General features: G+C 41.8%; 1 protein-coding gene across 1 annotated transcript; it reads left to right on the top strand.

Moving 5' to 3' along the window:
• The first annotated feature begins 11,671 nt into the window (after positions 1-11,671).
• Positions 11,672-37,981, top strand: LOC127568268 (chitin synthase chs-2-like). The gene is made up of 19 exons (XM_052011822.1): positions 11,672-11,769; positions 12,311-12,452; positions 13,766-13,945; positions 19,854-20,896; positions 22,226-22,315; positions 23,556-23,729; positions 24,287-24,467; positions 25,101-25,202; positions 25,976-26,117; positions 27,248-27,448; positions 27,946-28,230; positions 29,258-29,437; positions 31,062-31,413; positions 32,420-32,463; positions 33,728-33,792; positions 34,271-34,381; positions 34,903-35,120; positions 35,204-35,285; positions 36,609-37,981. Exons 1-19 carry the CDS (start codon positions 11,717-11,719, stop codon positions 36,627-36,629), a joined length of 3,666 nt encoding a protein of 1,221 aa, XP_051867782.1. The 5' UTR covers positions 11,672-11,716; the 3' UTR covers positions 36,630-37,981.
• Positions 37,982-60,948: the final 22,967 nt, after the last annotated feature.

The raw sequence follows: 60,948 nt of genomic DNA, 5'->3' as shown, positions 1-60,948 counted from the left end.
ACAATTCACCTCGTTATGACCTTGCACCTTTGTGGTGTGAATCCAGAGGGCTTCCTGGACCTCCACCAGGACATACAATGCAGCACTGGAAAACTGTAGAGTCTGGTTTCTCCGTTGGTAAATTGGTAAATTTGGTACCTGCACTGCACTTTCTCTGTAACTGTAACACTTTATTCTGCACTCTGTTATGTTTTACCTTGTACTACCTCAATGCACTGTTGTAATGAATTGATCTGTATGAATGGTATGCAAGACAAGTTTTTCAGTGTACCTCGGTGCATGGGACAATAATAAACCAATTTACCAAATTTACCAATTTACCAACGGAGAAAGCAGACTCTACAGTTTTCCAGTGCTGCATTGGATGTCCTGGTGGAGGTCCAGGAAGCCGTCTGTGTTCACGCCACAAAGGAAGTAGACAGCTTTGCTGGTCACAACCAGGCATGGAGTCCCAAGAACCTGGATGCAGTAACTTAAGAAGTTGAATAACCTCACACTTGTGGTTGTGTGAAGTACATCTTCAAATGTCATAATCCATCAAATGCAGTGCAAGCCTCAAGTACTTCTCATTGCAGTTTACCCTACCACTAAACTACCAACAATTTCCATTACTTCTCACTCTCTTGCAGAGCAAGATGGTGCATAATTGTTGGAAGCGTCGGCTGACCATGGAGAAACACATGTCACTCCATCACCATCACACCCCTACAGGAGGATCTATTGCCAATAATTGGAATGCTCAATTCTCGGTTCTTAGCCTGCTGCAGTTCTAAAACCATGGGTGACAGGATTTTCACACGTCATTGAAAAGTAAACAGAAAATGCTGGAACACTGAGTAGGACAAGTAGCATTTGTGGAAAGGAAAGCAGAGTTATTTCAGATTCTGATTAAATGTCATCAACCCCAAAAGTCAAACTCCCTCTATAGATGCTGCCTGACTTTCTGAGTATTACTAGCATTTTGCTTCCTCACACGTAACACCCACTCAAAACAACAATTTGCGTGATTTACAAGCTGCAGTTCTCCACATGTACCATTTCCTCCTTCCTCCATAGTTTGGGCTACATTGTATATCCTCTGCCCACAATTCCTGTATTGCATTGCTCCTGAGGGGAGTTCCTCTTCATGTGCCCACATCTGGGAGAACTGTTTTTTGCAGGTTTGTGAATTCCAGATGTTTGCAATAGCCAAAGGAAATCGACCTGCTATGAGTGGCAGTTAGTCCCTTTAAATTATGTTCGTGGAGTGATGGGGTTCCTTTCCGTTACCGAATGTATGTTTAACCATGTGAGGTTAGGGATGCAGTCAAAAAGTATTAAGCATGGATGTTACAATGTTTATCTGCTGGTTGGTTGCTGAGGATGGCATACACTGATTGAAGTGTATGTGTATATCTACACCATGAATCACACCATCCCTAATATTGCAATGCCAAATGCCCAAACCTAACCTCACATGGTATAGTCCCATCCCTATGAGGACTCTCTATGAACTGATTTAAAAAAAACCTCTTGAATGTGTTTCATGAATTTCACCCCATCTAAGCTCCTTACACTAAAGCAATCCTAATGTAAGCTCCTTACACATTAGTCAATCCTAGTATCCCTGCACTTTTGCTGGTTAATTTTGCAGTTCCAAGCTGCAAGCTTCCATAGACCTGCCAGCATCCAAGCAGACAGGGTATAACAAATATTACCCAAAGGTTTGATGATTCCTTTCCCTCCACAGATGCTGCTTGACCTGTTGGGTTCCTCAGGCAGTTTGTTTTTTGGCTAATATAACAGCAGGTCAATAGCATCCATAGAGATAGAAATAGGGTTAACATTTTAGGTTGGTAACGTTTTGCTTTTGGATTCATTACTTAATCATCAGTTTGAATAATATAATAACCTTTGTAGTTTGCGATTTTTGTACACAGTGCGGTCAATCCAAATTTACACCAAATGTGTCCGAGCCTGCCACGGTTGGACTTTGTAGCTATCTGCTACTTCCTCCACCGCAAGGGAGCAATCATTCGGCAACTTGACTGATAACTGGGGTTTGGTGTGAAGGAGAGAAGAACAGTGTAGTAATGAGGCAGGTAAAGACATTTCTAAGGCAGGCTCCAACAGAATACACAAAGGCACAAAGAATTCAAGGATTGTATTGTCACGGCATTGAGTGGATATTTGGAATTATTGGCCATATTGAATTGCTTGGTACTAGCTTTAAGGATTAGTGCAGAAGGGTGCACTGAGATGGGCATTAACAGAGATGTTGTTACTACTTGGAAGTTGTAATTCCAAGTGAGGAGAGGAATAAAGGGGTCTCAGACTTTGCCCCATGGATTACCAAGACCAAAAAGACAAGGGAAAACAAGCCCTTTATGTTTTGAGAGATAAAACTGAAAAATAGTGAAATTAAGGCAAACCATATTGAACCATTGGTGAAGGGTCTTTGACCCGAATCATTGACAGTCCTTTCTGCTGCTCAACCTGCTGAATTCTTCCAGAAGTTTGTTTTTTGCTTTAGATTTCAGCATCTGCAGTCTCTTGTGTCTCCATTTTACTACACCACCAAGAAACCTCTTCAAGGCATGCCAACTTTGAAAAAGTTTTCCTCCTCTCTTCGTCAAGAGTTCTGTGAGTCCCTTTCATTGCTCTCCCACTGTGGTTTCTACTGCTCTTCTGCTCTTCGACCATGTTATTACAAAGACTTGCTTCTACAGCCATGTGCCCTTCCTCAGAACTCCCTCCCCCTCCTCTCTTTATACCAGCTACATTCTCTCTCCACTCTCAGTCCCGATGCAGGGTCTCAACCCAAAATGTCAACAATTCCCTTTCCTCCACAGATGCTGCTCGGCCCACTCGGTGCCTCCAGCAGTTTGCTTGTTGCTCCATATTGAACCATAATTATCCATGCTTGGAGTCCTGCAAACAGTTCTAGTTGCTTTATTATATAAAGGATGTGGAAGCTGTAGAGAGGACACAAATGATTTGCAAGAATGATATTGGAAATATGAGGGCATACTCATCAGACAGTGTGAGCTCCTGGCCCTCATTTCTCTTGCAACCTAATAGAGTTCTTTAAAATTATGGAAGATTTTAATTGAATTGATATTGACAGAATGTTTCCACTTATGGGGAAGAGTTTAACCAAAGGTTATCAATATAAGGTAGCCATCAAGAAGCCCAATATTTAATCCAAACATGATGAGAATGCAGAACTCAATACCACAGGAAGTGGTTGAAGCAAGTAATATTGGTGCATTTAATAGGAGGCTGGGCAGGCATATGAGAAAGAAAGGAATAGAGGGTTGTACTGATTGAAAGATAAGAACAGATCTGAGTGCAGTATGAAAGCCGACATGTAGTGGCTAGGCTTTCTATGCTCTACCTGTAATATAATCCAAGGAATCCTATGTCTTAGCTCCACTTATGGAAAATCCATGCTGTTTATTTTTCTTGGGAACCATATGCAAAGCAGTGACCATGCTAATAAAAATCCATGACATTTAAAATGCTATCCTAGCTCTAATGAATCACCACAATGGATGGCATGATACTTGAAAAAATTTGCTCTGAAAATCTGCATTCTTATGAATCATCACCAATGGAAAATGCAGCCTGGTCATAAAGAACTGTTCAGGATCTAAGAATGGTGAGAGAGGATACTTGTAAATTTAGGGACTCATCTGGGGGATTCACTTGTTTAAATATGTTGGAAAATCCATGCTTGCTGCATGTCTGTAGGGTGGGAGGTATGTAAGTATATAGCCAACAGCTTCATTTGTATAACAGGTACAGTAACATACTTGAAAAAAATCAGTATTCCGGACACAATCACAATGGAAACTTTCCAGTAGGAACAAAGGACTTACGATGCACACCAGCTGCCAATTCTACTCACCTGACTGAGAGGCTGACAATTAAGGAATTTCTCCCTAAGTTCAAGCTCCACTTTTGATGGTGACCCTATAAAAAGCTCGCTGAGGCTTCACATCTTCCAATGTCTACAGATAGGCCTGTACAGATAGAATTAACGCAAACTTTTAAGAATGCCTTTCTTTCAGATTCTGATGAGTAAGAAGACTTTATGCCCTGTCAACCTCAATACATTTTTAAAAGAGATACTGGGGCATCAGGTCATTCCTCCCCCCAGTATTGTGACTTGATCTTTGAGCTCCCAATTGCCCTCCAACCAATGCCGCTGATATAGCAATAGTGCCGTGAATGGAGAAGGGCCTTTGAGTTTAAAAGTCTGTTGTTTGTCTTCCTAGTTGCTACATGCTGACCTTCCATGGCTTTCATATGAGGACACCAAATCTGGCAGAAACAAGCATTTATAAATCTTTTGCTATTTATAAATGTTCTGCCTTTTCTACCAAAATAGGGAATTTCTTATTTAATACTCTCAGAGCATTGCTGTACAATACTGGTGGTGTTTGGGAACCATTCTACCAGGCAGACATTCCAGAACAATGTAACATTGGAAAACATGGACTCTACAGTTTTCCAGTGCTGCACTGGATGCCCTGGTGAAGGAGGGGGTGAGGATCCAAGAGGCCTTCTGGATTCACATCACAAAGGTTTGTGCAGTGGTCAAAACCAGGCATGGAGTTCCAAGCACCTGATGCAATGCATCACTAAATTGAATAACATCACACGTGTGGTCATGGTTAGTGCACCTTCAAATGTCAAAATGCACCAAATGCACTGCAAGCCTCAGGTACTTCTCATTGCAGCTTACCCCACCACTAAACTATCAACAAAAGAGAGGGATGTAAAAAAAGGTAGGGGAGTTGCACTACTGATCAAGTAGAATATCACAGCTGCACTTAGGACATCCTGAAAGACTCATCCAGAAAGGCCATATGGGTAGAGCTCAGGAATAAGAAAGGTGCAAACATTCTGATGGGTTTATATTATAGGCCTCCCAATAGGCACCAGGAGATAGAGGAACACGTATGCAGGCAGATTATGGAACAATGTAAAAACAGCAGGGTTGATATAGTAGGAGATTTTAATTTCCCCAATATTAACTGCGACTCATTGGCTTAGATGAGGCAGAATTTGTTGCATAAGGAGGGCTTCCTGAAACACTATGTAGATAGTCCAACCAGGGAAGGGGCCATACTAGGCCCTAAACTGGGAAATGAACTTGGCCAGGTGATAAGAGTTTCATCGGGAGAGCATTTTTGGAACAGTGATCATAACCCTAAGTTTTAAGATAGTTATGGATAAGGATAAGACTGGACCTCAGGAAAAAGTGCTAAATTGTAGGAGGGCTAAGTACAACAGTATGAGGCAGGAGCTGGGAAGAGTAGATTGGGAACCCCTGTTGTTGGGTAAATCCACATCTGACATGTGGGAGTCTTTTGAAGACCAGCTGGTTAGAATTCAGGACCAACATGGTCTCGTGAAGATGAAAGATAGGGATAGCAAAGATGGATAACAAGAGATGTTGTAAGTTTAGTCAAAAAGAAAAAGGAAGTATATGGAAGCTTTAGGAGGCTGAAATTGGACAAGGCCCTATATGAGAAATATAAAGGAAACAGGAAGGAGCTTACAAAAGGAATCAGGAGGGCTAAGAAGAGCATTAAAATGTTCTTGGTAAGTAGGATTAAGGAAAATCCCAAGGCATTTCAAATATAAAAAGCATGAGGGTACCTAGAGGAAGGGTAGGTCTACTCAAGGGCATTGGAGGAAATTCATGCCTGGAACTAGAGGAAGTGAGCGAGGTACTAAATGAGTACTTTGCCATTCACCAAGGTATTGGACATCGGGATAGTGAGATCAGGGAGGGGTATTCTAATATTACAGGGCATGTTGATGTTGATTCCAGCACCAGGAGGAGGAGGTGTTGGGTCTCTTGAAGAACATTAAGATGAATATGTCATCAGTCATCAGGGCCTGACGGAATCTATCCCAGGATACTGAGGGAGGCCAGACAGAAGATTGCTGGGACCTTAGCTGAGATCTCTGTATTCTCTTTAGTCACAGTTGTGGTCCCAGAAGATTGGAGAATAGCCAGCGTTGTTCCTTTGTTTAAGATGAGCAATCTAGATAATCCAGGAAATTATAGGCCGGCGAGCCTTACACCAGTGGTAGGGAAATTAGTGGAGAAGGTTCTTAGGGATAGGATTTACTCACATTTGAAAAGATGTGGACTTATTAGGGATAGTCAGCATGGCTTTGTGTGGGGCAGGTCATGTCTCTCTAATTTGATTGAGTGTTTAGTGGAGGTAACTGAGATGTTTAATGAGGGTAGGGCAATAAGTGTTGTCTACGTGAACTTTAGTAAAGCATTTGACAAGGTCCCTCATGGTAGGCTGATCCAAAAGATTAAGTCACATTGGATCCTCTATGCATTAGTAGGTTGGATTCAAAATTGGCTTGGTCATAGAAGTTCGAGGGTAGTGGTGGAAGGGCGCTACTTTGGACTGGAGGTCTGTATCCAGTGGTGTTCCACAAGGATCAGTGCTGGGACATTTGTTTGTAATATATATGAATGATTTGAATGAAAACATGGGTGATCTGATAAGCAAGGTTGCAGATGACACAAACATTGATGGAATTGCAGATAGGAAGATTGTCAAAGGATACAGCAGGATGTAGATCATGGGCAGAGAAATGCCCATGGGTTTCATCTGGACAAGTGTGAGGTGGTGCATTTTGGGAGGTCAGATGCGAGAGGAAAGTTAACAATAAATGGCAGGACTTTTCGAAGCATTTACGTCCAAAGGGATCTTTGGGTGCACATCATGTTGTAATAGCCAAATAAACTTAATAGAAAGCTTTAGGGTTTAATTGTTAGTTTCTTTTCAAGCAGGACCTATACTGAAACTTACCAGGGTCACTTTCTGCATTGTTGCTTACTGGGGGACTTCTCTACCAGGAATTGGTGGGTACCTTTTAGAAAGTATCCTTACGGCCAGCACAAGGAGGAGACTTTCTTTATTGTCATCAGGACAGATTTTGAATGCAGTCTCTCAAAGGTAAAAGAACCATGTCCAAGACAAATCATGAAATAGCTGGCAATATTTCCACATTTTTGAGGTTTTAGTTTTGTTATGCAAGAGTGATAACGCATCACGTAATGATGTTTTTCCAAGAAAGCAGATTGCGTCCACCGAGAGTGTTAGAACTATTGGTCAGGACTGCCACAATAGATTATATCTTAGGATGCCCCTAGGCATTGAGAATATTTTAAGAGGTCACGTTGATTATCACACCTTATTTTAAAAATAATTATACCATCAAATTAAATTAGGAATGATTTTAACCTGTTTAGCTAAATTAATGTGACTTTGGGAATTTGAATCAAGTGTAACATCCTGATTGACAGCTTATTTATTAAATCTTGTTTTAGATGTTTAGAGAGTTTGCCTCTTTTTGTTCTGACCCTGTGTAACAGATGGTGCACTCACAGGGCTTTTCAGCAAAGGTTTCTGCTTCCTGTTATTATTTTCAGGGTCTTAGGAGGCTGGAAGCAACTGAGAAGTGAATGTATAGCAACTAATCTCCAGGCTAACGTGCACAAAATTCCAGCAATTGCTGTGACAGCACAATGATTGTGGTGGAAAGGACTTGTGGTTACGCCACTTCACAGGTGTTTCAATTATGGTGACTCACAACTGTGACACAGAGATATTAAACTGAACAATGCAAATCACAATTTATTTATAATATAGTATCTATTACATATTCTTCAAAGCTATGATAGTTAAGTTAACAAAGTTAATTGTAATTAATTTAATCTGAAAGGAAACTAACCAACAGATGACCAATCGTTGTTTTGTTGCTTTGCTATTATAAAAAGGATTTCATTCAGACAATTTTGCAAGTTTTTCTTTTCCTTTGTCCTTCTTATTTGATAATATTTTCATGCGATGTCTAGATGAACAGGGCAGGTAACTTATTAAAATGAGTAGCGTGGTGCTGGGGAAACCTCACCTTTGTTTTCTCAATTCTCAGCCGTTTAACTTGACTCATGCAGTCAAGGCTTAATTTATGTTCAGATATTTACGAGAATGTTGCCAGGACTCGAGGACCTGAGCTATAGGGAGAGGTTGGGCAGGCTAGGACTTTATTCGTTGGAGTGTAGGAGACTGAGGGGTGACCTTATAGAGCTATATAAAATCATGAGGGGCATAGGGTGAATGCACATTTTTCTTTTCCGGTGTACCAAAAACCAGAGGGCGTACGCTTAAGGTTAGAGGGAAAGATTTAAAAGGGACCTGAGGGGCATCTTCTTTACACAGAGGGTGGTGTGTATATGGAACAAGCTACTAGAGAAAGTAGTTGAGGCAGGTGCAATAACAACATTTAATAGTCATTTGGAAAAGGACATGGATAGGAAAGGTTAAGAGGGATATGGGCCAAATGTGGTCAAATGGGACTAGCTTAGATGGGCACCTTGGTTGGCATGCATGTGTTGAGCTGAAGGGCCTGTTTCTGTGCTGTATTACTCTATGACTCTAAAAGAACAGGCCTGATGAAATTATCAGAATCCTGATACCCTTTTAACCTAAATTGAGACAGTTGATCAGCCAGAAGAGACCAAAGCAGATTTCTTAATTTAACTTCTGAGGACTTACCAGCAGATTTAAATACAAGGCCTCAGCTTCCTGGTCAACAGACAGATTACAGGGCTGGTTGTCTATTGGATGGAATGGCCTCTGTTTCCAGACCATGGCTGGGAAGCAGAGAGGGCTGGCGGTGGGGGGTGTCAAATTGTGGTTATAAGACAGGAAATATGTTGGCAAAGTTGGAGTAGCTGTGGATTAATGTGGATAGACAGAGGTGCTTAGAGAGAGTGATGGGGCAGAGAGATGTCTCTCTGAGCCACCATCGGTGATAGAATTCATAGTTGTCATCACCTTACTCTTACAAACTTCACTCTTTCTTGAAAATTCATTTGCATTGGAAAATATTTTTAGCCATGTTGTAGACTATATGTATGTCACTAGAATCATTAGGGTTACTGAGGTCTTTGAGAGCACATGGAATTAATATAGCAACTTGCAGAATCAGAATTTTCTTGTATCTGCACTGTGTGATTAATAACTTTGTGAGATTTCACCCTTTATTTCCATCCTGCCTCTGTTCCATCGTTTTTTCTCTCTGTTGCATTATTTCATTCTCTCTCTAGCTGCTATTTCAATCCTACAGTTATGCTTCTTCATCTCCGCTGTTCCTCGCTGTTCCTCACTGTTCCCTCCATGGAGATCTTACATAGAAACAGAAACAAGAAGAGACAGAGAGAAGAAATGAGGGGAAATTGAGATAAAAACAACAATAAAGCTTCAAGGAAGCATTTTCATTGAGGGCTGGAACCCAGACAATTTAAATTGATAAAAAGAATTCAGTGCAAAGAAATTACCTTTTCCTCTGGTGAATCCAGGACAAGGGATCACGCTCTTAAATATTAGAGTTTTGGTTCTGAGAAATTAAATGAGGGAAAATGTTTTCACATAAAGAATGGTGGGAATCTGAATCCCTCCTCATTAGATTGTCAATCCTTAGTCAGTTGAAATTTTCAAGGCTGAGAACACAGAAATTTGTCTTTGGCCACCGATGCTAAATGTGTGAATATCATTTGCCAGATGTACACACAACTGCACCTTTAGCACAGATGTGCAGAGGTGAGCACAACCAAATCCCAATACATGTGCATACACAGGTGGATAGGGTAGTTAAGAAAGCTTATGGGATGTTAGCTTTCATAAATTGAGGGGTTGAGTTTAAGAGCTGCGAGGTAATGATGCAGCTCTATAAAACTCTGGTTAGACCACACTTAGAGTATTGTGTCCAGTTCTGGTCGCCTCATTATAGGAAGGATGTGGAAGCATTGGAAAGGGTGCAGTGGAGATTTACCAGGATGCTGCCTGGTTTACAGAGTATGCATTATGAGGAGAAACTAAGGGAGCTAGGGCTTTACTCTTTGGAGAGAAGGAGGATGAGAGGAGACATGATAGAGGTGTACAAAATATTAGGAGGAATAGATTGAGTGGACAGCCAGCGCCTCTTTCCCAGGGCACCAATGCTCAATACAAGAGGGCATGGCTTTAAAGTAATGGGTGGGAAGTTCAAAGGAGATATCAGAGGAAGGTTTTTTACCCAGAGAGTGGTTGGGGCATGGAATGTGCTGCCTGGGACAGTGGGGGAGGCAGATACATTGGTCAAATTCAAGAGATTACTAGATAAACATATGGAGGAATTTAAAACAGAGGGATATATGGGAGGAAGGTATTAGATAGTCTGAGGTGAGGTTTAAAGGTCGGCACAACATTGTGGGCTGAAGAACCTGTATTGTGCTGTACTGTTCTATGTTCTATGTTCTATAAACATGTGCATGTGTTTCACTCAGGCAAAAAAGTAAGACTGGTATGTTTTGTAAAGCAAGGGTATCAAGGGATAATTATTAATGTTGGGTTAATGGAGGTGAAGTACAGATCAGTGAACATCTCATTAAATGGTAAAACAATCTCGAGGCGCTGGCTGGTCTATTTCTCCAGGCTACATCCCTGTATTTTCTATTCACAATAACAATATTAGCTCTGGCGAAGATCTTTTATTTAATCCTATTCTGGCTTACAGAACAAATGTCATAAAATATTAATAGAAAATAAAAAATAAAAATTAAAAATGGTCTCACCTATTGGAGAACAGAGATACATACTTCTGTCCCAATCATATGTCCTTTGCTCTAAAACCAGGCACTGTATAAATGAACAAGATTTAGAATAAAGGTTTAGATTGTACAAAGATCTGTAATTGAATGAGATTTTGCTCTCACTAGTTGGGTGTAACATCTCATATTGCTTAACCTACACCTATGCTTCAAGGATTTTTAGCAAGGTAACCAACATGAAAGCAGATGAAAGGCATTTCAAAAATATGTACTGTTTTAAATTCCTGTACATAATCTTGTAGTTACCTCTTCACCCGAATCTTACAAAGTTGAAGCAATTTACAGACATTACTTTTAATTTTAAATTAAAATATTTAGCCAATTAATGCACAATGGAGAAAACTATGAAAAGCAGCGTTTGTTGCAGTCGAGAGAGATTTTGAGTAATGTAAGTTTGAGCAAGACATCCGATTTTAATGGGTCAGTGCTATGAATTTGTTATAGTGTGTGAGCCAGCACCTTTGAAAAATGCTGTCGCACATCAGCTATTTTATGTACACAAAGGAACTGGAAAAAAAAGACTTTGTGTAGCATCCTGGCTGGAGTTTCAAAAAAAATTTAATAGTAGGTGAATTTGATGAACATATATTCCTTACACAAGCTCCAGATTTCAAACTGGAAATAGAGATCAAACAGATTCATCTGAGTGACCACTCAATAAATTTCAGTGATTATGATATTTTAGCCTTGGTCAGGTAGTTTAGTGGCCAATAACTATGGTGAATAAAATTTTTATTCTAATCCGATTGTTATTAACTGCTTTGACTTTGGGCCCAAACTTTAAATATTTTAACAGGAAACTAATTTCCTATTTTATATCTCCTTCCCATACTTTGTATTAAAGCATCACTTTTCTAAAAATTATCTTGGCGTAAGTGAGAAGATGGGTGTAGCTCATTATGCAAGTTAATCACCACACCCATAACAACATGAGCACATATACAGGGCTTAAAGAGAGGTAACATTCAGTGCACCTAGCCTCTCATTCTAACTGAATAGGATTGTAACTAAGGTATTTTTTCACAAAATCCTTGAAACAAAATGGAAAATATGGATCCAGATCATTATGATTTGAATAGACGGCGCAGAAGCAGGTAAACCTCTTTGTTTCATTAATTTTTCAATTTCAGAAATAATACACAACAGAAATAAATAATTCTATAAAAGCTTGACTACTTGATACTAGATATGCAGCATCATAGCTGGCTTTGGTAAATTAATAGTGTAGTGTATCTAAGTGTAGTGTTACGATTTGGAGTAACAAATTTTGTGTGTATTCACTGTTTAGAGGGGAAACTCACATGAATGAAAATAATTAAAGAAATTATTTTAATAGTGGGAAGTTACTTAAATCTCTGACATTTGGTTGCTCTGTTTTAAAACTTTATTTAGAATGAATTGTGTCATATTGAACACTGTAGCTTTGAAGAATGCATAATGAATACATAGTGAGAGATTCACATTTGCATTGCTTAATTTAATACATTTGTGTATTTTAGCTATGTTTATATGTAATAATTGTATTACATTTGAAATATTGTACAAAAAGTGGAAAATTTAAACAAAAATTAACAAATCTTAATTGAACAATGATTATCTTCAAAATCCAATATTACACTTTTTTTTTAAATTTAGTTTCCGAAAAACATGGGATCCTTTTATGTTAAAAACAATCAATGATGAAGAAGAAGTAACCAGGAAATCCATTCAGTTCCTTCAGTATTTAATCTGTCTCTTCTTTGGAGTTTGTGTGCTTGGGTTTGCTTTTCTCAGCAAGGTCAGTAAATGCTTAAAGAGACACTACTGAAAATAATGAAAAATCTTGAATTACTTATTGTGTTTTATCGAGTTCCATCTGCATACCACTTTTGTTAAAACAGTCTATTTTTGATGTAGATCTGTGGGTCATAATGTAAAGAATGGCTTGCATTTACGGTACACAGCATCTTCAAAACTTTATGTCTTGCATAGTGCTTTACTATCAAATAAATACTTGCAATCCAGAAGGGTCTTGAAATGTTGACTGTCCATTTCCCTCCACAGACCTCCAAGTTCCTTCAGCAGCTCATTTTTTGCTCCTGTTTCCAGTGTCTACAGTCTCTTTTGCCATCAAATATATACTATGGAAGACAATTAAATAAATAGTCAAATAGCACAATTTCTAGTAGATTTATAACTGTTGACCAAGCCACTGTGAAAAGAAAGCTTTTAAGTCCCTGAGGAATCAATCTAATATCTCATCTTAAAAGAATGCACCTTCTCATGTGCAGTGCTGTGTTCAGCACTACTCTGGAGTTTCAGCAAAGCTTTTGTACTCAATTCTCTCGAATAGGACTAAGACTCACCACCCATTGATTCAGGGCAACGAGCATTGCTAATTGATCCCTGGCAGATACACAAATAGGCATTATAGAATAGATAAGCTCATTCAAGCAGAATGGACATTTGGAATATCTACTTTATGGAATAATTAGTGATATTTAGGTTCTTGTTTTATCATTTGTTATATCCATCCTTTGTTATACAGTATTTTCACACTCAGCTTTTTATTTACTTGAAAGGGGGTTAGCTGGAAAGGGAATGAAACTAGAAAAATATCAATTTTTATTGCTTGGCATCAATAACACAAGGATGGGTCTGTGAAACAATGATGTGTTTTTCACTCAAATTGCAGAATTTTCAGGCAAAGAAAATTGTCTGGGGTCCCAAATTTGCTATAAAAGTAACTTGCAGGTACTTGAAGTTTCTCAGGTACAGAACATGCAGAAGAAACAGGGAAAACTAGATGTGCCAGGTTTAAGGCTAGATCAGCAATTGATGGTGATTCATGTGGGGTTGAGTGGAGAGATTTCTATTCTGGGAAATTCATCAGCAGCCATCTCCCTTCTATCCAGTAATCTAGTGCTGGGAGCATCTTGGCATGCTGGTCAGCTAAGGGAAAACTTTGGTCCATTATGGTCCCAACAGAGGAAAAACTGGAATTCACTCCATTACCATTAGCCTTCATTAAAATAATAATTACTTTTGATGTTACATGTTACTTTCTGACAAGTGATGCTTATACTGAAAAACTTTACTTTTGCTTTGCAGTCTAGTCTTCTTTTATTGATCAGCACTTCAAACATGAACTCGCCTTTTGAAAACAAACCTTTCTCTCACCTTGTCTTGGCTTGTGCATTAGTGGTGCCCAATGTCTTGGCATTTGGGAAAGCTTTATGGAAAACATCATTTGGATCATCCTCTAGTCCCCCAAAGAGTATTCTTGCCATGGTAAGTTGATTTTAAAATTCACATTAAAAACAAAATCTTTCTATGGAAATATTCATATTGTAGCGGTTGCTACTGCGGAATAAAACAAGACTCGACTCGGAGGATTGCCAAACAGAACTGGTTTATTTTCCCGCCTTGTGCGGGCCCTTTAAGGGAGAGAAACTCCCGCCCAAAAAAACCGGCAATGACGTAAGTCCTACGTCATCAGGACTTTCCCGCGCGCGGGTTCTCCCCGTCGCTCGGAAAGACGAGGCCCGCCGCCATCTTGGGCCTCGTCGCTCCGACGCCGCGCGACCCGACTGCCGAGCCGGTTCGCCCGACTAGACGGTGAGTCGCCACACAACCCCCCCCAGAACCGGCGAGACAGTCCCCAAGGTCCGTGGGCTGTGCCAGCTGCCGCTTAGGGGGGCGGCCTCTGCGTCGTGGCGTGGCAACCTCGACAGGCTGTTGCAGATCCAAATGGGCCGGTTTGAGGCGGTCCGCCATGAAAACCTGTTCCCTGCCTCCAATGTCCAAAATAAAAGTGGATCCGTTATTCCGTATGACTCGGAACGGTCCCTCATATGGTCGTTGCAATGGCGCCCGAGGTGTGCCCCTGCGAACGAAAACAAACTTACAGTCCCGTAGTTCCTTGGGCTGGCAGGAAGGGGCTTGACCGTGCCATGAGGTGGGAATCGGGGCCAAGGCGCCGAGCTTCTCGCGCAGTCTTTGTAGAACTGCTGGGGGTTGTTCCCCTTGGTCCTGAAGGGCAGGTATGAAATCCCCGGGGACAACTAGTGGCGCCCCGTATACAAGCTCAGCTGACGAAGTGCGGAGGTCGTCTTTGGGGGCAGTGCGTATGCCGAGCAGGACCCAAGGCAGCTCGTCAACCCAGTTAGGACCCTTCAGGCTGGCCATCAAGGCCGATTTTAGATGGCGGTGAAAACGTTCCACCAACCCATTTGATTGAGGATGGTAGGCCGTGGTGGTGTGCAGCTGCGTCCCTAGCAGGTTCGCTAATGCAGCCCAGAGACTGGAAGTGAATTGGGTGCCTCTGTCGGAAGTGATGTGGGCCGGAACGCCAAAACGTGAGACCCAAGTTGTGAGCAGCGCTCGGGCGCAGGAATCAGTTGTGATGTCAGTCAGGGGGGTTGCCTCAGGCCACCTCGTGAACCGGTCCACGATGGTAAGGAGGTACCGGGCTCCTCTTGAAACCGGCAGAGGGCCCACGAGGTCGACGTGTATGTGGTCGAACCTCCTACGGGTAGGCTCGAACTGCTGTGGTGGGACCTTGGTGTGTCGCTGGATTTTTGACGTCTGGCAGTGCAGACAAGTCCTGGCCCACTCACTGACCTGTTTGCGCAGGCCATGCCAGACAAACTTGCTGGCGACCAGTCGGACAGTAGATCTGATGGATGGGTGCGCCAACCCATGTACCGAGTCAAAAACGCGTCTCCGCCAGGCTGCAGGGACAATAGGGCGGGGCTGACCAGTCGCAACGTCGCAAAGTAGGGTCCGCTGACCTGGACCAACCAAGAAATCTCGGAGCTGCAGACCCGAGACTGCGGTTCTGTAGCTGGGCAGTTCGTCGTCGGCTTGCTGTGCGTCAGCCAGGGCCGTGTAGTCGACACCCAAGGATAAGTTGTGGATGGTTGGTCTGGAAAGTGCATCAGCAACGACATTATCCTTTCCGGAGACATGTTGGATGTCAGTTGTGAACTTGGAAATGTAGGATAAATGTCTCTGCTGACGAGCTGACCAGGGATCGGAGACTTTGGAGAAGGCAAAGGACAGAGGCTTATGATCGGTGAAAGCGGTGAAAGGCCTGCCTTCTAGAAAGTATCGGAAATGCCGGACCGCCAGATACAGCGCTAGAAGTTCCCGATCAAAAGCGCTGTACTTCAGTTCGGGCGGTCTAAGGTGTTTGCTGAAAAACGCCAAGGGTTGCCAGCGGCCTTCGAGTAGCTGTTCCAGTACCCCACCCACCGCGGAGTTGGACACGTCTACCGTGAGGGCAGTCGGGACGTCAGTCCTAGGGTGTACCAGCATCGTGGCGTCTGCCAGGGCGTCTTTGGCCTTAACGAAAGCAGCCGCAGCCTCGTCAGTCCAGGTGATGTCCTTGCCCTTACCAGCCAGCAGCGAGAACAGAGGGCACATGATACGGGCTGCTGCAGGGATGAAACGATGGTAAAAGTTGACCATCCCAAGGAATTCCTGTAGGCCTTTGACTGTGTCGGGGCGGGCAAAATGGCGGATAGCATCCACCTTGGCGGGTAGGGGTGTTGCCCCGTCGCTGGTGATTTTGTGGCCGAGGAAATCGATAGAGTCAAGTCCGAATTGGCACTTGGACGGGTTAATCGTGAGGCCGAAATCGCGGAGGCGGGAATACAGCTGGCGGAGGTGGGAAAGGTGTTCCTGGCGGTTACGGCTGGCGATCAGTATGTCGTCCAAGTAAATGAACACGAAGTCCAGGCCTCGGCCTACCGCGTCCATCAGCCGCTGGAAGGTCTGCGCGGCGTTCTTAAGGCCGAACGGCATCCGAAGGAATTCGAACAGGCCGAATGGGGTGATAATCGCAGTTTTGGGGACGTCATCCGGATGGACCGGGATTTGGTGGTATCCCCTAACGAGGTCCACTTTGGAAAAGATGCGGGCCCCGTGTAAGTTCGCTGCGAAGTCCTGGATGTGAGGGATGGGATAGCGGTCCGGGGTGGTGGCATCATTCAGCCTGCGGTAGTCGCCGCAGGGCCTCCACCCTCCGGTGGCTTTGGGGACCATGTGCAGGGGGGAGGCCCAGGGGCTGTCTGACCTGCGAACAATCCCCAGCTCCTCCATGTGATGGAACTCTTCCTTTGCCAGGCGGAGCTTGTCTGGAGGTAATCGTCGTGCTCGGGCATGAAGGGGTGGCCCTGTGGTAATGATGTGGTGTCGTACCCCATGTGTGGGCCGGGAATTTGTAAACGAAGGTGCCAAAATCGATGGGAATTCGGCTAGGAGCCTGGCGAAATCGTCGCCAGAAAGGGTAATGGAGTCCAGGCGCGGGGCTGGTGGGCTGATTTCTCCCAGGGGATAGGTCCGGAGAGTGCTAGAGTGGACTAACCGCTTCCTTCGCAGGTCGACTAACAGGTTGTGGGCCCGAAGGAAATCGGCGCCTAGGAGTGGTCGGGCGACGGTGGCAAGGGTAAAGGTCCAGGTAAAACGGCTGCCGCCAAAGTGTAATTGAAGCGTACGGGTGCCGAAAGACCGTATCGTTGTACCGTTGGCGGCATTGAGTAGAGGACCTGGTGGCCTGTCACGAGTGTCGCGGCCTGTCGGGGGCAAAATACTGACCTCCGCTCCAGTATCAACGAGGAAACGCCGTCCAGATTTCTTGTCCTGAACGAAGAGGAGGCTCTGTCGGCGGCCAGCTGCCGTAGCCATCAGCGGCGGCTGACCCTGGCGTTTCCCTGACTTGCAGGGTGGGCGGCATCGACGGGCCTCCGCACCCCACCTCTGATGGTAGAAGCACAGCTGGTCACCCGTGTCGTCGTCTGCGTTCCTGGGGCGTGGCTGCTCGGTTGCTGGGGCCGGGCGAGGCAGGCGTTGGGCTCGCGGCCTGGTGATTTGACTGACGGACGAACCGCTCTCGCGCTTGGCCCTCCACAGGACATCTGCCCGGGCGGCCACCTCACGGGGGTTGCTGAAGTCGGCATCAGCTAACAACAAGTGGATGTCAGTGGGGAGCTGTTCGAGGAAGGCCTGTTCGAACATCAGGCATGGCTTGTGTCCCTCGGCCAATGCCAGCATCTCATTCATTAGGGCGGATGGGGATCTGTCCCCCAGGCCATCCAGATGAAGCAGGCGGGCGGCGCGCTCACAACGGGAGAGGCCGAAGGTCCGAATCAAAAGGTCTTTGAAAGCCGGGTACCTATCTTCCTCCGGAGGCGACTGGATGAAGTCTCCAACCTGGGCGGCTGTCTCCTGGTCCAGAGAGCTAACCACATGGTAGTACTTCGTGGAGTCGGAGGTGATCTGCCGAAGGTGGAATTGCGCTTCGGCCTGGTCAAACCAGACGCTGGGCCGAAGTGTCCAAAAGGCGGGCAGCTTGAGGGCCACTGCGTTGGCTGCTGCGCTGTCGTCCATTTCGCGGGTCCAAAAGCCGTTTGGACCGTCGGGGTCACCAATGTAGCGGTTGCTACTGCGGAATAAAACAAGACTCGACTCGGAGGATTGCCAAACAGAACTGGTTTATTTTCCCGCCTTGTGTGAGCCCTTTAAGGGAGAGAAACTCCCGCCCAAAAAAACCGGCAATGACGTAAGTCCTACGTCATCAGGACTTTCCCGCGCGCGGGTTCTCCCCGTCGCTCGGAAAGACGAGGCCCGCCGCCATCTTGGGCCTCGTCGCTCCGACGCCGCGCGACCCGACTGCCGAGCCGGTTCGCCCGACTAGACGGTGAGTCGCCACAATATTTTCTTTTTAAAATAAAATGTTATTTTTCTAGTTGAAGTTATACTGGCAGAAGATATTTATAGATACTTTGAATGTAGAAACTGAAATCACAATTTAATGGATGAAAATGAAAATATCTAATTGATTTAATTTAAGGAGATTAAGAACTCTGCTAGGAAATGAACTTCAAACAAAAACATTTAGCACCTGTCCACAGTTGCATTTAAATTTTCAGTCATTCTAAGTGAATCTGTACTTCTAACTAAAATATCATTATCAGTTGTACAAATATTTTTGTACATTTACTTTCAATGATTTGGCAAAAAGTAGAATCTTAGAGGAAATCCTAAATGTTGGTATGCTTTGGAACTGTTTTTAGCTAACTTCTCAAATGGAAGCAAAAAACCAAAGGGAGAAAAAATTAATATTTAAACTATATTAAATATCATTGTGTCAGTGGTCTCAACAATGTGTAAGATCCTCAGTGTGTTAGAAAAGTGGCTGAGAGAATTACTCCCCTAAGAGGAAAATCCAGAAATGGCCAATATAGTCTCAGGTTAAGAAGTCAACCACAAGTCTGAGATGAGGAGAAATTTCATCTCTGAGAGCGTTAGGAATTGGTGAATTCTCTTTCAGACAGCTGTGGATGCTGAGCCATTAAATACTTTCAAGGCTCAGGTATATTTTTGAACCAAAGGTACATCACGGATCATGGGGATTGAGCAGGAAAATAGAGCTAAGACTGAAGATTAGATAACTAATTACCTTCTTGAATGGTGGAGCAAACCTGAGGGGCTACATGGCCTAGATCTGTTCCTTGTTTTTACATTCCTAAATATTGTCGTCTTTTTTTTTGTATCTCATAATTATGCCAAATGCAGCTACACATTTCAACATATAGAAAGAACTTCACGACTTCCATAATCTGCTGATTTCATCACATTATAACTTTCCATGGACAAAGCTTTAACAGAATCAGTAGTTGATGTAAATAAAAAAAAGTAAAATTCAAAATTAGAAGAGAGTTTGTTCAAGTCAAGTATAAAATTCAAATCAATTAGAAGATTGATATCCTGGGAAATAGTAAAGAATAATAGTAAAGATGGAAAAGAGAAAGGTGGTATTGAAGGAACCATGATTAAATGTCACATTGCACAATTTCTAGTATTCTTGAGCATGGGGCTCAGACTTAATTAAGTGTTTTAATATTTGAACTGAATCAATATTGTAGGATTAATAATGCTTTGCTCATTCTCAAAGGGCTTGCATTGAAAAAAGTTTTAAAAAGTCATTCTGGTGCAAGAGGAATTTATTCAGATTTAAGTTTGGAACTTGCATATCCGCATGAACAAAAATGATTGAAAATAAATAAGAGTTCAAAACCTTTAATATTTATTGCAACAATATAATTTAGATTTCTAAACTCCGTTTTTGTCTCCACCCTACCTGCCCTCTCACTTCCTACACCCCCACCCCCACCACTACTTCTACTCTCGCCAGGTATGCTTGATTGAAGCAATCGTTGCACTTGCCACTTCAGTCCTTGTGCTGGTCTGCTTGCCTAACTTTGACATTATAACCAATCTGTGCATTTTGAATGGGGTCTGTCTGTTTCCCTCATTTCTACAAATAGTGTTTAAGTTGAAAACTCTCAAATGTACCCTGTTACTCCCACTGATTGGCTTTGGGTTGACTTTTCTTGGACTATTGCTTTTTGTTCTGGTCCACATTCCTCAGCGGCAATCAGAGGACATAAAATACCTTCAGGCATATGTAGCCCTGGCAATAGTTTCCTTAACACTAATATCGCTCAATTGGTGGGAAAATTTTACATTGGGCTGTAAAATTGGATTCATGGAAAATATAAGGGAAAGCTTGCGTTACAATAGAAATATCACATATGTCTGTACCAGTGCAATTAGAATTCTGGTCACTTTGAGTGTGGTAGCGGCATGGATTCCAATTAATAAGTATGACTGGAAAGATCTCAAAACAGTCTCTCAATTTGAATTAAAAATTATCTTGAGCCTCTTTGGAATACAAGCATGTTCTTCTGTCCTTTGCCACTGGTTTGGTGTCCTGGTGTGTAAAATGCATGCAGTTAGACGCAGCTTTGTTGTGCCATTTATATTAGCCACCCCAGTGGTATTTATTGCTATTTTGATTGTGCTGTATGATAGTTCTAACAGGTATGTTGAAGGGGTTACCTTTAACCTAACCATCTTTTGCAATGGCTTAAAGACTGCCAATGAAAGCAATTCTGTACGAATACTACTTTTAGAGATCCCACAAAGCCTTTGCAGAGCACAGGCAATCTTAAATACCAGCAGAATTGGCTTGGCACTACTTGGCTCCTCAACTATATGCTTTTGGCTTGGGCTATTTTTCTCAACATTCTATGTGTGGGGCCAGCACATTCAAAGGATTGAAAGGACATCCCATCTCTTTGTTCGATGGCTATATGAAGCTGCCTTCATGGAACAGTCAATGCTGCTCAACACACGGGTCCAGAAAAAGAAAAAGAAAAATAAGGAAATCAAAAGGTACATTCTATTCATAGAACTTCTCACTGCTACAATAACAGAAAATGTATCTTTCTTCAGACTTACATAGTGCAAGGGGGTTCATATGCAATACACTTGATTTCACTGTTATCATTCTGTTATAATTTCCTTATTCGTTTTGCCTTATTGAATAACAGCAGTAAATGCCAAGTAAGGAAATATTGTCTCATTTCTTGGTTTGGTTAATCCTTCCCCTAAGGGGAATTCCTTTGAACAATCGCAGCCAGGTTTGCAGAGATCCTTTCTGCAATGTATTGCTTAACATGCAGCAGAGTGCTGGATGACTAGTTCCTCTATTTTTTGAAATAACACGTTTCTGTAACCTAACACATCTATTGGCATAATGTGGCCTTCCTTATGTGGAAAAGTAACATGCATTGGCAGATTTCTCTGCAGAGAAACTTATGGAAGGTACAGGGCTAATCAGAGAAAAACTATGTCCAATACCTTTCCCTTTCTCTTAATAGAACCTTCTGATTGTTCATTCTGTAATTCAGCTGAAAGCTAATTATATTTACCCAAATTGCAGTACACAGCAGTGAATGACTGACAATCTTGTAGTGTATTAATATCAATAATAATATGATTCTGATGCTAAATAGTAAAAATCTTGCATTTTCAACACCTGCAATGCAATCTATAAGGTTGAGTAATCACAATGTACCAGTGGTGGCCGTGGCTCAAGATCCAAAGTTCTGTTGCTGTGGTCCTGGCTTGATGTCGAGGGGCTTTCTGTTTGGCTTTAGGCAGCAGCTCCCAAGAGAGTCTGTTCTGGGACTGTCTTGGTGTCTTGAGGAATTAAAGTTTACCCCAGGAAACTTTCGTAAGGAACTCAAGAAAATTATTTTGGGGAAGTTAGAAAATCATATTCCTAGAAGAACACTTTTTAATAGTATTGGAGACAGGGTGCAAAACAATTAACGCTCAAAATGAATTCAAGTAGGTAATGGAGAATGTGATTGCATTATAACTGGTGTAGGGATGTAGGAAATCATGACGATGGACGTGTCAGGAGCTGATAGTTTCAAGTGTGGGGACAGGATATAAAGGGGAGAGAAGGAAGAACTCACGTATTAGGTCTTTTTCACTTGTTTTCTGACCTTTGCAGGCATTAGCTGGGTAAAGGTTAAGAAAAACTTTAAAAAAAAGTTAAGAAAGGGTTAAGGAAAATGTCCCCTAGGTAAATTATGTTTAAAATAATTTCCTTTAAGGTTCACTGATTCAAATATCAGAGCCATATCTTGTTACGGATTTCTACCTATTTTGTAGAACAGACTTGATTTTCATAACCAATATTTTTTTAAACAGGAAATCAGATCATGTCATGATATATCTGTGTGCAACGATGTGGCATGAAACAGTGGATGAAATGGAAAAGATTCTTACCTCAATATTCAGGTAAACTTAGAGGGATTGATTTCTGGTACTGTTTTCAAAACCATTCTGTGTGCTTCCTTTCAAGATTTTTAATCACCCCAGAGATAAGCTATATACTGCTGTCTTAAACAATTCTAACAATTTTCAATCATTGCACGAATATTGACAGGTTGCACCACATCAATCAACCTGGTGAGGCTGCCACAAATTTCTTTAAAGTTGTTTCCGGACCTCAACTGCCTTCAAGTGTAAATTCCTCAGTCATGTGCTTTTTGTTTTATGCATCTTCAAGTGACATAAAGCATGTTTAGTGTTATGGTGCCATTTATAACTGAATGTAGACATTACCAGTGACATGTTCGCTCAAAGTTGGCTGCGTTGATGCGAAATATACTAGCAAAAAAAGACCAAAATATTATCACCTGGGCATGAACAACTCTTGCACATTTGGCAGCTGTTTGAATAATGGTAATGAAGGGAGAGTTTCTGCAGCAGGTAGAATGTCCAAATTATTGCCCCTCACCCATGGTGGAAGAACAAACTAAAATTCAAAATAATTTGCATGTCTCAACTAATACTTTTTCTCTGGGAAGTTATTCCAGTCTTCAGTCAGCCTGATCATAATCGCTGTACTGCCTTCAGGTCAGATGAATTATCAACGTGAAGTGCTTTTGTAACTAGGAAACTAAAGTTCTGAGTCCATTCAGATGTGGTACAAAGGTATTTTCCTCCGATCCACTTAACATCATTCAAAGTTCATATTGTTCAAACCTACCTTTGTTCTTTATATCATGGCTTGGAGTTTTAATTCCCTATTATTAACTTATTATAAGTTTCTATCACAGTCCATTAGTTGTACACTACCTTTCCTCTCTGTGGAGGGAGCCATGTCACAATGATCTCAACAATTCCGTCCTGTGATCAGCCAGCAGAAAGGGGAGCATTCCATAGCTGGGAGCCGGTTGCTTCTAGCCTGCATTCATCTGTTAAAGATGAGACATTCCATTTTTAAACAATGCTCCATGTGATAATTCAGCAAAGCACTGACAAAGGTCAGCAAACTTTTGGGCTGAAAATTATGGAATCTGGTGCTTAAAAGTGCAATGACTTTTTTTTGCACAGTCTAGTTACTGTAACATATATTGTTTGTTAATGATAATGATCTTTGGTGCTCATTGTCTACTGACATAAGAAATCAAATGCAGTATTAACTGCTTCCACAATGTACGTGCAGATCTCATTTAGCCATTTCTCTTTGCAGGCTGGACAAATACAAACCAAATTCTTTAAAATCACATAAAGACAATTTTGACTTCGAAACACATATTTACTTTGACGATGCATTTACACTTGTGGGTCCAGATGAAAATATGCAGGAAAGAGTTGCGAATGAGTATGTGAAGAACCTTGTTTCCACAATGGAGGACATTTACAGGTACTGGAACTATCTTACATTTGTTATGAACTTGTTACATTTGTTACACTTGTTGCAGTTCTGATGAAGGGTCTCGACCTGAAACGTCGACAGCTTATTTCCCTCCGTAGATGCTTCCTGACCTGCTGAGTTCCTCCAGCATTTTGTGTGTGTTGCTCCAGATTCCAGCGTCTGCAGAATCTCTTGTGTCTCTGTCTTTGTTATGAACTTAATGTCCAGTATTTAAACTTCATAATGATATCAACAAGCCCCTGACTGCCAACTACACATCATGTTACAAGGTGAATCTGGAAACCAGTTTTAACCTATTGTTACAAGGTTCAGGACTTCCTGAGATAGTAACCTATTGTTACAAGGTTCAGCACTTACTGAGATAGCCTTAGTGTGGTGATTCTGCTCACTAAAAATGAGTAGTTGATCTGCAGTTGCAATTGTTCCAGCATCACTGATGTGTGTGACTTATATCTGCCATCCTGCTGAGGAATAAAGTACTAAGGATTACAATTTCAAGAAGGTCATACTATTAAATTTCTGGAATTAAATCATTTATTAAACAGGATATTTTCACGTGAAAAACACACTTCCAAGGATGAACAGGAAGATGATGACATTGTGAGGCCAACTATAATGGAGACACCTTATGGTGGAAGAATCAGCTATACACTTCCATATGGAAACACTATACATGTTCATTTGAAAGACAAACAGAAGATCCGGCACAAGAAGAGGTGGTCTCAGGTGTGTTTAAATATTAAGTGACTTACCCCGACCTCCTAGAGGCACAAGCTAGGAGTATACCGGAATATTTTCCTCTAAACCAGATGCGTGCAGCTTTGGCATGACAAAAGCTCAACACTGTCAAGTACAAAGCAGTCAACTGGGTTATTATCAGCTCCTTCACCAATTTGGAACTGTACTATCAATGCACAAGTACAATTTGTAACAACTAGAGAGTACTTGATACTAAGACTTAATTGGCACTTTACTTGGTGAATTGGAAGGTGGTTTCTTTTAACAATTGGGATCAAAGTTGGCTTTCAAATTGAGAGCAAGGCTCTTCTGAAAACTTCTCTGGGTCCGGTGCAAATGCAGGAACTGGAAGTATAAATATGAAATCTGATCCAATATTTCTGACTAATAGAAATTGTTTGTAACTTGGCTGAGAATTTGGAAAATACACTTCCGCAGCTGAATAACATTTGAGATCTGAGCCCACATTCAGCTCTTTAGAAGGCTCATAGTTCATCTTCTGGGCACCCTGAAAAACTTGTTTAATATCAAATAGTTTATTTAGCAAGACTGACTAATATAGGTATATTTTGCTGTCTGTTCTGCCCTGTGTATATCAACATTCTCCATGTATATTTTCAGATTATGTACATGTATTATCTCCTGGGATGGAAGTTAAATAGGAAGTACACTACCTTGTCAGGAAAATTTGCAAATGAAATATCTACTGAAAATACCTTGAAGGTGAGGAATGTGTCTTAATTTCCAGCAGCTAAAAACGATGCTATGCAACAGTAAAGTTTAGATACACAGGATTAGAAATTTGCCCTTGGTCACTTTTGCAGTGTAGTTGTGGCAGTAAGCTGCAATTTGCTTCTGCAGTTTAGTTCTATTAAAATGGTGTAGCAAGTCCAGCTGCAATTTTATTTCCTATTTAGTGCATAGATCACAGTTTAATTTCTAATTTGTGACTATCCACCAGCTTGCTTTGTGGAGGTACATGATAATCTCACTGAGGAAATCAGCTTTCCATATTAACTGGCAATCCTGTCCAGCTGGGTTTTCAGACCTCTTGAAACCCGTCAATTCAAGTGAGGTGAAGGCAGCTTTGAGAAGACACCAATTGCCTCTGGAGCACATACTGTTGGCTTGGCAGAGAAGGAATACTTCCTTCCAGCCCTCCAGTTGGACTAGAGTCCTCCTTCTCAACAGAAGATTCTCACACAAAGCATCTGGTGACAAGGCTTGAAATCCAACTGGGATCAGAGATCCTACAGATTGGTAATTGCTCACCCGAGGCAAAGATCTGAACCCCCACACTCCTAGTAGTAGCTGAAGGCTCCCTACTGGGGTCTGTGACCTACTCCAGAGTGTTCCATGACCAATTCAAAACCAGGCCCATCAATCAGGCTGACTTCTGGGAGAGAATTTCAAACATGCTGAACACGTGCCTCCTTCTATAATCCATTTGGGAACATGCCATATCTTAATTTGTTTTTGTTTTGTTTTGTTTAAAGACTGAGAAGGAAAACACCTACCTTCTGGCATTGGATGGAGACACTGATTTCCAGCCCTCGGCTTTGATCTTGCTTGTTGACAGGCTGAGGAGATATCCACACGTGGGGGCTGCATGCGGTAGAATACATCCTACAGGAGTTGGTATGATGTTGTAAATAACACATTACACTGACCATTAATTATCTATCTTTGCTTCTGACACAGCATATAGAGGACATGCAGGATCAGAAATATTACTTACTATTATCACTAATTTTGTGCTCAGTAAATGGTGCTATGACTGTCATTTTATTCTAAAAAAGAGACTTCAATCATGTTCACTGAGTTAAAACAATTAACCCATCAGTAATGTATAGAATAAATTCTGTGACTAGCCACTTTGAGAAAGGTGTGTAGGTTTAGGGAGAACTCTAACCTCCTAGGTGTGGGAGAAAGCTCAAGATGAGGATTGGCAGTAGGTTAGAAACTATAAATAGGTATTTAAACTCAGCCCCCTGGAAGCACTCACACTTCTAGCTTAACCATAATGTGTTGAGTATGTGTATGGGGTGTGGAGGAGCCCTATGGGTTATTACATTTATTTCTGGGTCAGAGAGGTTGTTTGGCAGGAATGAAGACACTCTTAAATGTTCACTTACTCTTGAATGTACCAGCTCTTTCTTTACTGGTGGGTTTAGTGGACATTTAGTGGAAAGTACTGGGACATCACTTCTTATGTGCCAAGTCTTCCACTGAAGAACCAATCCCGTGAAACTGGGAAAATCAAGTAACTTATATACTGCAGCTTGTTGTCTAATGATATTGTGGCTGCCTGATAACTTCACAGTTATCCCTTTCACCAATTCCAGGCCACCGTGTTTATGGTTACAACTAGATATCAATATTTTTCTCCCCAGGACTTTGACTCCAATTTGTTATCACAAACATAAGTTAGTTTCCTGATGGAAAAATGAGCTTATTTGGAGGACTTATAATACTAGGTCTTACAGCTTGATGATGGTCTCTGTGGCAGAGGTAGCCAAAGATAAATTTTGTTAGTATAAGGATAGATTAATATTCAATGATACATGGTTACCTTTGGGGATCCAAGAGTGAACATGCAGTGTTTCTCTCAGGTAGATGCAAGATACAGTCATTGGTATAGTCACTTGTACTTGACCCATGACATAATTGGTCTTGATCTGGATTTTGTTTTGAAAAGTATCAAAGATCAAACCTCAACAAATTTATACAGACCAGTAAATTGCAAGGTTTCCCTCTCCTTTTCAAAGGTCCTATGGTGTGGTACCAGAAGTTTGAATACGCTGTTGGTCACTGGCTCCAGAAGACAGCTGAACACGTGTTAGGCTGTGTGCTGTGCAGTCCAGGGTGCTTCAGTTTGTTCAGGGCAGCGGCTCTAATGGATGACAATGTTGTGAAAAAATACACCACAACGGCAACTGAAGCACAGCATTTTGTCCAATATGATCAAGGTAAAATTACCATATATAATCTGACTATTTTTTTGGTTCTACACTGAGCTAGGATTTCTGCATAACTTATCCTGATATCTTGTTATAATCTTGGCAGCTAGTTAATAGTATTTGTATTGTTTGGAAAAAATTCTTTTGATCTGTCATGGTACATTGAAAGATTTGGCAGGCTTCCATGTTAATTCTATTGTATTGTTTGTAAAGGAAATAGCGCCATTTAAAAGACAAGCATTTATTTGATAAGTGGAATCTGTGAACATCATCCAACATGAAAAGCTAATGTAAACTGACAGGCAACTGGATCAAATTCAATACCAACTATTTAGTGTCATACAGCAATAATAGGCCAGAGACTGGAACAATCATTAAAACAAACTATAACTGCATGCAGAAGTCTGAGTCATCCTGGATGAAGACATTCTTTGATTTAATTTATCTTAGCTCAAGAAATGCTGAGCATTTTTTAATAATATTTGTGAAACAATCGATTCCAACAGGAGAAGACCGTTGGCTGTGCACATTGTTACTACAACAGGGATGGAGAGTGGAATACAATGCAGCTTCAGATGCCTACACAAATGCACCACAAGAATTCAAGGAATTCTACAACCAACGACGCCGTTGGGTACCATCAACTTTGGCAAATACAATTGACCTTCTGGACAGTGCAGCAGAAACATCAAAGAAAAACCCTTCAATTTCGAAACTCTACATTCTGTACCAGATTATAGGAACAGCAGCTTCAATTCTGGGTCCTGCCACTGTGGTTTTGATGATAGCAGGTGATTATGCTCTAAGTGCAATATTTTCTTACCTATAACCAGTGATAATACATGTTTATTTAACTCACTACTTGTTTTATTTATACAGCAATATTGTAAAATTGTAGCATTGTCACAAATTAAATAGATGTCGCATTCAGTTGCACACAGTAGAAGTGACATGAAATTTTTTGTGGCCCATTATGAGAGTTCATATTTCTGCATTCAAACACATCATCTGTTAGTTGCTACAGCAGGATCTGCTAATCTAATTATAAAGTATGTTAAATTCTAGAAAGGCCTTTGGCTCCAGTTACAGAAATGACACCATGTGAATAGTAGGTTTGTAATATTACTGTATAGCCTCAGAGTGAGATGCAAACCGCAAAATATCCAGCATTAAGAATCTAAACAAATGCTTATGGTTTGATGGGAGTGTCAATTGCCTTTGATGCTGTCCTGCTGTGTTTCGAGCCCCCAATTCCCATCAAATTATGCTCCCTACTTGAAGAATAAGATTGTTTCCTCTGCCCCATGGTGTCATACATCAGATGGAATAGATCATTGTGTCATTTGAATCTGCCATCCTGACCAAATAAATAAAAGTCATGAAGTCAATGCCCACTTTAACATTCCACTCACACTGCTGCCATGTAGCATTCTGAAGGTATTAATAGCAACATACATTTCAATATAACAAAAAAAATCGCAAGGAACTTGGCAGAGATGGGAAGAATGAACATAAAATAGAATTAGTGGAAAAGGGAAGGTGGTTAAGGACATGGGCCAGGAATTTGCTTGGAATTGCCACCTCTCTGCCACTACTAGTTTGCTGGATTTAGAGTGAACAGCTCTTGTTGTGGTGAAGTTATGGTGGCCCAGCAGGAGTACTTTCAGGAAATTCTTTGCTGTAATCTAATATGTCATACATCAGATGATTCTACATTGTATCAATGAAAGAAAAGCAGAAAATTTATTAAATCTAAAACCTCACCTCTTTTTTTTATTCAATGTAGATGACTTTTTTTCCATACAATATCTTTTACAGGATCATTTACCTTTGTGTTTAAATGGAATGGAAACGTTGCCCTGGCTCTTGGAGTTATTCCTCCTGCTCTCTATATACTCATCTGTTACAAAGTCAAATCAGATATTCAGATCAATATTGCTGCAGTTCTGAGCATTTTCTATGCTTTTCTAATGATTGCAACAATAATGTCCATCATTGGTGAGTGTACCTTTTGTTATACTACTAGATTTGTTTAACAAAATTGCATATCAATTATCCTTGTCAATGAAAATTTTTGAATTAATTATATTAAAATATGGGTAATTTTGGTTAGTTTTATTAATTTATTCATTAAAATTGTGTTAATCAATCACCATTGTTATGTGTTAAAAAGAGGTACTGAAAATAATGAAGTGGCAGTGGAGATCAAAGCCTTCTTCTGCCATTGGAAGTCACCAGATTGGACAGTTCTGCTACCAAAATTCAGTTCCATTGAAGTCAAGACATAGACACTGCTATATTGTAGATCAACTGCTGCCCACCATGGAGAAATCTTTACCCCCTTATGTTTTTACAGGACTTGGTTAGGTCTTAAATGGCATCCTGTTTTGTTACTGGAGTACTTCCCTCCTTCTGGACACCATTCCCTACCCCTAACCCCAACTATCCAGAGCAAGGCAAAAGGAAGACTGAATTAAAATGATTACCTGCACTTTTGTTATTGATTTAGTTTGTGACTGAGGGTTCAGACTACACTTTTGTGACAGTCTGCCAAATCATCATTTAATTTACTAATGTCAGATATTTGCCAATAAACAGAGCAGCTGCATTATGTTCTTTTGTGCCACTACCACACCTTTAATCCCCCTAACCTTCTGTTTATAGGGCCTTTATTGATGGGTGTAACGATATCAGTATTTAATTACCAAACCAATGGGTGTGACAATCTTAAAATTATTATTCTAAATCTCAGCAGGCCTTTCAATTAAAAATAGCAACGTATCTACTCAATTTCAGGAAGAGAACCATTAACTTACACAGATAAGAGAAAAATGAAGAGGGAAAATAAATCACAGTTGCTGATGGCTGCTTGAAAAATGGGATCACCTTGGTTAAATTGTATTCTCAAGGCTCATTTAGAGTCACAGAATTATACAGGATAGAAACAGACCCTTCAGCCCACTGCATGTATGCTGACCATCATGCCTATCTGTACTAATAAGTGAGATTAGTAAAGTGCTTGCATTATTTCCATATCCCTCTATACCCTGCTCATTCAAGTACCTGACCAGATGCCACTTAAATGTTGTTATTGTCCCTGCCTCCACCATCACCTCTGGCAGCTCATTCCAGATACCAACTACTCTTTGTGTGAAAAATTTACCCCTCAGGTCCCCTTTAAAACTCCTACCTCTCACCGTAAACCTAAGCCCAGTAGTTTTAGACACCACTACCATGGGAAACTGACACTGGTTATCTACCCTATCTATGCCTCTCATAATTTTATATACCTCTATCATATCACCTTTCAGTCTCCTTTGCTCCAGGGAAAACAGACCCAGCCTATCCAATGTCTTCTTATAATTTGTTTTCAGCAGGCCTATAAGTGAGTGAAAAATAAGCCTGTTTAAACCATCATTAGACAATTTCAATGTGGAAACAGTGACTGTATTCTGATTGTAGACTATAATTAGAAAACTCTGGTATAAATGGGCAAACCAGTGGTCCATGACACTATCAAGTATATAAGGAGTTTCATGTGAACTCATTGGTAGGAAAGAACAATCATAAGCTTTTTCTTTACTGTTGTCAAAATTCTAATATAATGTTTTGCCCTTTTCAGGTGAAATTATCAGAGAACAAACTTTTATCACCCCAACTGGCTTGTTCTTCATTTCCATGGTGGTCCTTTTCGTCTCAACAGCATTGCTGCATCCCCAGGAATTCCACCTTGTTTTATATGGAATGCTGTACATAATTTGCATTCCAAGTGGATACTTGCTGTTGCCAATTTATTCTATGGTGAACATGAATAATGTTTCATGGGGTACTCGTGAAACTGCCGCTCCAAAGAAATTGACCAAAAAGAAGCCCCAACAGGTTAAGCGATATGAAAAGAAGTGCAAATGCATCTGCTGGGATGTTGAATTAGTAATCAGAGAGGATAAAAAGGAAGAAATTCAACAAATGGACAGGTATCTCACTTTCAAACTGACATGTAATATTAAAGGGCACTTAGTGCTAACTCCTTATAATATTCTAATAGCATATCTTATTACTTTCTATTCTCTGTTTTTGAACATAGAACATAGAACACTACAGCACAGTACAGGCCCTTCGGCCCACAATGTTGTGCTAATGTTTTATCCTGCTCTAAGATCTATCTAACCCTTCCCTCCCACATAGCCCCCTATTTTTCTATCATTCATGTGTTTATCTAAGAGTCTCTTAAATGTCCCTACTGCATCTGCCCCCACAATCCTGTGTTTGAATCCTGTGTTTTGAGATATAGGTTTAGCTATTTCTGGATTGATGCATTTCCTTTGGTTTAAATTTTCCCCTCAAATTGTACCTTAGAAGTTCATTAGGCTAGATGATATAAGATTTACAAATCTCCCTGCACCTTGTGAACTCACATTTCATCACAGAGTTCTTGCAGTTTCCGCCACTGGTTTGTTTGGAGGCTTAAGATCAACACATGGATTAGTTAAGAGTTATCTTGACTTTGAAGATTGCTAATTGGTGCAGGAATCTTACTCATACATTTTGACACTCATGAGTTGCTGGGATTCTTTTTGAATGGTTTCATAAACTAAGGTTGGGATCATGATTGTTCTAAACTGTCAACTTTCCTTGGAGTGGAGACGTGAACAGGAGGGAAATTAAGGATGATTACGACTGTTTCTTCTTAGGTAGTTAGAGTGTGAAAAGAATTATCTATATGCTTTTTGCCTTCCATGGCATCTCCCCTTTATGCACACTTTTCCATTCTATTTTGTGCTGTGTTATTGAGAGGTTCATTCTTACCTTTGGCTTAATTTTTCTTGATCATAGATCTTTGTTGACTTTTTTTATTGGAAAGATTGACTTGTCTCTTGTGGCATTTTCTCCTTGTGTATTTTTTTACCTTCTTGCATCATTTTTATTCCTGATGTCCTATATTCAAATTATTCAAATCCATTTTCATTTTATTTCCTTTAGTGCAATTGATGAAATAGAAGTAATGGAACCCAGAATTGAAGACAGTGAGTATTAATATTTTTAGGAAATCCTGGCTTCTTTTTAATTGACAAGAATGGCAAGAAGGCTTGTGAATGGGAAGGAAATTGCTTTATGATTTTAAATATGAGTCTAACACAATCAAAATTGATGTTAGCATTATAGGGTTCTGTAGGACAGAATAATTTTCTTCATTATTACTGCCTCTGAAAGTGTGAACTTATTTTTCTTTATCATTGCACCTACTCACAGGCTCTCCCCCACCTCTCCCAAAAAATCCTTTTGATTTATCAGCCACGACATCAGCCTGGCTGACACTCATTCACAATAGGAACAAACCCACAAACTTACTCAGGTGTTCAGTTAGCTATTGACAGATCTGTATCTTAACTCTATTTATTCACCTTGTTTCCATTACCCTTAATCCCTTTCCTATAAAAGTCCATTAATTTCACTTTTGATATTTTCAGTTGACTTCACCTCAACAGCTTCTTGGGGGTGAGAATTCCAGATTCCCAGTACTCTTTGACATCACCCCCACATGGGCTTACTCTAATTTTGAAGTTACAGACCATGCGCTGGAATTGCTTTTATATTCCCCATTTGAAAGGACAAATAGCTTGTTTCCTGCCCCAAAGCAACTAGAATTTTTGGCTTCAATAGTTTGAAGGGCAATGTAGAAGATACTGGGTGTGCTGGATCTGGACAGCTGCCCAGACTTGCCACCAGTGCTTTTCCCCCACTCGTACTAAACTGGTCTGAAACCTGAATGGCCCCCTGGAACCTGGATGTGTCCAGCAAAGTGTCAAACAGGCCTCAGGTGGTATGGTCCTGAGGCTCTGTCCTCAAAATGCCCTTGTCAAAGCTGGCAAGAAATTTAACAGTCTTTTGGAGTCATTTAGAAATAATTAAAATTTATTCAAATAATAAAAAAAAATTTAAAAAAGGAACTTTCTCTATTTCACTGGCCAAGAATCCCCTATTCAGAGAATTCTTTCTCTGATCCTACAGCAGGTCTAACCTGGCATAAGATCAGAGAATTGAATTCCATAATGTCAAGTTGAGGTCCCTCAGCAAGACGGGGCACAATCACTGGTTTTCATTGGGATTTCATGGTGGCATCTATGTGTACCAGTAGTAGTACCAGACATGTGGCAGACCCACTCTAAGCATCAGTCTTAATTCAGTGTGAATGGCTGAAAATGATCGACTCATCTCCTTTTGATGCTCAACTGATCCAATTGCAGTGAGCCTGAGAATAATCTTTTTTCTTGTGTTTTTATTATATAGACTGGATTAGCAATTTGCAAGAGAAGTCTGTCCATATAGAGCTTATTGAAGAAAAGCTTGATGAAGTAAGTTATTGCAAATCATAGTTCTCTCTGTTTCTTTTGGAGTTAATTTACTTACTTATTGTGACACAGAAAGTGGCCATGCAGGCCCTGGGGTTTCAACAGCTTCATGCCAGCTCCCAGCAGAGCAACCCTACGAGTCCTATTCCCCCTCTCCTTATTTAGAAGCAGTCCTGAAACTTATTTACTCTTGCATGTCCATCAATTCCCCCTTGATTCTTTTGGCACTTACCAACTGTGTGTGGGGGAGGGATCATTTACAGGGGCCAGTTGGTTTACCAGGAAGTATTTGGGATGTGGGAGGAAACCAGAGACTTGAGCAGAACCTCACACAGCGCCACTGTGCTGCCCTTCAAAGTATATTAAGGATTCTGTCATATAATTTTGCATGTAACTATTCACCTGTATTATAAAGAAAATATAGTATTCACATAGATTAATGGAATCAAATGTTTTATCAATAATATTCTCTAATCTGTAGAGTGAAAAACCATTCTGGAATGACTTCATTGAGATGTATCTTAAACCAATTGATGAAGATAAAGAGAGACAGCAAGAGATTGCTAAACATCTGAAGTCCCTGAGAAACAAGGTAGGGATTGGTTACAAATATTTGGTCTGAAACTAATCACCATTTGATTAAATGTAAATGTAAAATCTTGTGAATTCACATTTGGTGTGGAAGGATGAAGTAAAAAGGGAGCTGCAAAGCCACAGAGAAATGTGACAGTTTTAAGAGTCTAAAATTAGGAAGGGCCTGCCATCCTCTTGCTTGATCTATTAAACCCATTATTTCTATGAAATCTTGCCAAAGCTTGACCATTGTGCAAAATGCTTCCTAGTTGAAAGGAAAGCAAAGTGCATGAGTCATTAAGGTAATGGATGAAAGGAGACATTTTATATGGCTTCATTCCTTGAGTAAATCTTTGCTCCAACAGGCCATGAATCAGAAAATCGCTGCAGAAGGGTACAGCTGATTCTCACAGTTCAGTAAATCAACAGCTCCCACTAAGCACCCACACGTTCAGTTTATTTTTGTTCTCATTGTATTCAAAGGAAAAATTGTATGTATTATGAAGCTAGGTTTTAGAGGAATTCTTCTTCTGCTTCTAGGCCACTTTCCTGTTCTTCATTATTAATGTTCTGTGGCTTGTTTCAACATTCTTCCTGCAACTGATTGGTCCTGATATACACATCAAGATCCCCAAGATCCTCTCAAATGGTAGTTTCTCAGAGGATGAAAAGCTAGAAGTTGAACCCATTGGTTTTATGTTCTTGATATCATTTGCTGGGCTGCTGGCAATTCAATTCTTCACCATGTTGTACCACAGGTATTTATCAAAAATAACACTGTTTTAAAAACAATCAATCTAATAATAAGCAAATAATAACAGTATTATTTACTATTTTTCAGGATTAATACGCTCATCCATTTTATTGCATATAAAGGAACTGAAGTGAAATCTCAGCAGATTGTTGGAAAATATCAACAAATGGTAAGCCCTGACAAATTTCACAATACTATTTAATCAAAAGACTTCAAATCAACTCCAGTATTATTAAAAATATTAAATCTAATGCCAGCCTCCTGCAATCTTTGAGTCCAAAAATCACTCATTGTAATTTTTTAGCAAATACAACAGTAACTTCAGATGATCAAATACAGACATCCAAAAAATGGATAGACTGACAGCACATCGCTGATTGGCTCACCACTGATGTGCACTGAGTGCTGTGAAGTTCCTGTATTTACATTATAAATACAGGACCACAGAAAGTTAGACCTGGCTTGAAGTGAGCAAGGCTCTATTTTTAGAGCTGTATAAATTAAGCATGTACAATGAAGCCAGGATTAGCTGTGAGAGATGTTTTGTTAATGACTTTCCATCATCCTGCCAAGCACTGAAAGATAATCATCACATGTGCAGAGTCTTATTCCTTCAACTTTAAGGACATAGAACATTACAGTACAGGACAGGCCCTTTGGCCCACAACATTGTGCCAACATTTTATCCTACTCTAATATCTATCTAACCCTTCCCTCCCAAATGTTAACCCTTCTCTCCCATTTCTCTATCATTCATGTGGCTATCTAAGAGTCTCTTAAATGTCTCTAATATACCTGCCCCCACAACCTCTGCCGGCAGTGCGTTCCACGCACCCACCACTCTCTGTGTAAAAAAACTTACCTCTGACATCCCCCTTATACCTTCCTCCAATCACCTTAAAATTATGCCCCCTCGTGTTAGCCATTGTCGCCCTGGGAAAAAGTCTCACTGTCCACTCGATCTATGCCTCATCATCTTGTAGACCTCTATCAAGTCACCTTTCATCCTCCTTCTCTCCAAAGAGAAAAGCCCCAGCTCACTCAACCTATCCTCATAAGATTTAATTGTTGGATATTTTCAAAATACAAAATACTGACTCTTTACATTTTATTTTTGTTTCTTTATTTTGATTTCTCTTATTTTTTTCCTGTTAGTTTTTCTTTCTAATTTGACTCTGAATCACCACTCCAAATTATGTTTTCTTCTCAGTTCTTGCACTCCTACTTTCACAATTCACCAGTTTGATTGGTTCAGGTGTAACACAGCTGCTTGTCCTGTTCCGCAGTGTCCATTTATCTGGTCGCACTCTCAGCAACTGCAAAACAAGCAAGGAAGAGCAATGCTAACAAGCTGACACTGCTAAATCTACCCTGAAAATAAATTTTAGTGCAATGTAATTTGAGCATTATTTCTTAAAATAAAGCAATTTATTTTTAGGAATGAAATCTAAAATAAAAATTGAATCTTATTTAACTTTTTCTTTCCTTTTAGTATAAAGACCATGAAGTTTGACATTATATAGAAGATAAATCAACAGAGCTTGGGAAGAATTGAACTGCAACTTGCCAGCTTCAAATTTATACTAGCATTAACTGTTCGAAATACAACTGCTTGCTAATCATGTTACTAAATGGATATTTATGCAGTAAAAAATGGTGATTCCTTAGCAATGAATAACAGGCCAATACAAATAGAACTAGAAATTCATTAGCACTACCTGTTTCACAGGTGCAAAATGAGCATCCATGTGGCAATGTGGCTGCAGGCATGGGGTAGAATTCCCAACCTTCATCCACAACTTAGTTCATCCCTTGACTCAACATCTGAAATCTAGACAAAAGGCTGCCTCTGAATGTCTGCTGGCTCTGTGTAGAAGTTGACAGATCAGCCTCTGACCCATGCAGATGATGCTGATCGACCAAATTTGCATATTTCTGTCTAATAAAGCAATATAACAGTTTACTAACTTGGGAATTACCTAGTTTTTGACTGTACAATTGATGACTGAATCTTACTGAAACATTGTTGAACCAGTACTGTAAGATCCAGTTAATGCCCTTTAATTCTATGATTAACTCACCACACAGTGAATATTTTTTGAGAACAAATATCTCCACAATTTTCATTAATCAAGTATCTCAGGGATGATCAATATGTTTCATGGCTGTAAATATTTATCTTGATTTATGCCAAACTGTAACATTCCATATGTGACAATCATCCAATTAAAGAAATGAGAAGAAAATATTTTCTAGATACAATGCATTGCAACACTTTATGTAAATTATTCATAAATGTTTTGCAACTTTATAATGCATGGTATACAATGCATTGCAAAACTGTAAATACATTATTTATAAATGTTTTACAACATTGTAATGCATGGAAATTTTCCTTCTTAGGACACAAACTTGTGCAACTAACATCATTACTCTTCCTGTATTGCTTCTGTTTGTTTATTGATGCTTCACCCACTGATCCTGCTCTGAACATTTATGATGACAACAGAAGTCAATCTTGTGTTGAACCATATTTTTCTGTTGTGACAATCAGCTTTGGGAAAGGTGAACATAATTTATCCAAAGTCAAAGGCTAAGGAGCAGCAGTTAATAAATGAAGGGATTATGAAATATTGTTGGACTGGAATGATCAGATTTGATTAGTACCTTTATAGTGCAATAAATATCTTTTGATATACCTATGTACATTAATGAAAGAAGATAGAGATAGTTTTGGATACACAAGTGCATGTGCACACACATCTCAAATGGAAGTGCATTATGCCAAATCAATGGAATTATTAATGTGCAATTACAGTAATTTTCAACTGATCATGAATTAGTATAATTTATACCTTTGCACAAATGGTCAGTGTCTGTTTACGATTATCTTGTAGCTATAAAATATGTAAAGGAAATAAACATGTTAATTTATTATAAATAACCCAATAAATGTATCATCTATTAAATGTGTTTTTTTTACCTATTTAATTTTAAACTGCAATTGTTTGGTGTATTTTGGCTGTACATTTTTCACAACTGCAAATGGTGGAACATACTCATGTTTAACATACAGCTTTACTTCAAATATAGATATCAAATGTACTTTAAAATTCTACCAATGGGATTTTAAGGTACCAAATGTTTCCTGTTTTCTCCAGTTCATAGACTCTCCCATCCAAGCAAAAACACAGATTCTGATATCATATTTGCTATTGATCACTTTTAATGTCTCATACAGACTGCAATCCATTCAATTTTGACACCGGATGAACAATGCAGTTCAATGGGTTCACTTTAAATGCTTTGTCATTTTAAGCTTTCAGAGTTTATTTGTCAATAAACTGTGGTGAACACACTTTCCAATTCTCCTCATTGAAATATAATGTATTAGAATTTTCATCTATTGATACAAGCAATATTTCTTAGTAGTTGGTGACTTGGTTATTATGATTCTTGAATTATGCATTCATTTTTGTCCCACATTTATTAATTGCCGATATGGAAATGGCCACTATGAATTTGTGTAACCTATGATGCTTGCACTAATAACTGTTTTCATGAAACTAAGTTATTATCTATGATTGTGTAGGTTGAATGTGTAGCCTCATTTTTAAGATAATCGATGAAGTGAATGAAAGATATCTACATGCATGAAGCTGTTGCATACAAAATAAACTGATTTATTAACTTAAGTGCTTCCATTTGATTTTTTAATTATTGGACAAATGTAATAGATCGGTTTTAGTATGGTTTCCTTTTACAGTTCATTACTCAATATGCACAGTCTGATTTTGAAAACAGTAGTGCGGTATCAAGATGTAACTGGAACAAAACTTGTTCCTTCATCCTGATAATACTGATTTTGGTAGCAGGAGTAAAACGTATGTTATGGTACCTGTACAATGAACTGACAAACAGAGTGTCATAGAGAAACAAAGGACTGCAGATGCTGGAATCCAGATGAAAAACACTATGATGCTGGAGAAACTCAGCAGGCCAGGCAGCATCCGTGGAGAAAAGCAGGTGGTCAACGTTTTGGGTCAGGACCCTTCTTCAGGACTGAAGATAGGAAAAGGGGAAGCCCAATATATAGGAGGGAAAAGCAGAGCAGTGACAGGTGGACAAAAAGAGGGGAGGCAGGGTGGGCACAAGGTGGTGATAGGTAGATGCAGGCCAGATATCCACGGCCTCCTCTACTGCCACGTTGAAGTCAGATGCAGGTTGGAGGAACAACACATCATATTCCACCTTGGGAGTCTCCAACCTGATGGCCTCAACATCGATTTCTCTAACTTCCGGTATCCCCACCCCTTCTTTTACTTCCTCCCCCCCCCCCCCCACTTCTTTGTCTTTCCTTATTCCTGTGGCTCTCTTCTCACGCCTCGATGACCTGCCCATCTCCTCTCCTCCCCTCCTCCGTCCTTTATTCCATGGTCCACTGCCCTCTCCTACCAGATTCCTTCCTCTTCAGCACTTTGCCTATTCCACCTATCACCTCTCAGCTTCCTACATCTTCTCCCCCTCCCCTACTCACCTACCTTTCCCCTCTCACATGGACTCACCTATCACCTGCCAGCCTGTGTCCCCCCCACCCCTCCCCCCCACCTTCTTATTCTGGCTTCTGCCCTCTTCCTTTCCAATGCTGATGAAGGGTCTCGGCCCCAAATGTCGACTGTTTATTTCCCTCCATAGATGCTTCCTGACCTGCTGAGTTCCTCCAGCACTTTTTATGTATTACTCCAGATTCCAGCATCTGCAGAATTTCTTGTGTCTCCAAGAGATAAAGATAGGCAGGTGTGGGGGAAGAGGGGGAGGAGTCCCCGTTACCAGTCACTTCAAATCCCCCTCCCACTCTATCACTGATATGTCAGTCCTCGGCCTCCTCCACTGCCAGGAGAGGTCCAAGCACAAACTGGAGGAACAGCACCTCATTTTCTGTCTTGGAATCGTGCAGCCTAATGGAATGAACATTGAATTCTCTCACTTTAAGTAATCCCCACCCCCTTCCCCACAAACCCCCCCACCTCCCCAACCATGCCTCTTCTTTCCTTCCCTTTCCTAGCCCACCTCTCTTTTTTCTAGCCCCCTTTTTTCTTCCTTACTTTTGACCCATCCCCCAGTGGATCTGCTCTCCCCTCCTCCCCTGCACCTGCCTATCACTATCTCTTACCTGCATCTACCTATCACCACCTTGTGCCCACCCTGCCTCCCCTCTTCTGTCCACCTATCACTGCTCTGCTTTTCCCTCCTATATATTGGGCTTCCCCTTTTCCTATCTTCAGTCCTGAAGAAGGGTCCTGACCCAAAACGTTGACCGCCTGCTTTTCTCCATGGATGCTGCCTGGCCTGCTGAGTTCCTCCAGCATCATAGTGTTTTCATTTAAACAGAGTGTCATAGTTGAGGAAAGAGTGGTATTGTTTCCTGGCTGGGTTGGACATTGAATTATATAAGAGTTAGGTACTAAAAAAGATAAATTGCTTTCAGGATTGGCCTGAACTAATTTCTGATATTTTGTGGGTTGGAGAGAATTTTTCTTGATATTTTCACCCAATTAACTGTAAATATTTGATTTTTTTTTACCTTTCTGACAAGCCATTTGGCATGTATGAGATAAGCAGTCTCATGACCAGATATAAAAGGTATTATTACTATCAGAAACACAGATGGATCATCTGTGATTTTCCGGTTGAAGTGTTTGGAATTTCTGTATCCTTTTATGTATTCCATAAATGATTAAGTAGCTAAGGATAGAATATGACAAAGGGCCATAGCTTCAGGAGTTTTTACAAATTCCATTCAAAATATATCATTGATGGATTTGACCGTGGGTATGTCCAATTAAATGAAATGGGGGAAACGATAAAGATAAAATGGTAGAATACAAATCCAAGACAAAAGGAGAACATTCAAGAACTGGAGGTGTACAGTGAACAAACCCTCTTGTCAATAGCCCCTAAACCAAAAGATACCACTTAAAGATACCAAACATGTGAGTTAGTTAGTCCTGCCAATTACTTGTTTATGGCAGTCTTCCAGATCTGCATACTTCTGTGAGAACGTTAGGATCATCATGTCTTCTGCCACTGCTCTTATTGTTTTTTGCACATAGGAAAAGTGTATGAGAAAGAAATCTCCTGGTAGCTACAGCACTGCCTGTTTAAAAGCTTTTAATTAGGCAACACACCTGGCAGTACTCACTGTGGACATCAAACATAAGAAAAGCAGGAGGAGAAGAGACTTCCATTCATCATTATGTATATTTATTATGAAGGATGTCGACCAGATTGGGCTGTCAAACAAAATCACTACCCTTAGTCTCCATACTCCTGCACTTCATTGGGCAAGGTACTGTATTGTTGATAAGTTATGTTGTTGTATTCATTTTAATAGCATAGCCTGTTTCCCTCTTAGGAACACTTTGATTAGATTGGAGCATGTGTAGTAATTGTGAGCATATGAAACAAATACTCAGCAATAAAGAAGCAGCCATATCTATATTTTATTGAACAGTAATAGAAATGTTTGATTAAATTGTGGGTGTTAAGCTGTCAGAGTTTAACTGGAAGTGAGGATAAATAAATTGAAATGTAGTTGACATTGAGTTCAGCACTTTATATATGTGAGTACCACCTCAGATGAACTTTGCTGTTGGTATTTTGATCCACTATATAGGATTTCTTATGGCTCCCACTGTTTCTGATTCAACTGTCATGAACAATTTGGCCTGTAATTCTCTCCCACAAATCCAGCTTATATGCAATGTTCTTGAAGAGGCCATATGGTGAACAGTGCTGGATTTCCTCATGTGATGCAGGATTATAATAAACAGGATTAGTGACTTCTTGTGACCAGCGGTTACTAGATGTCTTTACCCTGTGATTCTGCTGAGCATGGTGGCATCTTCCAGCACTATGGTCTGTGGACAGAATTTACATCACATTCTATCTCACTCTCCTCACTGGGACCCTCTGACCCGTGTATGTTACGGCTGGGAGCCATTACGTGAGTCTTGGTCATGTGATAAGCAGGGATCTGGCTGAATTATTTTCAGGAACACTCAGGCCTGCCGCCAGGGTCATTAGGAGCAGTTTGAGTGGATTAGAAGTAACTTAAAGCGTAGTGAAGTGAGACTGCATCCGGAGAACCAAGGCAGTCCCATTCACAATGAGCCTAGTAGTTGTTTCTTCATATGAATGAAATTGAAAGCACTGCATTTCTCGATCATTACTGAACAGAGGGAGGTGCGGGGGGAGAAACATCACTTTCAATCCTTTGTGCAATATCTACTGAATGAAAACCTGAAGGAAAGCTTCTTTCTTTTTCAATCTTTTTATTAGTTTTCAAATTAATACAGATTAATATATCAATGTTTATACATGTAATACAAAGAGATCAGGAGAACAATCATGACGTGGATAATCATAAAGAACAATAGAGTATAAAAAAAATCTGCAGATCCAACAATCTGTTAGTGAATGAATATAATATAAAAGAAAAAGATTTATCATAAAATATAAAAAAAGAAAAAAACCAAAACAATAAGAACAATTATAAACAATATATCAAACCAAACTAAGCTAAAGAAAAAAAAAATTAAAAAAAAAACAGAAAAAAAAACTGCACTAAAATTTCTCAACAGAAACAGAGCAATATTATGTCATCAACTCCGTTCCTCTAAATTGAAAGGTTATTATAAGGGGATCTATATCATGTGAAAATATTAAATAAATGGACTCCAAACTTCCTCAAATTTAAGCGAAGGATCAACAGTACCGCTCCTGAAGGAAAGCTTCAAGGAGAATATAAATTCTTAAACTGGAATGCAAGCAGTGCAAGCCAGCTGACAATGCAAATATTGGCTGGATCATCTGATCCACAACTCATCAATTTCTTCAGCAAAAAGGTACAGATGCAACCCGTTGTTAATGCACCAGTTGCCCTCCATGCAAGAATCCCTATAGAGTTTGGCAGCCTTCCTCACTGAAGAATCCTCCTTGGCACTAGAAACTGGAGAACAGGGGATCAGATTATGCACATGCTATGGATGTCAGTTTAAAAGGAACAGATCAATGTGGCGGGCAGACAGCAGAAAATAAAAACAGAATCCACATTCTTCAGGACTTGTTGCCTTAATAAATAAACAAAGTTTTGATTTTGAGTGCGGATAAATCTTCAGATGTCAACATACATACCTGTGGCAAGCTCTACCAAGTGAAGAGATGGAAAAATCCGGATGAACCGTACACCAGCTTTTGTTTTATTCATTTAAGGGATGTGGGCTTTGGAGGATGAGCCATCAGTTAATTATCTATCCCTAACTGCACCTGAGAAGGTGGTGATGAGCTGCCTTTCTGAACCGCTGCAGTCATGGACTATAGGTGTACCCACAATGCTGTTAAGGAGGGAGTTCCAGGGTTTTGACCCAGTGACGGTGAAGGAACGACAATATATTTCCAAGTCAGGATGGTGTGTGTCTTGGAGGGCAACTTCCAGGTGCTGTTGTTCCCATGCTTTTGATGCCTTTGTCCTTCTAGCTGATCAAGGTCGAGGGTTTGGAAGGTGCTGTAAAAGGAGTCTTGGTTAGTTGCTGCAGTGCATCCTGTGGTACAAACTGCTGCTCCTGTGCATTGGTGGTGGAGTGAGTGAGTGGTAGTGGATGGGGTGCCTATCAAGCGGGCTGCTACATCCTGTATGGTGTTGAGCTTCTTGAATGTTGTTGAAGCTGCACTCATCCAGGCAAGTTGAGAGTATTCCATCACACTCCGGACTTGAGCCTTGTCGATGGTGGACAGGCTTTGGGGAGTTAGGAGGTGAGTTACTTGCTGCAGGATGGCCTCTGATCTACGCTTGTAGCCACACTGTGTATGTGGCTACTCCAGTTCAGTTTCTGGTCAATGGAAACCCCCAGGATATTGATTGTGGGGGATGCAGCAATGGTAATGCCATTGAATGTCAGGGGGTGATGGCTGGATTTTCTCTTGTTGGATATTGCCATTGCCTGGCGCTTGTGTGGCAGGAATGTTAGTTGCTGCCTATCAGCCCATGTTGGGATATTGTCCAGGTCTTGCTGCGTTTGCGTGTGGACTGCATCGTGAACATTGTGCAATCATCAGCGAACATCCCTATTTCTGACTGACAATTGAAGGAAGGTCATTGATGAAGCAGCTGAAGATGGTTCGACCTAGGACACGACTCTGAGCAACTTCTGCAGAGATGTCCTGTGAGATAATTGACCTCCAACCACCACAACCATCTTCCTTTGTGCTAGGTATGATTCCAAGCAGAGGAGGAGTTTTCCACGATTCCTATTGGCTCCAGTTTAGCTAGGGCTCCTTGATGGCATATTCAGTCAAATGCTTCCTTAATGTCCAGGGCAGTTACTCTCACTTCTCCTCTGGAGTTCAGCTCTTTTGTCCATGCTTGGATGAAGGCTGTTCTGAGCTCAGCAGCTGAGTGACTTGGGCGGAACCCAAACTGAGCTTCTGTGAACAGGCTGTTTCTAAGCAAGTACCGCTTGCTAGCTCGATCGATTACCCCTTATCACTTTGCTGATGGCCAAGAGTAAGAAGCAGGACCTCGCGGGTAGTGATCTCTGGATTACTCCTGGTGCCGTGTGCTGGTGAGGTCAGAAATAGAAGGATAGGCAAGATAGGAACGTGGCTGAGGAGCTGGTGCAGGGGGCAGGGATTCAGGTTCTAGGACCACTGGGATCTTGGACCAGAGGCAACCTGTACAAGAGGGGTGGGTTGCACTTGAACCAGAGAGGAACCAATATCCTTGCAGGGAAATTTGCTAGTGCTACATGGGAGGGTTTAAACTCAATTAGCGGGGGGGGGGGGGGTGGTGGGACTCAGAGCGGGAGCAAGTCATGGGATAAAGCAGTAGCCAGCAAGAGCCAGTTTAATAATCAAGATAATCAGGGGCACAGTAAAGGCAGGGAAAGGAATACTGAGTTAAACTTCATTTATTTCAATGCACAAAGTTTAATAAGTAGGGCAGATGAACTCAGAGTGTGGATTGGCTCTGAGGACTGGGATGTTATAGCCTGAACAGAAAGATGGCTGAGAGAAGGGCAGGACTGGCAGCTCAATGTTCCGGGATACAGATACTTCGGGTGTGACAGAGGTACAGGTAAGCAAGGAAGGGGCATTGCCTTTTTGATAAAGTAGGACCTACTTAGTACTTAGAGGTGACATTCTTGGGAGGTCGTCCAGTGAGGCCATATGGGTAGAACTTATAAACAAGAAGGGGAGGGTTACTCTAGTGGGGTTGTATTATAGACTCCCCCCCGCCCCGCCAGTAGTCAGTGGGAACTTGAGAAGCAGGTGTGCAGAGAAATTGCTCATAGTTGTAAGAATAATAGAACCATAGAACCATAGAACAATACAGCACAATACATGCCCTTCGGCCCACCATGTTGTGCTGACCTTCAAACCATACCTAAGACTATCTAACCCCTTCCTCCCACATATCCCTCTATCTTAAATTCCTCCATATACTTATCTAACAATCTCTTGAACTTGTCCAATGTATCAGCCTCCACCACCACCCCAGGCAGCGCATTCCATGCACCAACCACTCTCTGGGTGAAAAACATCACCCCTTGAATTTCCCACCCAATACCTTAAAGCCATCTCCTCTTGTTTTGAGCATTGGTGCCTTGGGAAAGAGGCGCTGGCTGTCCACTCTATCTATTCCTCTCAATATCTTGTATAACTCTATCATGTTTCCCCTCATCCTCCTTCTCTCCAGTGAGAACAGCCCTAGCTCCTTTAGTCTCTCCTCATAATCCATACTCTCTAATCCAGGTAGCATCCTGGTAAATCTCCTCTGCACCCTCTCCAATGCCTCCACATCCTTCCTATAATGAGGCGACCAGAACTGGACACAGTACTCTAAGTGTGGTCTAACCAGAGTTTTGTAAAGCTGCATCATCATTTCACGGCTCTTAAAGTTGATCCCCCGACTTATGAAAGCTAACATCCCATAAGCTTTCTTAACTACCCTATCCACCTGCGAGGCAACTTTCAGTGATCTGTGGATATGAACCCCCAGAATCCTGCCATTTACCTTGTACTCCACCTTGGAGTTTGTCCTTCCAAAGTGTACCACCTCACACTTCTCTGGATTGAACTCCATCTGCCACTTGTCAGCCCAGCTCTGCATGCTATCAATATCCCTCTGCAAGCTTCGACAGCCCTCCACACTATCCACAACACCACCAATCTTTGTGTCATCTGCAAACTTGCTAACCCACCCTTCCACCCCCTCATTTAAGTCATTAATAAATATCACAAAAAGTAGAGGTACCAGAACCGATCACTGTGGGACACCACTAGTCACAGCCCTCCAATCCGAATGCACTCCCTCCACCACAACCCTCTGCTCTCTACAGGCAAGCCAATTTTGAATCCATATGGCCAAGCTTCCCCGGATCCCTTGGCCTCTGACCTTCTGAAGAAGCCTACCAAGTGGAACCTTGTCAAACGCCTTACTAAAATCCATGTAGACCACATCCACTGCACTACCCTCATCAAACTTCCTGGTCAACTCCTCAAAGAACCCTATCAGGCTTGTGAGGCACGATTTTCCTTTCACAAAGCCATGCTGGCTGTCCCTAATCAGTCCATGATTCTCTAAATGCTCATAGATCCTATCTCTTAGAATCCTTTCCAACAGCTTACCCACCACAGCTGTAAGGCTCACCGGCCTGTAATTCCCTGGACTATCCCTACTACCTTTTTTGAATAAGGGGACAACATTCGCCACCCTCCAATCCTCCGGTACCATCCCCGTTGACAACGAGGACTCAAAGATCCTAACCAATGGATCAGCAATCTCCTCCCTCGCCAATAGGGTGTAATACAACAATAGAGTTGTATTAGTGAGAGGCTACCAAGAGTGTTAAGGGCCTGGATGGGTAGGAATTTGTGAAATGTGTCCAGGGCCCTACTCAGGAGAGTGCAATACTGGACCTTCTCCTAGGGAACAAGGTAGGGCAGGTAACTGAAGTGGCAGTCAGGGAGCACTTTGGCTCTAGTGACCATAATTCTATTAGTTTTAAGTTAGTGATGGAAAAGGATAGGACAGGTCCACAGGTTCGGGTCCTAAACTGGAGCAGGGCTAATTATGGGGGAATTGGGCAGGATATGGCAGAGGTCGATTGCATGATCCTGTTTGAAGAGAAAGGAATGAATAGCAAGTGGGAGGCTTTTAAGAGTGTGATATCAAGAGTTGAGGGACAGCATGTTCCCGTTAGGATGAACGGTAAACCTGGCAAGTTTAGGGAACCTTGACTGACAAGTGATATTGAGGCTCTGGTCAAGAAAAAGAAGAAAATATAGGAGGTCGGGGATGATTGAAACCTTTGATAAAAATAAAAAGATTAAGAATACACTTAAGAGGGAAATCAGGAGGGCAGAGAGAGGGTATGAAATGGATCTGGCAGGTAAGGTTAAGAAAAACTCCCAATAGTTTCTATAGAAATATTAAGATTAAAAGGGTGACTAGGGAAAGAGTAGGTCTTCCGGAGAGTGAACATGAGGAAAGCATCAGGCCCAGATGGTGTCCCTGGCCGTGTGCTCAGATCTTGTGCTAATCAGCTGGCAGAAGTACTTGCAGACATACTTAACCTCTCCCTGCTTCAATCTCAGGTTCCCACCTGTTTTAAGAAGACCACTATCATCCTGGTACTGAAGAAAAGCAAGGTAACATGCCTCAATGACTACCGACCAGTGGCTCTGACATCCACCATCATGAAGTGCTTTGAGAGGTTGGTCATGGCATGCATCAACTTCAGCCTCCCAGACAACCTGGACCCATTGCAATTCGCCTATCGCTGAAACAAGTCTACAGCGGATGCCATCTCCCTGGCCCTACACTCAGCTCTGGAGCATCTGGACAGTAAAGGCACCTACATTAGACTATTGTTTATTGACTACAGCTATGCCTTCAATACAATAATCCCAAGTAAGCTTGTCACCAAACGCCGAGACCTAGGACTCAGCACCTCCTTCTGTAACTGGATCCTTGACTTTCTAACAAACAGACCGCAATCAGTGAGGATAGGCAGCAATACCTCCAGTATGATTATTCTCAACACTGGTGCCCCACAAGGCTGCGTCCTCAGCCCTCTACTCTACCCCCTATATACTCATGACTGTGTGGCCAGATTCTGCTCTAACTTCATCTACAAGTTTGCTGATGATACCACCGTTGTAGGCTGTATCTCAAACAGCGATGAGTCGGAGTACAGGAAGGAGATAGAGAGCTTAGTGGAATGGTGTCATGACAACCACCTTGCCCTCAATGTCAACAAAACAAAAAAGCTGGTCATTGAGGCTGAGGAAGAGCTAGCGCCCTGAGAGGTAAGGCCAGTAAGTTCCTTTAAGCTAATTAAAGTCAGATTGGGTAATGAAGGCAGAAGCTAGGGCAGTTGTGTGCTCTGAATGCAGTATGTGGGAAGTTAGGGACAGCATGCTTGTCCCTGATGACTACACCTGTAAAAGGTGCATCCAGCTGCAGCTCCTGGCAAACCGTGTTAGGGAACTGGAGCTGGAGCTGGATGAACTTCGGGTCATTCGGGAGGTAGAGGCAGACATAGATAGGAGTTTCAGGGAGATAGTTACACCTAAAAGTCAGGAGGCAGGTAGCTGGGTGACCTTTAGTAAAGGGAAGGGGATTAGACAGAAGGAGCAGAGCACCCCTGTGGCTGTTCCCATCAACAATAAGTATATCATTCTGGATACTGCTGGTGGGGACGACCTACCAGGGACAAGTTGTAGTGGTCGAGTCTCTGGCACCGAGGCGGGACCCTCATCTCAGATAGGAGGGAGGGTAAAGAGGAGAGCAGTAATGGTAGGGGATTCGATAGTTAGGGGGACAGATAGGAGATTCTGTGGGAGAGATCGTGAATCCCAGATGGTCTGTTGCCTCCCTGGTGCCAGGGTCTGTGATATCTCAGATCAAGTTCTTGATATTCTCAGGAGGGAGGGTGAGCAGCCAGATGTCGTGGCCCATGTTGGGACCAATGACGTGGATAGGAAGAAGGAAGAGGTCCTGCAAAGAGAGTTTAGGGAATTAGGTGCAAAGTTAAAGGACAGGACCTCCAAGGTTGCAATCTCAGGATTGCTACCAGTGCCACGTGCTCGTGAGGCTAGAAATAGGAGGATCGTGCAGCTAAATACGTGGCTAAGGAGTTGGTGCAGGAGGGAGGGCTTCAGGTTTCTGGATAATTGGGCTTTGTTCCAGGGAAGGTGGGATCTGTTCCGAAGGGACGGTTTACACCTGAACTGGAAGGGGACTAACGTACTTGTGGGTAGGGTTGCTAGTGCTGCTCCGGTGGGTTTAAAATAGATTTTCAGGGGGAGGGGAACCAGAGTGTTAGAGAAGAAAGTGAGGAGGAAAATGATCGTGCGAGGTCTGCAGGTATGGACAGAAATCAAAGGTTTGTACATGATAATAATGTTCTCAGGTGCATCTATTTCAATGCAAGGAGTATTGTAGGTAAGGAGGATGAGCTTAGGGTGTGGATTGGCACGTGGGATTACGATGTTATTGCTATTAGTGAGACATGGTTGCAGGAGGGGCAGGACTGGCAGCTTAATGTTCTGGGCTTCCGTTGTTTCAGACGTGATAGAGGGGGAGGGATGAAAGGGGGAGGAGTGGCATTACTGGTCAGGGAACAGATCACGGCTGTGCGTAGACAGGACAGCCCAGAGGGCTCATCTACTGAGGCCATATGGGTGGAGCTGAGGAACAGAAAAGGTGTGGCCACACTAATAGGGTTGTATTATAGACCGCCCAATAGTCAGAGAGAGAATTGGAGGAACATATCTGTAGGGAGATAGCAGACCGATGTAAGAAACAGAAAGTTGTCATAGTAGGGGATTTTAACTTTCCACATATTGACTGGGACTCCCACACTGCGAAAGGGTTGGATGGTTTGGAATTTGTCAAATGTGTTCAGGAAAGTTTTCTAAATCAATATATAGAGGTACCAATGAGAGAGAATGCAATACTTAATCTCCTATTAGGGAACCAGGCAGGTCAGGTGACAGAAGTATGTGTAGGTGAACATTTTGGGTCCAGTGACCATAATGCAATTAGTTTCAAGATAATTATGGATAAGGATAGGTCTGGTCCTCGAGTGGAGGTTCTAAATTGGAGAAAGGCCAATTTTGTAGAAATGAGAGAGGATCTAGGTAGGGTGGATTGGGATAAGTTATTTTCTGGCAAGGATGTGCTCAGTAAATGGAAAGCCTTCAAAGATGAAATTTTGAGAGTGCAGAGTTTGTATGTTCCTGTCTGGATTAAAAGCAAAGGTAACAAGCATAGGGAACCTTGGTTTTCAAGGGATATTGGTGAGCTGGTTAAGAAAAAGAGAGAGGTGTATAGCAGGTATAGGCAACTAGGAATGGATGAGGTACTTGAAGAGTATAGGAAATGTAAGAAAATACTAAAAGAGGAAATCAGGAAGGCAAAAAGAAGACATGAGGCTGCTTTGGCAGATAATGTGAAGGTAAACCCAAAGGGTTTCTACAGGTATATTAAGAGCAAAAGGATAGTAAGAGACAGAATTGGTCCCCTAGAAAATCAGAGTGGTCGTATATGCGTGGAGTCTCAGGAGATGGGGGAGGTCTTAAACAGTTTTTTTGCATCAGTATTTACTCAGGAAACTGGCATCATGGATATGGAAGGAAGGGAAACAAGCACTAGTGTCATGGAACATATAGTGATTAAAAAGGAGGAGGTACTTGATGCTTTACAACGAATAAAGGTCGATAAATCCCCAGGGCCTGACAAGATATTTCCTCAGAACTTGAGAGAGACTAGTGTAGAAATTGCAGGGGCCCTGGCAGATATATTTAAAATGTCCTTAGCCACGGGTGCAGTGCCAGAGGACTGGAGGATAGCTCATGTTGTTCCATTGTTTAAGAAAGGCTTGAAGAGTAAAGCGGGTAATTACAGGCCAGTGAGCCTGACATCAGTAGTGGGTAAATTATAGGAAGGTGTTGTGAGAGATAGGACATATAAGTATTTGGACAGCCAAGGGCTGATTAAGGATAGTCAGCATGGCTTTGTGCGTGGTAGATCGTGTTTAACGAATCTTGTGGAGTTTTTTGAGGAGGTCACTGAGAAAGTAGATGAAGGTAAGGCTGTAGATGTTGTCTACATGGATTTTAGTAAGGCCCTTGACAAGGTCCCACATGGGAGGTTAGTTCAGAAGGTTCAGTCAATGGGTATCCATGGAAAGGTTGTAAACTGGATTCGAAATTGGCTGAGTGGGAGAAGACAGAGAGTGGTTGTGGATGGTTGTTTCTTAGATTGGAGGCCTGTGACTAGTGGTGTGCCTCAGGGATCTGTGTTGGGGCCATTGTTGTTTGTTGTATATATCAATGATCTAGACGATAATGTGGTAAATTAGATTAGTAAGTTTGCGGATGACACTAAGATTGGAGGTGTAGTGGACAGTGAGGAAGGCTTTCAAAGCTTGCAGAGGGATCTGGACCAAATGGAAAAATGGTCCAGAAAACAGCAGATGGAATTTAATGCAGACAAGTGTGAGGTGTTGCATTTTGGAAGGACAAATCAAGGGAGGACATACACAGTAAATGGTAGGGCACTGAGGAGTGCAGAGGAACAAAGGGATCTGGGAGTTCAGATACATAATTCCTTGTAAGTAGAGTCACAAGTAGACAGGGTTGTAAAAAAGGCTTTTGGCATCCTGGCATTTATAAATCAAAGTATTGAGTATAGGAGTTGGAATGTTTTGGTGAGGTTGTATAAGTCATTCGTGAGACCAAATTTAGAGTATTGTGTGCAGTTCTCATCGCCGAACTACAGGAAGGATGTCAGTAAGATTGAAAGAGTGCAGGGGAGATTTACAAGAATGTTGCCGGGTCTTCAGGAGCTGAGTTATAAGGAAAGATTGAGCATGTTAGGACTTTATTCCTTGGAGCAGAGAAGAATGAAGGGAGATATGATAGAGGTTTATAAAATGATGAGGGGCATAGACAGGGTTAATGCAAGTAGGCTCTTTCCACCTAGATTAGGAGAGATAAGTACGAGAGGACATGGCTTTCGGGTGAAAGGGGAAAGGTTTAGGGGGAACATTAGGGGGAACTTCTTCACTCAGAGAGTGGTGGGAGTGTGGAACGGGCTGCCATCTGATGTGGTAAATGCAGGCTTGCTCTTAACTTTTAAGAGTAAATTGGATAGATACATGGACGAGAGAGGTCTGGAGGGGTGTGGGCTGGGGGCAGGTAAATGGGACTAGCCGAATAATGTTTCGGCATAGACTAGAAGGGCCGAATGGCTTGTTTTCCGTGCTGTAGTTTTTCTATGGTTTCTATGGTTTCTATTGACTTCAGGAAAGGGGGCAGTGTACATGCACCTGTCTACATCAATGGTGCTGGGGTCGAGAGGGTTGACAGCTTCAAGTTCCTGGGAGTGAACATTACCAACAGCCTGTCCTGGTCAAATCACATAGAAGCCATGGCCAAGAAAGCTCACCAGTGCCTCTACTTCCTCAGGAGGCTAAAGAAATTTGATTTGTCCCCTTTGACTCTCACCAACTTTTACCAATGCACCATAGAAATCATCCTATCTGGATGTATCACAGCTTGGTACGGCAACTGCTCTGCCTAGGACCGCAAGAAGCTGCAGAGAGTTGTGGACACAGCCCAGCGCATTACGGACACCAATCTCCCCTCCTTGGACTCTTGTCTTTACCTCTCATTGTCTTGGTGAAGCAGCCAGCATAATCAAAGACCCCACCACCCAGGACATTCTCTCTTCTCTCCTCTTCCATCGGGTAGAAGATACAGGAGCCTGAAGGCACGTACCACCTGACTTAAGGACAGCTTCTACCCCACTGTTATAAGACTATTGAACAGTTCCCTTATACAATGAGATGGACTATGACCTCACGATCTACCTTGTTGTGACCTTGTACCTTATTGCACTGCACTTTCTCTGTAGCTGTGACACTTTACTCTGTACTGTTATTGTTTTTACCTGTACTACATCAATGCACTCTGTACTGACTCAATGTAATTGCACTGTGTAATGAATTGACCTGTACGATTGGTTTGTAAGACAAGCTTTTTACTGTACCTTGGTACAAGTGACAATAATAAACCAATACCAATACCAATACCGATACCCTTAGAGATCAGCAGGGCCGCCTATGTCTCGAGCTGCAGGAGATGGGTGGGATTTTTAATGAATATTTCTCCTCTGTGTTTAGAAAGAGTGCAGCTCAGATTCACCAGAGTAATCCTGGAGTTTAAAGGACTGAAACATGAGGTTAACCCAGGTTAAATAACCATGGTTGTATTCCCACGGGTGACATTGAAGGATGCTAGTCCGATACAACTGCTGGGTACCACCTTCTCCCCACCCACACCCTTTGGCTGAAGTATGCAAATTAAGTTCCCTGCTCCCATTTTACCAGACATCTTGCATGGGAGATTGGTACCAGCTTCCCCTCCAGCCAACCCCATTGGAAACTGGGTGTGGGGCGAGAAGTTAGGGCTCACCAAGAGGCGCAAGAGGGAATACTTGAAAAAACAATGGAGCTTTATGTCCCTGCCTTACCGATTTCCTTCAATATCCAGAGTACCCTCTCTCCCAGTCTCTAACTCTCATCACTTATCACTTACCTGGCTGTTGGGTCCTAAAACTATGGATCCTTGGTCGTGGCTGCCAAGGACTATTTATGATTAAGACTCGAGTATGTCAGGGCTGGAAACCTGGCGACAGGAACAGACCCTATTCCTCTCCCTGCACTTTGCATGGAAGGATCCAACCCTGCAATAAAATTAGGACAATTGTTTCTGATTTGTTTAGTTTCTTTTACATGCAGAACCTAGCAACAGAGTAGATATCAGTATCTAGTTGCCTTGAGGCCATGTGAGTGATGGCACATTTAGGAGTGGCAGGGCAATTCCTGCATGGTATTGGCTGGCATAAAAACATGCCTCATGGTTCTGCTTCATTGAAATCAATAAAATAAGAGTAATGGATGAATTGAACTCGGGCAACAATTTGGAACATATAAAGGCCTTCTGGAGATGAAGCCAGTTCTGCCACTTAGATGGAAATTTGAACTGTGAAAGTAATTTGCATATTTCAGAAGAAGAATGTGGATGGGGAGAAGGTGGCATGAGAAACTAATGTTTCCACCAGTTCTCCTCCAAGTGGTAACTTCTTGAGTGGCAAAGTGTTATGAAAGAATGCAGTAGGTTTGTAATGATACATACCATGGAGAAGGAGCAGTGAATTCACGAAGGAGGCATTGGGTGATACCCTTACCCTGTTCAGGCTGATCAATGACCTGAATCCATCTATCTGCCTGCTTTAGTATTTGTCCTCATATCCATTAACAAAAACCTGTCAATCACGGAAGGGACATTAGCAATGACCAAGTATCAGTTGCCATTGACAGAGGAGACTCTCAACTTTCTACCATTGTGTACACGGGGAAATGTTGTTGAATTATTAGATTGTGTCTGTGGTCCCAGCTGGTGGAAACAGTATCCCTCTACCTTACAGTTTGTTCCCCTTTATTGTGAAAACTTCAATCAAAAACCCCTCATTAGCAAAAAACATAAATGCTGGAAATACTCAGTAGATCACAAGTAGCGTCTGTGGAAAGAGAAACAGAGTAAAATGTTTCAGGTCCATGAGTCTTTGTCAGCTCAGAAACATTAACCCCTCATTAGCTTTCTGCGTTGCAGGGAAGTTGTGTGATCTTGCTTCATATTTTAACCCTGGAGTCTAGGAAACTCTGGGCTGCAATTTCTCCTCAGCTCTTTAAGGTGTAGTGGCTTGAATCGTGCAGAAGCCTTTAGTGACAAGGTGCCGCACATGAGGCTGCTAAACAAGATAAGAGCCCATGGAATTACAGGAAAGTTACGAGCATGGATAGAGCATTGGCTGATTGGCAGGAAACAGAGAGTGGGAATAAAGGGATCCCATTCTGCTTGGCTGCCAGTTACCGGCAGTGTTCCGCAGGGGTCCGTGTTGGCGCTGCTTCTTTTTATGTTGTATATCAACGATTTGGATTATGAAATAAATGGCTTTGTGGCTAAGTTTGCTGATGATACAAAGATAGGTGGAGGGACGGGTAGTGTTGAGGAAATGGAGAGTCTGCAGAGAGACTTGGATAGACTAGGAGAATTGGCAAAGAAGTGATAAATGAAATACAATGTTGGAAAGTGTATGGTCATGCACTTTGGTAGAAGAAATAAACGGGCAGACTATTATTTAACTGGGGAGAAAATTCAAAATTCAGAGATGCAAAGGGACTTGGGAGTCCTTGTGCAGGATACCCTAAAAGTTAACTTCCAGGTTGAGTCGGTGGTGAAGAAGGCGAATGCAATGTTGGCGTTCATTTCTAGAGGAATAGAAGATAAGAGCAGGGATGTGATGTTGAGGCTCCATAAAGCATTGGTAAGACCTCACTTGGAGCACTGTGTGCAGTTTTGGGCTCCTTATTTAAGAAAGGATGTGCTGACTTTGGAAAGGGTTCAGAGAAGATTCACTAGAATGATTCCAGGAATGAGAGGGTTAACATATGAGGACCGTTTGACGGCTCTTGGGCTGTACTCCTTGGAGTTCAGAAGAATGAGGGGGGAACTCATAGAAACATTTCAAATGTTAAAAGGCCTGGACAGAGTAGATGTGGCAAAGTTGTTTCCCATGGTAGGGGAGTCTAGTACAAGAGGGCACAACTTCAGGATTGAAGGGCGCCCATTCAGAACAGAGATGCGGAGAAATTTCTTTAGCCAGAGAGTGGTGAATCTGTGGAAGTTGTTGCCATGGGCGGCTGTGGAGGCAAAGTCATTGGGTGTATTTAAGGCAGAGATTGCTAAGTATCTCAGCAGCCAGGGCATCAAAAGTTATGGTGAGAAGGCGGGGGAGTGGGGCTAAATGGGAGAATGGATCAGCTCATGATGGAATGGCAGAGCAGACTCGATGGGCTAAATGGCCGACTTCTGCCGCTTTGTCTTATGGTCTTATGGATTTCTATTCAGTGGTTTTACGGCCTTGATTTTCAGCTTGAAAATTAATTTTCAGCTTGAGGGATTTAAACTTTAGGTAATTAAGGGCGTGGCAGTGAATGTCATTGACCTACATTTAGCTCCATGTCAGCTGTAGACTAACAAGCTGGAATCACACAGGACAAATGACATGTTATTTGTCTGGATTGATGGATGAAAGGTTAGCACAATGATTCCTGGTGGGATGAGAGAGTGCAAAGCGGTTGCTCGTGGAATCAGACTGCATTAGACTGTTGTTTCTGTAAACATTTACAGGAAAGATTGTTGAAGGTGTCTAAGCCTGTAATTGACCAAAATTTCCTTGCATTGACCCCAATTTCCTTGAATTTACCAACATTCCACATAATCTAAGAGTTCTTGGATAGCAGGAAGAGAGATGGCATAAACATTTACAGGAAAATGTAACATTTACAGGAATATTTACTTGTGTTTACCATCATTTCTGAACCATGATACAGCTGAATTCACGCAGGCTGTGGGTTCGGGTTAGCTGTGCAGACAGCCACCATTGCTTCAGCCAGTGCCACACTGAACAAAGACTCCGAACAATTACAGCGGTACTTCTGTTGCTGGAAACTATATCCCAATTCATCTAAAACCTGAGCAATAACATTCATCTTCACAATGAAGCCGACACTCTGGATACCAGTTTCCACGGTGAGAGGATGCAAGTGTGGCCGGACTGTTACCTCTCAATGAAGCAACATTTACCGAAGACCTGAACAAGTCTCCTGCAGAATCATCTGGAAACAACATGGGATACAGGAGCCAAGACAGTCCAAATGGTCACTTTGGGCTCAGTGTATGCTAAGCTGGAGCATTGTGCTCATGTAGAGGAAGCCAATCACCATACCGACTCCTGGATCAACACTGGAATATTGAACAGAATGGCCACGAACTGGCTCCAGACGCTGGTGAACATTGCTTCTCCACATAACATGAGGTAGAATTTCCGGCTGCTTTACTGATCACATCTCTGCCAATATGTCACACCCAATCCACCACAGTATAGAAGGTGGGTTAGAATTGCAGCTCGGATCAAGGAAATCACCATGGGGGAGACTCCAGCAACACATCTCATTGCATACCGAGGAACAATAAAGGTCTCAATGGAACAATAGCACAGACCAGACCAACTGCTCATCACTGACCCAACAAATCAGTAACTGGACTAGGCCTTCCACATAAAATATGAAGAGCTGTGAAGCTGTTTCAACATAGACGTGGACATCTGTTAGATCAGTCGAAGGTCATATTAAGCTCTAATCGTGTGCCTTCAACAACAGAAGTCAAATATGGTTAGGCTATACTTGGTATACTGTGTGCAGTTCTGGTCACCATACTTTAGAGTCATAGTGTCATAGACTTTAGAGCACAGAAAGATCCCCTTAGGTTCAATTTGTCCATGCCGACTGTGATGTCTATCTATGCTAATCCCATTGGGAGGCTTAGGCCCACATCCTTCTACTCCTTTCCTATCCAGATACCTGCCCAAATTCCTTTCAAACATTGTAATTGTGTGCAGAAGAGGTTCATCAGTATGTTACCTGTAATGAAGTATGTCAACCATGAGGAGTGACTGGATAGGCTGGGTTTGTTTTCTTTGGACTGGAGGAGAGGGATGACTTGATAGTGGAATACAAATTATGAGAGGCACAGTTATGGAATATGGTGAGAAACTATTCCCCATTAGGAGAAGTTTCCTTGGCTAGAAGGCATAGGTTATGGTAAGGTGCAGGAGTGTTAGGGGGAATTTGGGCAAGTTGTTTTTACCCAGAGGGTGGTTGGAATCTGGAACACACTGCCTGAGGGTACGGTGAAGGGAGAAACTCTTACACCATTTAAGAAGTATCTAGATGAGCACTTGAATCAACAAGGCATAGAAGACAAAGGACTAATCTCTGGTAAATGGATTAGTGTAAATGGTTACATGGTGGGCTGAAGGACTCTATCTGAATATGCTATCAAAGAATGTCTCCCCAGGGAAAATGGTCAATATTCATCTTGTCACCCTGGTCACTTCACCAGGCTGCAATCTGTAAGATGCTACCACCATCTCATTGTAATATCTGAAACAAGTAAAGGGAGTGAGGTCTTCTTGCAACAATGAGCCCAAGAAATCTACAATTTAAGTCGAGCATTTGTACTGAGAGTTTTGGGGAGTATGCAAACAGAGCTGGTTCCAACGGGCTGCTTCACGGGAATGGGAGGAGGTGCATTAAGATTAGATTCAGCTGACAAAGTACTAACTCCCTTTGCTGTTCAACAGTTTTGAACAGCATTTAACAAAATCAAGCTCCAAACAAAGTGTGTACTTTTTGTGTGTATGCATTAAGCTCAATTTTCAGTCAAATTCTGCATCAATCTTATGGATAATTGAAGCAATAATTTGGCAGAAATCAAGCAAGTTGCACAGACTTAACTGAGGGTCACCCACCCATTTCTACTTTCAGCTGATGTTGATGAATCAGAGCCCATGCACAACGCATAAACCTTCCACAAATCATGTTGCCTGCCCAATCAGTGCCATTTCCCTGTCAATCAGAACTACCACCTATATTCTGCTGACAAACTGTGGGCGGAACAGGTTGGGAAGTGGTCATTTCCAGAATTATTTCAATGGATCTCTCTCTTGGCTTGTGTGAACCACAGCAGCAGTTTGGGAGATGTTTTGCTGCTCTTTTCAAGTTGATTTTGGCTTCTTAGATGCCTTTAATGTGCTCGCAGCAGCTGAATGAATACTTTTCAGTCTTTAGGGCTTTTAGACAAATGGAGTCCCATCAACAGGCAAAATTCACTCTGAGAGTAAGAAGGACAGCGGCAACAGAAAGAAGGAAAATAAAGAGCTGCCGGTTCTCAAAGAACAAGTGGGGGGAGCCATACCTGCAAGATTCCTTATCCTCCCGACAGAGCAATAGGCCCAGGACCAAATCCAACAGAGGAGTGCCCTGAGCGCCCTTTTTTGGAGTATTAGGCATAATTTTGGTTTCCCTATTTAAAGTAACACATATTTTCCTTGAAGGAGTTAAAGCCAAGTTTCACTAAATTGATTTCTGGGATAAGAGGATTTCTTGGAAGGAAACACAGAGCAGTTTGTATCTTTACAATAGGCGTTCAGATGAGTGAGAAGTGATCTTATTGAAACAGGTAAGATTCTGAGAGCACTTGACAGGGTATATACTGAGAGGATGTTTTCCCTAAAGGAGAGTCTAAAACTCGGCAGCATAATCTCAGTATAAGGCATTGACAACTTGATTCTTGAATGACGGAATCGGCTCAAAGGGCATTTCCTACAATTAGTCAGGATTCTCCTCTAAGTTTTGGGTTAGGACATATATTTCTCAGGTTACTAAGGAGAGATATGCAAAACTTTTTAAAAAATTTTATTTACCGTGTGGTAACAGGCCCTTCCGGCCCAAAGAGTCCACGCCGCCCATTTTAAACCCAAATTAACCTACCCATACATATTTGGAATGTGGGAGGAAACCCACGCAGACACGGGAGAACGTACAAACCCCTTACAGACTGCGACGGGAATCGAACCTCGAGCGCTGGCGCTGTAATAGCGTCACGCTAACTGCTATGCTACCATGCCGCCCCCTTATTTGCTCTTCAAGCTAAACATTAAATCAGCAATTTGTGTCTTGAACAGAAACAACATTGGTAAAACGTCCCCAGGGATAGGTGTTGACTGAAAACTCAATGATCAGAAAAATGAGAAAACTGATTAATAATAGACTGTAACCACGGGCTGAAAGAATCATACTGAGTAATTCCAGTGCCTTTATTTCAGATTCTACAGTTCTTTGCTTTTGGATTCTTGCACTTGGCATCTCAGCTCAAATCCTGTAGTTTTACTGAGACTTCCAATAAGTTTATTTAAAAGCAAACTACTGCCGGTATTAGAAATCTGAAAAGAAAACAGAAGATGCTGGAAATTCGTAGCAGGTCAGAAGAAAGTGTTCTCTGGGAGTTTTCAACACTTCAGCCACACGAAATGTATTGTAGAAACACTCCAGCATTTTCTGTTTACATTTCACCACCAGATACAACTATTGCAATACTCTCTGAGCTGGGCTCCAGCTCCCCCCCCCCATGCTTTGTTCATCCAGACCTCCATTGCTTGTATCCTATCCTGCACCATGATCTGGTTAGTTGTCATCTTGTGTTTGGTGACCTTCGTGGCTCATGGTTCCTCAGTGCTTCCACGTTAAACCACAGATCCTTGTGTTTCGATGTCCTTCTGATCTTGCTGCTCCCTATGTCTTCAGAACTCTCCATTCCTCTGCCTATGGCTTCTTATGATCCCATCTATCCCCCCCCTTGGCCTCACCACGAAATTCTGTGTCTTCATCATCTTGTCATATTGCTATGGGATTTCCTCTTCCAGCTCCTTCACTTTCTACCTTCCCAGGGAGGCCATTTGGCTGATGGATTGTTGTCTTTTTGTTTAAAGAGTTATCCAATGATCCTTCTTCCCTGCTCTCCCTCCCCCTGTAACACAGGGATTGGGGAAGAGCCGAGATGCTCAGAACCAAGCATAAGTCAAACAATTTGTTGACAGTCTTTGACCTAAAATGAATGAGTGCTGAGATAAGTGCGAAGCCTAGGTTTTATATTATGAATTAACCTGGCATGATAAGAGCATTTGTCAGTCAAGTGGAAGCCAAGATGAGGTACTTGTACAATATTCCATGTGCACACTAAGAATTCCATGGTCAAATTCCCAATGGGGATTCCTGTTGCAAAACTATTTACAG

This window comes from Pristis pectinata, chromosome 3 (assembly GCF_009764475.1).
Source record: "Pristis pectinata isolate sPriPec2 chromosome 3, sPriPec2.1.pri, whole genome shotgun sequence".
Classification (NCBI taxonomy): domain Eukaryota; kingdom Metazoa; phylum Chordata; class Chondrichthyes; order Rhinopristiformes; family Pristidae; genus Pristis; species Pristis pectinata.
The sequence above is the reverse complement of the archived record's forward strand: the minus strand, read 5'-3'. Positions and strand labels throughout refer to the sequence as shown.

Coding starts and splice junctions, on each gene's coding strand:
- LOC127568268 (XM_052011822.1), top strand. CDS start 11,717: ATGGAAAATATGGATCCAGATCATTATGATTTGAATAGACGGCGCAGA. Junction 22,316..23,555: donor ATTCTTACCTCAATATTCAG/GTAAACTTAGAG, acceptor TTCTCTTTGCAG/GCTGGACAAATACAAACCAA. Junction 25,203..25,975: donor CTACTGAAAATACCTTGAAG/GTGAGGAATGTG, acceptor TTTTGTTTAAAG/ACTGAGAAGGAAAACACCTA.